The 71,454-nt window shown below is 49.2% G+C and overlaps 1 protein-coding gene across 1 annotated transcript; it reads right to left on the reverse strand.

Moving 5' to 3' along the window:
* Positions 1-7,126: 7,126 nt before the first annotated feature.
* Wdr1 (WD repeat domain 1) lies at positions 7,127-47,911 on the reverse strand. The gene is made up of 15 exons (XM_076864611.2): positions 47,735-47,911; positions 47,243-47,364; positions 37,725-37,815; positions 32,885-33,032; positions 31,711-31,891; positions 23,629-23,706; positions 23,345-23,425; positions 22,851-23,084; positions 20,134-20,223; positions 18,042-18,196; positions 16,395-16,482; positions 13,635-13,745; positions 10,591-10,764; positions 10,143-10,287; positions 7,127-8,258 (listed from the first exon to the last, which is right to left on the reverse strand). The coding sequence occupies exons 1-15, from the start codon at positions 47,748-47,750 to the stop codon at positions 8,152-8,154; spliced, it is 1,821 nt and encodes a 606-aa protein (XP_076720726.1). The 5' UTR covers positions 47,751-47,911; the 3' UTR covers positions 7,127-8,151.
* Positions 47,912-71,454: the final 23,543 nt, after the last annotated feature.

Genomic DNA, 71,454 nt, shown 5'->3' on the forward strand with positions numbered 1-71,454 from the left:
ACAAGAAATGCCGTTGGGATTTTGATTGGCATTGCATTAAACCTATAGAGAACTTTTGGTAATATCGCCATTTTGATGATGTTAGTTCTGCCTATCTATGAACAGGGTATATTTTTCCATCTTCTAAGATCTTCTTCTATTTCTCTCTTTAGGGTTCTGTAGTTTTCATTGTATAAGTCTTTCACCTCTTTTGTTAGGTTGATTCCCAAGTATTTTATTTTTTTTGAGGATATTGTGAATGGAGTGGTTGTCCTCATTTCCATTTCAGAGGATTTGTCGCTGATATACAGGAATGCCTTTGATTTATGCATGTTGATTTTATATCCTGCCACTTTGCTGAATTCATTTATTAGCTCTAATAGTTTCTTTGTAGACCCTTTTGGGTCTGCTAGGTATATAATCATGTCATCTACAAATAGTGATAATTTAAGTTCTTCATTTCCTATTTTTATGCCTTTAATTTCTTTCGTCTGTCTAATTGCTCTGGCCAGTGTTTCGAAAACTATGTTGAACAGAAGTGGTGAGAGAGGGCATCCCCGTCTTGTTCCAGAAACCCTTTTAAATTAACAATGTCTAGACACATTTTTGGTCATCATACCTGGGCAGGGGGTGCAGCTGGTATCTAGTGGGTAGAAGCCAAGGATGCACCCAAACTTCTTGTAAAGTCCAGAATAACAACCACCCCATGAAGAATTGTCCTGCCTGAAACATCCAAGGCTCTGCTTTCCCTTCCATAATTAATTATTAAGAATTGATCAGTGGTACAAAATAGAAGACACAGAGACAAACTCACATAAATACACTTATCTCATATTAGACAAAGGCTTCAAAAATATTCACTGGAGAAAAGAAAGCCTATTCAATAAATGGTGCTGGGAAAATTGGAAATTTGTTACACATGTAACAAAATGAAAATAAACCTCTATCTCTCACCAAGCACAAAACTCAGCTCAAAGTGGATCAAAGACTTAGGCATTAGAACAGATACCCTGCACCTAATAGAAGAAAAAGTAGGCCCAAATCTTCACCACGTTGGCATAGGAATTGACTTCCTTTAATAAGACTCCTAAGGCACAAGAAATAACATCAAGAATCAATAAATGGGACGGATTCAAACTATAAAGCTTCTACTCAGCAAAAGAAAGAATCAAGAATATGGAGAGAGAGCCTTCAGAATGGGAAAAAAATCTTTACCATATGCATCTCAGATAGAGCATTAATTTCCAGGACATATAAAGAACTCAAAAAAGTCAACACGAAAAAAACAAATAACCCGATCAATAAATGGGCTAAGAAACTGAACAGACACTTCAAAGAAGAAGGAATACAATTGATCAACAAATATATGAAAAAATGTTCAACATCTTTAGCAATTAGAGAAATGCAAATCAAAACTACTCCAAGATTTCATCTCACTCCAGTCAGAATGGCAGTTATTAAGAATACAAACAACAATAATGTTGGCAAGGATGTGGGGAAAAAGATTCACTCATACATTGCTGGTAGGAATGCAAATTGGTGTAACCATTATGGAAAGCGGTATGGAGATTCCTCAGAAACCTTGGAATGGAACCACCCTTCGACTCATAAACCCCACTTCTTGGTTTATGCTCAAAGGACTTAAAATCAGCATATTACAGTGATGATACCTCAGTGTTTATAGTAACAGTGGCTCAATTCACAATAGCTAAACTATGGAACCAGACTATGTAACCTTCAAAAGAAGAATAGATAAAAAAAATGTCACACACACACACACACACACACACACACACACACACACACATCATGATATATATATGATATATATACGATGAAATATTATTCAGCCTTAAAGAAGAATGAAATTATGACATTTGTCAGTAAATAGATGGAGCTGGCGAATATCATGCTAAGCTAAATAAGTCCAAAAACCAAAGGCCAAATGTTTTCTATGTGAATGGTAATTCACAATGGGAGGGGGGCTAGGGAAGAATAGAATTACTTAGATTAGGTAGAGAGGACTGAAGGGAGAGGAGGGGTATGGGGGTAGGAAGGATAGTAGAATGAATCAGACATTATTACCCTATGTACATATATAACTATACTACTGGTGGGATTCTACATCATGTACAACCAGAAGAATAAGAATTTACACTCCATTATATATGATATATCAAAGTGCATTCTACTGTCCTGTACAACTAATTAAAAAATTAAAAAAATTAAAAAAGAATTGATCATATGACTATACTAATTTATATTAATATGAATAATTAAAATATTTAAACTATTAATATAGCAAAGGTTAATAATTGGTTTATTAATAGAAAGTCAACCAATTATGACCCTTAAAAGAATACTCGTGATGACAAGTGGAGAGCAGGAGATAGCTGGGTGGCCCAAACTCACCCCTCAAGAGATAAGAGCACACATGTTGTTACCAAGGCTCCTGTCACCTGCCGTCATCCCCAGAGTTCCTGAGCGGAGGCGTCCCCCGGATCTTGCCTCCCTGTTTCCATTTCCTAGTTGCTGCTAAGGAGGATTCCAGCAGGCCCTGGTTTAGACAGGCTTATGACAACCAGTGGTGAGTCAGGAAAGAAAAGGTTCACAGAAATCCGGGACCTGAGACAAGAAGGGGGAAAATTAGGGACTTGGGGGTTAAAGAATCGTTTATCCCCACAGAAAGGATGAATGAATGACGCCAAGTGAGAAGAACACGGGATGATACTGAAAACCTGGAGGGATGTCAGGGGGAACGTCAGAGCCACCTCACCTGAGAAGAGTGGCAGCGAACAGGGAAGGCAGCGAGACAGGCAGGACACGCATCTTGGTTTGGGCATTACATTCTGCACCGCCACCTGCATGTAGGAGCCAGATGAGCCCATGTCCCCAGGGAAAGCCGCAAAACTGGATTCAGCCAAACTCTGTGTCATGGGTAGTGGCCTTCTGAAATAAAGCTCATCCGCTGCTGACTGCTTTCCTGACGTGGCACTGAGGCCATTTGGACAGAAGCTCAAGAGGACCCGGCAATCATGGTCAGCCTCCCAGGAAGCCCAACATAACATCCCAGCCTGGTGAAAGCCGCCAGAGGCTCTTAGGGACAGGGCCACTGAATTGGCATGCTCTCCTGTGTGAGAGAAAACTTGGTGTGGGAGGGTCATCCCACAGAAGTGCCAAGGAACAAAGCCTATGTCACTATGACAGAGGAAACTGTTATTTAAAAAATAAAGAACAGAAGCAGCCCACCTTGGACATCCAGGATGAAAGCACCCTCTCCCAGCCTTGAGCATCCCCTGCTCCAGGGAGCCTGCCCTGGTTTCCCAGCCAGAGGTGGTCCTCTGTTCTCCCTGCTCTTCAAGTGGGCTCCTCTCAGGGCATGGTCACTATTGTTGTGGCCGATCATTAGGCCTCGGGATGCCCAGGTAAATTTAACTTTCAGATCACCAGTGAGTAATGGTTTTGCCATAATTGTGAGTGCAATATTTGAGGTACACTTGGACTAAAAAAGTCATGTATTTATCTAAGATTCAAAGGTAGCTGGCTGTCCTGTACCTGTGAGCCTAAGAAACTGTGACTTGAGGCACATTGCCACTCTCGTTGACCTCCTGTGAACAGCAGCAGCTAGTCTTAGTATCAATCCCTACAACCTGTGCCCTTCACACACTACTTGACATAATTATGCTTGAAAAACAGCAAAAATACTGAGCAACAAAAATGAGAAAAAAATGGAGAAATGATACAATGCAGGCAGTTTTCTAGGTGGAAGATGCCCAGCCTGAACATGGAGGAGCCTGGAACCCCAATCCCTGCTTCTAGCCAGTATCCCCAAACTACATGGGAAACCGAATGGAGGGAATTTCCAGAACAGAGAGGTGACCCGGGCTTGGCACTAGGTGGATTCCCAGAGTCACTGAAGACCAACTTTGCCACCCAGCACAGTAATACTTGATTGATTGATTACAGAACTTAGATCCAATCCAGGGCCTCCATCATGCTGGCCAAGCACTCCGCTCCTGAGCTACATCCCAGCCCTGCTCTCTCTTTAAATAAAGGGATCACTAATACTAGTCCTACTAAATTGCCTCTTAGGTGTTAGAGCAGAAACGGCATGGGTTTTCTTTTGGGGATTGTTTTGCTCACCCTTAAGTAAAATATATAAAAATAGTTATCAAAGGTTAAGTTAGAATCTTTCTTTCTGGGCCTAAATACTCATGGGCAAATTTGAAGTTGTTTTTTATTCAGTAATAAGAAACTATTGCTTTTTAAAAATGATCCAAACCATTGGTTGTCAAGTTTTTCAGTAACATCATTTTTATAGAAAAAAAATCTTACCCAGAATTTCAATTTGTAAAAAAGTGGTAAGTGGATATTTATTAAAAATAGAATGCTCTAAGTTCAAATATATAATTAATGCAAAATAGGTCACAATTAAAACTCAAGTTTGAATTGCAGATTGTATCACATTGATATGATGAGCATTAGTAATTTTATATCATATTTATATTATATAGCTGTTATTTTTATATCACTCTCAACAATTTCATGTCAACCTCAGTAATCGAACATTTCTCCATTTCATTTTAGATGCACAGTATTGAGGAAATCGCGATTTGTTCAGATGGGACACTTGCAAATGAGATTTGTAAAAATTCACCTTGTTAACAGAGATATCAGCAAAATCATCTATCCCCAGATTTTCCCCAAAGCCATCAGAGTTCAGCAAGGCAAGTGAATGTCTTGATGGTGTTAGAATTTGGTACATATCGGAGGTCCACTGGCTCTCCTCCTCTCCCTCTTCTGGAGTAAGAGCCATAGTCAAATTTTTTGGTTTTATCTTTTTGCTATTGTTTTGGAAAATATTTTCCTTAAAAGCATGCTATGGGGTTGGGGTTGTGATTCAGAGGTAGAGCACTTGCCTAGCATGTATGAGGCACTGGGTTTGAGTCTCAGCACCATATAAAAATATTGTGTCCACCTATAACTAAAAATATTTTTTTAGGGGCTGAGGATGTGGCTCAAGCAGTAGCGCTCTTGCCTGGCATGTGTGCGGCCCGGGTTTGATCCTCAGCACCACATACAAACAAAGATGTTGTGCCTGCCGATAACTAAAAAATAAATATTAAAATTCTCTCTCTCTCTCCTCTCACTCTCTCTTAAAAAAAATATTTTTTTAAAAAAGCATGCTATGATAACAAGTAGTGGGTTTTACTGTCCTAAGCTACAATAGTGTTTTAATTTTTTGCTTGGTTTTCAATGTCTACTGGTACAGTACATCTCCATACAATTACAACCTCTTTGGGGCCTTTAATGATTCCCAGGAATATCAAGAGTGCCACTGTGACTGGTCTTCATCACACTGGGGCTCCACTTGGCTCTGACAGGTTCAGGGGCATTTATTGAGCAAGTGAGTTCCTTGGAGGAGAATGCATATGCCCAGCTGGTTGTCTGGTGATTGATACCATTATGTAAAGGCAGATCTCAGCTATGGCTAAGATCCCCGCTACAGGCAGGAGGATTACAAGTTCAAGGCTGGCCTGGGCAACTTAGTGAGACATGACTTAAAAACAAAGACAAAAAATAAGACACGTAAATGCGGAGACCAGTGCCAACATGAAGGTTTTCTTTTTGTCAGGGATTCCATTTGGCATATCCAGTTTGCATTGCTCAATGTGCTCAAGTGCAGGGCACCCACTCTGCTATACAACAACAGGAACGCTGGAGAAAGCAGCTTTGCAATCCACCGAGGCCCACGAGGGACAGCAGTCCTCTAGTCATGCTTCCTCATCTCAACCCCAAGAGGTCAGCAAGAGGGTGGAAAACAGGACCCAAGATCCCTGACTGGTCCAGCTCTTTCTATCACACTGTGCAACACTGCTTCCCCCAGGGTGAGGACCAGGTCTACCTGCTGCGCAAAGTTGGCAGATGAGGCTGACATAGGGCATATGGCCGCTCCCTCTGCCATCAGGCATTGCTCATTGATAGTGCAGCCTAGAGAGGCCTTGGAATCCTTAAATGGCTTAGGTAAAAGCTGCTCTACAAAATGAATTTGGCCTACACTAAGGAATTGCTGTTGCCATAAACAAAGCTAGAGGGCAGGTCCCATCTCACCTGTGAATTTCTCCTCTCCAGAACTGCTCGCGATTTGGTGCAGAGGTGTGCGACCACTGATAATGAGCACACTGCTGACTCTCAAGTGCTACTTGCGCCCGTCTTCTCCCTCCAAAGACAAAGTGGCCTTTTGATTTCTAATTTCCTTTTAAAGTTTACTGTGTGTACAAGTATCTCCCTTATTGAAGCAAGTAAAGATATTGGGTGCATTTTTAAAAAATCTGATTTTGTGAGAGATGCTCTTTTCCTTCCTCCCTGGAGACCTTCTCTCAAAACTGTTCTAAAATCCTGAGTGGCACTTTTTCCTAAGTGCTGTTACTCTACATGCATTGCTTTGTGACTCAGTCATGTATCTTGAAATCTATATGACACGTGTAATTTTCATTAATATGTGTTAAAGAAAAACTAACATCATACACATCCTCTGGCCTGGTAGTGTCTGTCATACTTTTGTGGATGGTATTTTTCTTCTTCAATGTGGATTTAAAATATTTATACTCACAAACGTATATCCCTTTTACCCTCTGATTTTTGTTCTTCCACACTTGTGCTGGTGATTAAACTCCTGTTTCCTTCTTGTACTCTAGTTTAAATGGTCCCATTTGCTAAAATTCAGAACTTTGATCTATAGCTAACTTGGCCTGGTCTAAGGACAAGGTAACCACCCCATTCCCTCAGATTGTCACAAGTTTCATCCACACCATTATTCAATAATTCTGTGACCACCCCAGCTCTAGACATCAGAGTAATTTAGTTTCCTCCTCCTGACTTATAGCCGTTTTATACATGAATCATAGGAGCCACTGATTAGCTCCTTAGAAGGAGAAAACATTTTATTGGGATTGTAAATTCCTATATTTATGATGTCTTTCCATCAAGATCAGTGCCTTTCACTTTACAGCTTATTGGATGCTTGGGAATTTTATTTTCTTCATCTAAATGCCCTAGAAGGAGCTACCTGAAGCCATGAGTGTCCCCCAGACCTTCCCACGAGTCCCCCCCACAGGCCCCATCACACAAAGTCAGTGACCCACAATGAAGAGAAAAGATATTTAATTATTTCTCAGGCTAATGTCTTAAAGCGCTCCAAGTGTTTTCACAAGTGCAAGGCGGGGATTGTTCTCAGCCAACATTTACCAGTGATTCCGACACACGCAAAAGACTCCAAATCATGGTGCTTTATACTTACTTTTAATTTCTGCACTGAAAAAAAAAAAAAAGGTAAAAACGATGACAATTAGGTAACAGTGACTTCAACTTTGCTGTTAAATTAACCTTTGCTCCTGTGGCAGAGGGGCAGGGAGACAAGAACATTGAAGTGTGACAATGGTGGTGACCAGGACATCTTTATCTGGCTAATAAGGGCTCTGAACGCCTGGACCTGGTGCTGTAGCCGCTAGCTCGGGAACATGACAGACAACAGTCAAGATACGTTAAAAAAAAAAAAAAAAAAAAAAAAAAAAAAAAAAAAATCCCACAATTCCATTCTTAAAAGCAAGCACAAAATCGACAAAAGAAACACATCCAGGGTTAATGTGTGCCCCTGTGTGACATGGGGTCAGTTCCTGGAGGCGGCCCTGTGGTGACATACCACAGGAGAGACAGACATCGGCTCCTCAGAACACAGCCTGTAGGCTGCAATGCTCGTCCCTTCTTCCCTCCCTGTGCAGGAGGAAAGGGGGAGCCCACTCACTCCCTGTCCAAGCTCCCAAGCTCCCGTGGGACAGCAAGAGTCATGGGCTGGGTCTCTGTGCTTTGGAGGCTGCTGCCTCTGGAATGTTCCGCGTTCTCAAGCTCTGGTTGGGCTGTGGGTTTTAGTTACGCTCCACACGCTGTTTAAGTGCTCACTTTATTTTTCATGTGCAAACTGCTACTGTCTAAAGCTTTCAGAAGGACGCGTACAGACACGAGCACCCTGCAGGGACGCAGGTGGCCACCCAGGCCCTCTTCCCTCCTGGGCGGCAGGGGGCGAGGGGCGCGTTACAGAAACAGTTAAGAGAATATGCTCCGCTGCGGTTAAACACTAGTCCCTGATTCGGTCCATGGGTGGGGAGGGCGTCCTCAGTAGGTGATTGTCCACTCCTTGACAGAGGCGTCGTGGGAGGTGGTGACCAGCGTGTGCTCGTCTAGCCAGGCCAGGCTGCTGACATGGTGTAGCCGGTGTGCATCTGGGGAGAAAGGGAGCCACTTAGGGAGCTGGACCTTCTCTGCTTCTGTGTACATCTCCGTCTAGGAAGATGGAAGCAAGCCTGTGCCATCCACAGGGTTCTGGGAACCTGGTGGCTGTCAGCCAGATCCCCTTCCACCTTCAGAGGGACAAGCCTGGAAGGACAGGAGCGGGGAGCAGCCATGGTTGGCCTAGAGCTATCAACACTGCAAGGTGATGAGTAGCATCTCTGGCCTCTGCTTGCAGCCCCCAGCAGCTCCTCCCCAACACCAAAATGTCCTCTCCCTCCACAGGGAGAAAAACTCCTTTCTCTTTTATGCATAAAGCAAAAAGTTTTAGGTAAGAAAACAGATACTCGGCCAATCCTCAGCATCTGGATTTTTTTTTGTACTGGGGATTGAACCCAGTGTCCCTTTACCACCGAGCTGAGCTCGATCCCTAGTCCTTCCTTCCTCTCTTGGGTCAGGGGATTACATGTGAGCACCATGATGCCTGGGGTCTCAGTAATTGGGCTCTGCATCTGTGTTCTCGACCAGCCAAGGATCCGAACTGCAGATTGCCCACAGTGGCTATATCTATCAGAACACAGACTTCTCACTGTTCCCTAAACAACAAGGTATAACAACTATTTACACATTATTACATTGTTTTAGGTATTATAAGTAATCTAGAAGAGATGTCTAAGTTATATATTGATACCTACTTTATTCAAGGGACCGGATATCTTGAACTGTGATGATCTGAGGTCCTGGAATCACTCCAGAGGGACTACTATGCATATCACCAGTAGTACTGAAATGGGGGGGGGGTCTTTCCAGTTCCAGGAATGGGGTGCCTACCCTGGGTGGCCCCCCAACTCTGGGTCTATAGTCCCACCTGGATAGGAGCAGATACAGCCCCAGAAGTCAGCCATGAGGCCTCAATCAGGAGCCTCTGAAGGCGGGTGGCACATGGTGCTGGTGCCCAGGTATGGTTGGACCTCAGTGCTGCATCCACATCACCACACTGGTGGGTGCACAGCTCACCCTCCTGCACAGAAGGCAAGCTAGAGGCCACTGGTGTTGGAGGTCCTGGCTGAAGTGCAGGTTCAGGACCCCCTTCTCCCCACTCTGCTGGCTCCTACAGTATCTGGTCCTTGATTGGTCTCACTCATGAGCCTGCTGATTCTTACTATGTGGCTGAACACTTCCTTACAGACCAGGACGGCCTCCGGGAACCTGTCAGGCCTCCTCCACCTGGGCCTTGGCACACCCTTCATTCCCTGCAGCTCTGGGGTGGACTCGGGTCATCCTAAATAGGAAAGGATCCAGCTATACTCAACATAAAGATTATCTTCTGTGGGCAGAGTAGAGGAGTGGCCAGGGCAACATGGAAGCACCTGGGAAGAGGGGAAACTTGAGAACCTTGCTGTCCCACACAGGGTTGACAGCCACGGGCCACTGCAGAGCCCTGTGGATGAGCAGCTAGCATAAGTGGAAGTGATTAGATGCTGGGCTAAATCAAATATACTCTTAAAAATGACATACTTCTTTTCACAACAGAAAACCTACTATCCACATGCAGCTTACGTTTTCGTTCTACTGGATACCATCATGACAGGAAAGGCTGGCTGTGGATGGAGAGTTAGGAGAGTGGATAGGAAAGACATTAGGAGCCCTGCTCCCAGGTGCCACCCAGGGAGAAGTACCCCAGAGTCCCTCTGCTGGGGTCAGCAGAGCACCTTCTGTTAGCCAAAGAATGAGAGTCTCAACTCTACTGGTCACCTCTTTAGATGATGATATAACCCTAGACACTCAGCCCTGGGGACAGTAGCCAAGGTACAAGTCTCTGGAGTGGCCTGAAAGCTCCGCTAGGACATTCCCTGCTAAGGCGTGGGTGGAGTCACCTTGGATCTTGACTCTGGTTTCTGGGTCACTCAGGGTCCAGACGTACACCATCATGTCCATACCACCAGAGGCAAAGTGCTCATTGTCTGGTGACCAGGCCAGGCAGACGATTTTTGCATGGTGTCCATAAAAAACGTTGTTCTCCTAATTGCAGGTTGAAAACAAAGGTGGAAAGGTCAGGGTTCAGATGAATTCCTCCACACGAGGGCCCCATTCCTTAAGTACATGCACTACACTGACAGCACTTAGGGGTCTCTGTCTCCTTGAAATAATCACAAGAGGCGTCTGGTACCCCCAGGACAAGGAGACAGGCTCAAAAGGCACAGCCAGGAGCCTCCTGCCATGGGTTCTCCAGGCCCATGCTGCCCAGCTCAGAAGGAGTGGCCTGGAAGCTCCACTAGGACATTCCCTGCTAAGGCGTGGGTGGAGTGGTGGAGGCCCACTCACCGAATAGCCATCAGCAACGCTGAACACGGTGACCACTTTACTGGCATCACACACGGCGAGGAAGGCGCCATCATGGGAGTAGGCCACGTCTGTCACAGGGCCCTTGGCCTCTAGGAGCTTGCCCTCGTCCTTCAGTGTGCTGCCCAGGATTGAGTACACACGGACATTGCCATCCTGCAGGTGTGGACAGAGGAGGGGAGTCACTCCCTGATATGCAGGAGATCTCACCTCTTTTGAAAGGAAAGGGCAGGCTGTTAAGAAGCAAACCTTTTCCCCTGCCAACAGGGCTCTGGCTGCAGGGGAGCTGTTCTTTCTTCCCTGGCACTAAGAGCCCCCAACTAAGGTCTTAACTGTTCTCCTGGCTTCCTCCCAGCAGGGAAGAATGAGCAGGAGGTTATTAGAACTGAACTCCAGGCCTCCCTATTCTGAATCTGTGTACTGAATGCTTAGGAGCCTGCTCTTTCTGCTCACACCCCACCCTGTCAGTTGCCAGGCAGTGCTCACAGGCCAATCTGGAGAAACCCATGCACAGCCCTCCAGGGTGCTCCACAGGTACCTGCTCCCTCCAGGGGGAGAGCACTCCCTGTCCATATGCTGGCAAGCTTCCCAGTCACCTTGTGCTCAGATACCTCCTTTCAGGGAGGCCACACCTGGCTTCCAGGGACTTTGACATCTTAGTCACCACCGGCTCCACCTGAGGGCTGGCCCTAAGAAGCGTTACACATGCCTGGAAGGAGTGAGGGCTGACAAGATGTACAGTGACCCTGCTAGAATCCCCCCAGCCCTGTCCTCCTGTGCTGTCAAGAGCCCTTCCTGGACTCTTGATGCCTACTGGTAGCAAGGGGTCAGGGATTCGTGGTCTGGTAAGGAAGAAATCGGCCACAGGGAAAGCATTCAAATCAAAGGTGCATTACCAAATTGCCAAGATGACTCAAGGAGATAACCACCAAACCTAACATCAGGCTAAATAAGCTGAAAGACACTGACTTGCTGAAATGTTACCATGTCATTGAAACAAACGAAGCCTACTGAGTGCAGTACATGAGAAAGAGCACCGCAAGCACAGAGCTGTGGCCCACGTGGCTCATGAAGACGTGGGGCTAGACTAGAAGATACCAGGGCAATGGGCACTGTGGAAGCCTGAAAATCGGGTGTGGTGGGGGTGGGGAGCTAACCCAGCTTCCTCCTCCATGTGGCCATGTGAAGGGCACCTTCTTACCCAACAGGAAACAATCCAAGGTCTAAGGAAGGAGCAGGGCGTGGTAATGAGAGCACAGAAGGGGGTCACCAGGCTCAGACCCAAATGTGCCAAGGACCTGGCTGTCCACCCCTCATGAATAGGTAAACATGCCAGAAGGCGCCAGTGTGGGGAAGGAGAACAGTGACAGGCCCAGAGCTCCAGAGCAGAGCCATGGGGACAACAGCCACTGGAAATAGGGCCGGGCTTGGGTACAGGCAAGAGGGGATGGAAAAGTGATGGACCCTCAGGGCAAAGCAAGGAGCACGATGGGCCTGTGGGGCCTGTGGTGCTGCCAACCAGAGCCAAAAGGAAGAGGTGGGTGAGGGGCTGCTCCTGGGCAGGAGCTGCATGGCTCAGGCACAGGACAGCAGGTGCAGACACACAGACATGGGTTACTTCAGCTATTTAGCTGGCCAAAGGTAATGTTTTACATTTGTGAAAAGTAGAGATGGCAAGGTCTACATGTCCTAGGATCACCAAGGATGGTGACACTAACAGCAGTAAACAGTAATTGTGATTGAGGTGCTAGGCCCACCCTCCTGGTCAGAATGACCCCAAGGTCAGCTTTTTCCCATCCAGCAGGAAACCAAATGGAGCAACAGGTCTAACAGGCCCCATGAGCCCCAATGGGGCTGTGAAGGCAGCCAGCAGCCAGGGGCAGTACAGGCTCAGACCAGTGAGGCCAGGCTGGAAACAGCAGATGGGCTCTAGGTGGGAAACAGCTCTTGGGGTGGGGGTGACTCCCTTGGGGGAGTCGGGGAGTCACCAACTGGCTGATCCCATGGTCCTTGGTCTCATACCCTTCCATAAGCCAAAGCAGTGAGTGCAGGAACAGCTTGTGAGGCGGGGTGTGGGGCTGCCGATGGGCAGGCAGGGTACAAGCTACAGAGTTGGCGCTACAGCATGTTCCCACATGCCAGGCACTAGGCAAAGCCCTTCTTGCTCGCGCCTGGACAGCTGTGAGGAAGCTCGTCAGCACCTTTACACACTGCGGCTTCCCGAGAGCCACAGCTGGCTGGGGCAAGAAGTTGACCTGCACCCAGCAGGCTGGCCCTGGAGCCTGGCCTGAGCAGGGCGAGAGATTGCTTTCCTCAAGGGTTCAAGGGTGTGTATGATCCTCAGCGGTGGGACTCAATCAGAGGCACCGCTCTCCCAGGACAGGGAGAGGAGGGCATGGGCTGCCTGTGAAGCCCTTAGGACTCGGCCTAACAAATGATAACTATTCTGTGTGCCTGGACTGTAGCTACTAAAGGTGATAAGAATTATGCTGTAAATGAACAGAAGCCAGAACTCAAGGCAAACGAAAATGACCAGGTTAATGTTTTACCCAGAGGATGTCAGGTATTCTTTCATTGTTCTCCTGCCAGCTATGAGTCTAATCAAGAGACACCAAGGTACACCACCCTTATTGTTCCCTCTCACCCCTCAAACATGCAGGTTGACTCCAACTCCATGGCCAAAATGCCCCCTCCTAGGTGGCTCCTTGACCTGTTTGCCACCCTTAGTGTCTTGGTCACTGGGCTCCTAAAGCCTGGGGACACCTTGGCCACACTGTGGCCCAGAGGACACTTACTAAAGGTCTACAGATGAAATGACCACAGTGCAAACGTGGCCCAGCTCACCAACATACCTCTGGCGATGCTGTCTGCCTGCCACAGGCGACACACCCACGGACCTCAGCAAACTGGCCGTGCCAGGAACCAGAGAGGCTCCCACCTCCCCAGCACTCACACAGCTCACGCAGTCCCTAAACTGCTCATATACAGGTTGGAGGGCAAAGGAGAAAGGAAAAGACTTTATTTACCGTGCCTCCGACAGCCACTGTGTCCCCAGCAGGGTGCACTGCCACGACTTCTGGCTCGTAGCCAGGATTGTCGATGCTGAAACACTTCTTCTGGTCCTTCAGCAGGACAATCTGCAGGAGGAGCGAAGCAGCGGTGGGTGAGGCAGTGCTCCTCTTCCTGGTGGACCTGGGCTCTGAGCATAGCCCAGGGTCAGTTCCAGCCTTTGACCCCAGTCAAGTGGGGCAGTGACAGGCCCTGTCAGCCAGTATCTCAGTAATGTTGGCCATTACTGTCATCACTACATTCCGACCAAATACGGGAACCAGTTTCTGGAAAGCTGTGGAGGTCTCTGAAGGACACGGACAGAGGAAAAGCAACAGGGACATGACTCTAAAGGGTGGGGTGATGGCATAGCATGTGGGGATTCAGGCTCTGGTTTCTCAAGTCAGAAGACACAGCCATTACCTGTCATGAACACATGTCGCCTGGTACAGCTGGGTGCCTACATGGCAGACAACACAACAAACTCAGTGCCCAGCGTTTGCCCGAGCCCAGTAGGCCAGCAGCAGAGCTCTTATGGACCCAGAGGGGAGGGTGAGGTGGAAGGGCATCACAGTGGGGGCCTGAAGGCCTGGCACAGCCCAGCTGCTCTGCGGAGAGAGGACACCCACCTCTGTGGGCCCTAGGGATTCTGCTGAAAGGGGCAAGAAGACTGCCTAGGGTGGTCAAACTGCACTGATCTCAGTCCTTAGAACACCGGATGTGCCAGCCCAGGTGTCCAGGGCTCTGCAAGTAGGCAGTAGCCTGATTCTAGCCCTGCCATCTACTGTTCATGAAGAATCCACAAATGGTCCAAGGGATGAGAGCCCAGCAGGGTCTAGACTGCATGCCCAGGAGGAACCAGGCACTAGGAACAGTAACCAAGCAGCATCTTGCTGTCAGCCAGAGGAGGGCCATCTGCCTCACCAGGAGCACTCAGACCTAGAGATAGCAGGGATCAGTTGTCTCATGTCACAAGCCAGAAACAGGGCAGAGAGAGCTTATGACAAATGCCCGAGAGGCCCACAGCCCTCAAGGGGTTGAGCTGGGACTCATGCCCAGAAATCAAGAATCCCTGCTCCTGGCTGCCACCCAGGACAGAGGTACCCAGCAGAGGTCCTACATGCATGGAACTCTCCTCCTCCTGTCTGCCCTGAATTATAACTTCCTAGACTGTTCCCAGACAGCATGGCCTTGGTGTGTTGACAGTTTTGGCTTGGTTCCATCATACTCCTTTTCCTAAGTGTGGCCCCTGCCTCCTCAGGGGCCTCTCTTCTGTGCTGGGGTGGCCAGCACCTCATGTACCCCTCTGCTGTCTACCTGCCACAGAAAGCAGCAGCCTTTCCTCTGACAGGTGTGGATGAGGGCACACATACCTGCCTGAACCTCCAGAGACTAGACGTGAACCTGGCTTTTCTGATCTAATGTCTCAGGCCATTTGCAGTGCTCCTGGTCACATGAGCTATAATGGGTCCCTGCAGAACTCCTCACCTGGACAGGAGTCACAGATGCCCCTGAGAACCAGGTGAGTCATGGCAGGTAAGTAGAAGGTACACATGCACTTCCTTGGGCCCCTGAAACTTCTGGGAGCCTGTACCCTGGACTGCTAGGACGCTGCAGGGAAGCTCACCAGCACTTCCTGAGCAGCAGCTGGCTGGGCCCCTACCTGCCCCCTCTGATAACTCTCACCATGTAGCTCGGAGGCAGGGAGCAAGCACTCTGCTACAAGGTCCTGCGCAAAGAGAAGGCCACACCCACATCCTCCCCCACTGCCTAGAAGGGCTGGGGTTCTGATGCTGAGGCTTCTCCCCTGTGGAGAAGCAGCTCCCACCCGAGGCGTCCCATGCTCCTTCTATGCCCAACTGGCCATTTAGGCTGTGTGATAATTACTTGGCAGGGAGTTCCTGTTATCTGGGACACACAGAAATTCATTCTCCCTGAAGCAATTGGGTTCACAGACCCAGGGAAAGGTGGGTGCATCCAGAATGGCAGCTTTCTTTAGCATGGATTGTCATTGGGCCTGTCACCACCTGACTTCCCTGTCCACACAGCAGGATGCCAGGCTGCTGACAAGATGACACGCACCATGAAACAAAATCCTGTTCAAGTGGGTCAGGTATGGATCACAATCAAGGGCACTGTGTTCCAGAAGTTCCAAAAGAGAAGTGAGTGGCCTCAGTGTGGGAAAGGGAAGCCAGGCCGTGCAGTCAGCACACTCAGCCTGGGTGTCACCCTGCCAGCACGAGGCCTGGCAATGTCAGCTCTAAACTTCAGCTTCCTTTTTTGTTAAAGGAGCTCAAGATATGAGTCTGACATGATCATATGTGAGTTTGTAATGCGCAAAGAGGGTGAGGCAAGTGCCTGAAGCTGCACAGCTGCAATGCAGTAGGGCTGGGATGTGAACACAGACATGACAGGACCATCTAACCAAGCCCCTCACAGACCCAATGGGTTAATGGGCTGCAGTGTGGTCTGCTGTTTAGAGACAGATCCCAGCCCTGCCCTTTTACCTGCCTGACCACAGGTAGCAATGCATCCCTTATTTATAAATTGGGGGCAATGCTCTGCCTAACTGGTAGGACGGCAGGGAGCATGGCACAGTGCCAATGGATGCTAGACAAAAGTGCTGGCTGCAGTTACTGCCACATGGGACATGAGTGGCATTTAGACACTAGACATCATAGTTGGAAACTTTAACCCCCTATTCCACCACCTGCAGCCAGAATGAGCCAGATCCATACCTGCCCAATGCACACAACCACAGCATATCCCCCAGGGCCGACGGCTACGCACTTTGGTTGAACATCCAGTTTCACAACTCCTTGTCCACTGTGGAGAAAGGAAAGCATTACTTCCACATGCAAGCAGCTTGGCACAGGTGTTCAATATATGTGCACTGCAAAACCACACACTTAGCCATGCAGGAGGAGATCCCCTGTTACCTACACTGAAGGAGCAATTTGCTACATTATGGAGGGTGGTTTAAAAAAAAAAAAAAAAAAGACACCTTACTCTATGGCAGTGGTGGCCAATTATGATGGGAGACTAGCGTGTGGTAAAGGAGGTGGGGAAAGGAAGTGAACAGTCTGTTCCTATTTACCTGTGACAGGACCCTGCCACCCTATCATTCCAGCAAAGCTCAGCTTCTGTCCCCAGGGCTGCAGATCAAACCCAAGTTTTTTGCTGAAGACAGAATTGAGCTCTGCTCCCTCCCAACGGTAATGGTAGGACCATTCTTGCCAGTAGCAGAACTTTTTAAGACTTCATTATCTTTCATAGACATTACCTTCCTTTTGTCTTGGCTAATGCTATAAAAAATCATCCCTGAATAACTTACACATGCAACCACTTCTTGCAAACTGTAAACTGAGAACACTTCCATGCAGCTGGGCCAAATGTGGAGCCCAGTGTTTCCCTGGACGGGCTCTGCAAGGTCCCCAGGCTGTAGCTAGCTTTTTGAGTCTTGGGTTCTCTTGGAACGTGTGGCCATGGCCTGCCCACAGGAAGACCTTCACAAGGGACATGTTAGGAACAGGGTCACCACAGAGCAGCAGACACTGGATGCCTTCTGCACTTGACAGGAGACATGACAGGGTCAGAGACTGTCAGCGAACCAGTGAGGCATGGGTATCAAGTGCACACACTTAAGCAGGCTGCAGTGCCTATGAGGCTCAGCTGCTCTCCAGGATCCTTGACCCTAGGTGAGACAGGTCCCAGGCAAAAAGCTGGGGTCTGCATAGGACAGCAGCACAGGGCAAGGGAGGGTCAACCCCAGGTGTGGGGACATGGGGTCAAGAGGCCCTGTCAAGTTTGAAAGTCTCTACGCCCCACATTAGGGACATGCAGCGTGTCTCCCTCCACTGCCCCTCACCTGCACCTGGAACTTCTGGTCCCTTGATAACAGATATTCTCTAAGCTCTAATGACTTGTCATTTGAAGACATCAGAGCAAAGCCAGGAGGACAGCATCTCTGAATCGGTGCCTGTGTACCCATCTCATGCTTGAGCAGGTATGTGCTCTGTGCCAAAGCCAGGTGCCCTGAGGGCCTCACTTGACTGACCTTTCCACTAGCCTGGGACTCCACCATCACCCATCTTTACTGATGAGAAAAGAGGTACAGGAGGTCCAGCAAGCTCCAGAAGAGCAGGTGTATGATCTGCTATTCACACCCAGGACAGAGCCTACTCCTGGTCACTGTTTTAGGAGCTACATGTAGGTCACATGGACCCTGTAGCTCAGACCTGACAACAGAACAATGCTTAGAAGTGGAAAGAGTAAATAAAACATTACTGAGAAAAGCCACTGCTCCTAGTGTGGGCCCTTTGTGGGCAGCAGTGGCTCATTCTGGACCCCTCCAGCCCATCCCTGGCCCCACAGGCAGCTCTCACCTGTAGTCCCTCAGCATGAGGTTGGTATAGCGAACAGTGTCATCCATGCTGCAGCTGACGAGCTGCCCAGACTCATCCACAGTCATCCTGGACACCTGATTCGTGTGGCCTTTTCCAGAAAAGGAGTCATTTTCCCCTGTCTCTGAATCCCAATAATGTGGGGCAGGGTTAAGGATGGTCTCCGAAGGGTAGTGCCTGCCACAGCAATCCCTTGCCCAGGAGGCCCAGAAAGAGCAACAAAGCAGTGAGAGGTCATAGGCACCCTCCCAGACGTTCAAGCCCAGCATTTCAGAAAGCAGTGTAGTGCCCTGACTGCAGGGCAGCAGGTTGTCTGACTCCATGGGCCGAGGTGGTAAGAACCTGACTGCCCCAGAACATGGAATCCTATCTGTGACAGCACAGATCAAGCATCCCCAGCCCAGAAAGTGCCAAAGTCTGAAACTTTCTGTGTGGACATGATCCTATAAATGAAAATCCCACTCATTCACATGATGGTACAGTCAAAATGCAGGCATGTTAAAAATACTGTACATAAAGTTACCTTCAGGGTATAAGGGATACTAGGTATACTATAAAACAACTGCAATTTTGTGTTTAGACTTGAGTCCCCTGCAAACTTGTATATGCAAATATTTCCAAATTTGAAAATAATCCAGCCCCAAAATGTCTGAATAAGGGATGCCCACTAATGACTCATGGAAGTGCCCTCAGAGGTGGTTCACAAGTGACTAGAGAACGATATGCGTGGAGCAGACAGCTCAGATGGACACTGTTTGCTGGAACTCTGGGCAAGTAGGCCGTCTCATTTGTTTTCTGTTACACACAGTCAAGCCCATGGCCATCCCCAGTGAGGCTGGCTATGTAACATTGCTCACCAGGTGATGCTAGGTGACAGCCCTGGGGTGACACACCTTTCCATGGGCCAGCGTACAGTTTCTGAGCCTGCGGTGTCCAGGTGTAAGTTGTGGCTTAAGCAACGAGACTACTTTTACACTGAGAAATAGGAATCTTATTTTCAATGAAGATCATGGTTCTTTGGAAGCTGTGTGTTCAAGGTTGACCCTGCTGGGGCGAGTCAAGCCAGGTGCAAGACATGGCTAAAGTCAGGGACTTTAAAGTCCTGACACTGGGACAAGAGAGCAGTGCCCAGGGCCTGCTGAGGTCCAACTGTGACCACAGGAGACGGTCCTCGGGCCTTGTCTGCCACCAGCTGTGATGCTTTTCCTCCCATCCAGTGGGGCAGAGAGGGGCTTATCTGCTCCCTCTGAAGGCTGGAAGAACCTTCTTGGGTCTTACAAAAACTTCAAAGCCCTGAAGAGACAAGGTGGGCTTCTGAGGAGTGAAGAAAGGGGTGTGGAGCAGCCCACTCCAGGAGGGACAGTGGGATGCAGAACAAAGGCTATTTACACACAGGGTGGCCTGGCACTGCGGGAACATACATGGCAGGAGGCAGAAGGAAAAGGTGACTGCTGACTCAACGGAGTGTGTAGGTGCCTGGGCCCCATCTACCCTGGAGTGGCTGCCCAGGGCTTCAGTGTGTCCTCCGAGGACAGAAAGCACAGCAGGAACCCTTGGACAGGGGAGCTAGTATGGGGGCCCCACATGCCTCCAGGGAATGTCACTGAGGAGCCACATGGAACCTCCTTGGGACTTCTGGTCCCAGCTGTGTTGTTCACTGGCTGTGTGTCTCTGAGGAAGAAATCTTATCTCTTTCAGCTTGTTTTTCCATTTTCAAGACTCCAACAAGGGGTTTCTAAGACCTTCTGAATTCTAAGACCCAATGACTCCACTGCCTGTGACAGGGACAAGGTTAGCACCAGCTGTACTTTATAAGAAAAGAAGCTCATGTTCAGAGACGCCAAGCAGCACACTGAGCTGCACAGCAAGAAGTGCCTGGCTGTGCAGTGGCTGCAGGGCTTCCTGAGTCCACAGCCTGAGACTAGGAGCCCTCAGTGCAGGCCACGCACCACAGAGGGAAGCGCTGCTCAAAGATTGGTGCTGGCGCTTGTGCCACCTGGCTGGCCTGACCTCCAGCACCGTGGGAACAAGAAATCCTGCCAGAGGCTAGAGCCAGCTCCCTGAGTCAAAGGATATTAATGTGCCCATCGTGGCTCCCAGAGTAGATGTAGGACTTGCCGCCGTTTTTGTGCACCGTCAGACACTGGATTGACTTACTGTGGCCCTGTGGAGGAGAAGGCCAGGGCAGGGTGAGCTGAGGACTTGCCGCCCTGCCCTCTGCAACTTAACTTGTCAGTCACTCTTCTGGTGAGAGGGAGGAAACAGGTCCCTCAACATGTGCAGATGAGGACGCAGAGACACTGGTCGCCACAATGCCCATATACATGTTCCACAAACTGCAGCTGGTCTCCCCATGGTTGATCAATCATCTGACAACCCATGCCATTTTGTGTCTCCTCCCAGGCACTGGCTCCAAGGACATGGTCCCATAACAGCAGCACTTGAGCCTTTCACTGCAGACATACACGCCTTTGCCCAGCCACTTTCAAGCCACCTATAGGAGGAAATGCTGCTCGTGCCTATCACAGGTGAGAATCCTATCTGGATTCCACCTTGCACTGGATGAGGTGGACATGAGGGTAATTGTGCTCACACAGCAGGGTTGCCACTCTGGCTTCAGGCCCTGCCTGGTGAGGTTCTCTCCCAAATGCCCACTCCCAACCAAAGCTGTCCAAAGACCTGACACCCCTACCCGAACCTCCTTGACTGCTAGGGACTAGAGTGCATGAGTTTAAGAGTGTGTGTGTGTGTGTGTGTGTGTGTGTGTGTGAGAGAGAGAGAGAGACAGAGACAGAGACAAACAGAGACAGAGAGAGAGAGTGTGTGTGTGAGACAGAGTGTGAGAGAGAGAGAGAGTGTGTGTGTGTGTGAGAGACAGACAGAGACAGTGAGAATGTGTGTGTGTGAGACAGAGAGAGAGAGAGAGAGAGAGAGAGAGAGAGTGTGTGTGTGTGTGTGTGTGTGTGTGTGTATATAGAGGATTCCTCTAAACCAGACACATGCTTCCAGAGGTGGCATTTAACCTCTCCTATAACTGCTTCTGGAACAGAAATCCTGGCTGATGTGTGGTCTAATCAACCTCTCCCCGGCCCCAGGGTCTCTCTGTTCTTTATCATCAGTTCAAGTGCCAGCTGGCACAGTGCATGCTCAGGGCTTTTTCCCAGGAAATTTCCAAGCATTTTGTGAGGTTCCACTTGCTACCACAATATGGCATTTACCCTCAGAGAAAGGTACACACAGTTCTTGGCAGGATGGAGAACCAGTGAGTCATTTCCATCTTTCTGGTGGAAATATGGGGGTGAACTCATTATGTGTCCCAGTAAGGAGCATTGTGAGCCAGAGGATCTCTTCTCAACAGCATCCGGCCCATCCTGCTACTCAAAGTGTGGTCAAACCAGTGGGGCCCTTGCTGGGAATCTAAGCCTGCCTGAAGAGATGACAGAACGTATGCTCAGCAAGACCCTGGGGACCTGCATGCCCACTTGCTGCCTTATGAAGGAGGCAAGCTCTCAACCTATAGCTATGCTGTCACTGGTGTCCCTTCCACAACCAGAGTATTAAAAAAGCTGGCTCTTATGTTAAGCAAAATAAAGACACTCAGAAAGTCAAAGGCCATACGTTTTCTCTCACGTGGAAGCTAGAGAAATTGCATGTGCAATTTCTTGTCATTTGTTCTTGGGGGGCCTAACAGAACAGTGTCGGTCTTTGGTAAGCCTGCTTAGCTTCTCAGGCATGACCTCCCTGCCTCTAGGATATGCACCCCTACCCTTCCATACTCGTCACCCCAAGGAATCTGGGATCTGATGCACAGAATGACTTCCGATTCCCTGTCTTCAGGACAGCACTGGGCTTCCCCACCCAAGGAATCACTTGCATGGAGGCCCCTTCCTGTAAGGAAGTTCAACTATAAAGTGGAGATGATGACCTTGCAGAGCTCGGACCCTCTGAGGCACTGTTACCTAGTTCATAGCAGCTAGGCCACAGGGCGGCAGGGAAGTGCTAGGGTTTCCACCCAGAGCAAGTAACCACAGGAGAAAGCTCAGCTGCCAGGATGGGGTTCCTGGCATAGGATCTGGTTGTGGGCTCACTAAGTGGACTACCAGAGACAGGGAGGGTGACCTGAGCTACCAGCAGATGCAGGGACATGAGGTCAAAGTGGCAGGGGCAGGTGGAGGGAGAAGGCAGGCCCCACATGGCCTATGGAGCGCAGGAGACTGCAGCACCTGGCATGGTTGAGTCCTCCCATGAAGGGTTCAGAAGCCATCACCAAATTCTCCCCAGGCTTTCTCCCTTGGACTTTCACGTACTTCCTCCAAGTTCATGTGCTACTGCTCCCTGATACTGAGGGCCATGTCCAAATCATGCACACTGTCTGCCCAGTCTCCAGGTCCTTGCTGTCCACTTCATCCTCACACTGCACTACCACCTACACTGGTCTTGCACTGCTGTCACTAGGCACAGCCTGGCTTTCCTAACCAGGGGAGGACAAGTGCCTTAGGAAGTAATGACTCTCAGGAGTAGAGGGCAATCGTCACTGACCCTGAAACCCTCAGGCCCAACTGTCCAGTTTTCACAGTAGCTCAAGCTGACTTGGCATCTTGTTTCCCACCTCTGCTAAACATGTCCCAAAAAAGCAACCAGTATCCAGGCCTTCTGCCAAAACCTCAAGGGTGAGGAGGTCTGGGGGCATCGCTGTAGTTTCCACGTGGCCTTAGTTCCCCCTCTTCCTAGCCACCCAGGTCCTTTTCCTACCTGTTCCAAAGGGGAACCATAGCCTGGAGTAAGCCTCACCTTGATGACCCGCAGGGGCTTGCTGGGGTTGTTCTTGTCCAGGTAATTGATGTACCCAGACAACGAGATGCTGAGCAGATGGTCCTTCTGCCATAGGCAGCCCAGCTGCTGGTCCAGAACACTGGAGCCCATGGGAAACGTGCTGACAACAGAGTTCACGCCGACATCCCAAATCTTAGAGGTTTTGTCTCCAGAGGCAGAAAGCAAATGGGTGCTATCAGGGCTCCAACTAATCTACTCAAACAAAAATAAGGAGTCAAATGTCAGAGAATTTCTGAGTGGGAAAAGCCAAGCTGGGGAGGTGATGGGACTGCTCAGTCCCAGGCTCTACTCTAGCCACTGGCAGCCGCTGCCACCTCCCTGTAACCACACAGCTCCACTTTATCACCTTTACCCCCCTTTTCAACGTTTTAACTTCAAAATGAACAGCAGTGGCTGGGAACACAGACTCGGCCAAATTACATTCACTGTGCCAGGAATAAGATGATACTCACAGCATAAATTCCTCCCTCGTGGGCCTTGCCTTCTCCGAGCGCACACACTTTCTCTCCCGTCTTCCCGTCATAAATGTATATCTTCCAAGAAACAAAAACGTGTGGATCAAGCAACCAATGTGTGAATGCCCTTGGGAAATTAGCACCTATTTCTCCAGGGGCTGACTTTACAGACTGAGCCTCCCATGCTCTTTATAAGGACACCCTGTGTCTATGCCTTAGGAGGTGGGAGAGTGGAGGGCACTTGGAGGCCAGCCTGTCCACTGCCCACCCCTGACCCTTACCTGGCCATCAGCACTGGCTGTAGCAAATCTGTTCCCATCAGGAGAGAATCGCACACAGTTGACAAAGCGGCTGTGGTCCTGTGGGAAGAGGACAGTTACCAGCAGACCAACTTCAGAAGCATTCTCTATGACATGCACAGCTGCCTCCCACACTAGCTAGGCATGGGAATCTCGAGTCCCAAGAAAATGCCAGTGCTCAGAAAAAATCCAGGCAGTGGCCCCCAGTGCTCAATTCAGCCTCCTCGGCTCTGCCGCCCCATGGCTCTGCCTGGAAGGCTATCCTTCAGCTAGGCCTCCTCTCCCAGTCATGCACACCCTGAACTGTTCTCTTCTGGGCTCTCAAGAGAGTTCCTGCCCCAACCCTCAGGTTTCACTGCAGCCAGGACCATGAGGCCCTGTCCTGAGGCTCCAGAGCCCAGAAGACAATAGGTGTTAGGGGGCATATGTAGAGGGTGACTTCTAAAAGAAACATGGTTAAGCTTTCTTTAGGAACAAGAGTCTGAGGAGAAGTGCTCTGAGTGCGGCAAGGTGGGGGATTCTCATAAGGTGCTGCAGCTTAGGCAGGCCCAGGGCTCCACCCCACTGCTAAGATGTGACAGCAACCTCGGCCCTGGTTACAATGCTTGAAATTCCCTCCTTGAGTTTAAACTCTGCAGCATGTTTTAATTTTTAGTTCCTTTTGATTTTTCATGCTATTTCCGAGACACCTTTCCTGCTTAAGTGTTTTCTAGCATTTGGAGGTAAGATGAGTTGGAGGACAGGTGTAGTTGACCTGCCTGTAATCCCAGCAACCTGAAAGGCTGAGGTGGGAGGCAGGAGAATCCTAAGTTGAGGCCAGTCTCAAAAAAGACTGGTTATATAGCTCAGTGGTAAAGTACCTCTGTGTTCAACAACTGGTACAAAGAAAAAAAAGCAATTGAGTCGGAGAAAAGCAGTTTACCAATAGGCACAACCCACCAAACTGCATTTAACTCAAAACTAACTTTCCAAATTCCATCTCAGGCCAGCAGAACTGCTTCTGCCTCTGCTACCCTGGCAACCTGTTTACTTTACCACCAACAGGGGCAATGGTGAGCCTCGGGCAAGCTATTTGCAGAACACCAGGCCCAGAAAAGCTGGGTAACTTGAGGAGTGCCTGCCTTGGGAATCTGGCCTCCAGTTTCTTGTTGGGAGTTTTGTTCCAACTGCACCGGCCTTGGGCCCTGGCAGGTGCTGGGCAGGCCCAGGCACGCTCTGGCTGGGAGCCATCTCAGAGGTCAGATCCTTAACTCCTGAGACCAACTGTAACCACCCTGCCATCCATTTCCCAGCTGTGTGAGCCCACTGCACACTGAGTGCAATGTCCCTCTGTCCACAGTCAGCAACAGCACTCACACCACAATTCCCTCAGGGGTGCAGGGGCCAGCTGAGATGCAAAATCTGTGGAAGGAGGGCTTCTGAGATAGAACCTGCCAGACTGTGCCAGTGCACAGAAATCCTTTGGCCTCCCACTCCTAATCAATTCTCTAATCTTTGGACAACCCATCCTCGATTTTTTTTTTTTTTTGGTACTGGGGTTTGAACCCAGAGGTGCTTAATTACTGAGCCATATCCCCAGCCCTTTTTTATATTTTATTTTGAGACAGTGTCTCTCACTGAGTTGCTTAGGGCCTTGCTAAGTTGCTGAGGCTGGCTTTGAACTGAGGCTGATCCTCCTGCCTCAGCCTCCCAAGCCACTAAGATTACAGGCATGTGTCACCATGCCCAGCCCATCCTTGATCTTTTAAAGATCCATCCTTTTCACCCAGATATTCTAAACTCCAAGGAGAGGCCTCTGTAAGGTCCCTGCTCTCTTTAGTCCCATGGTAAATGGCATTTGTCATGTCACCAATTAACCTGTAAACTGTGTTAAATAACTTGCAGAATAGTGGTATGTGGCTAAAAAGAAAATGACGATACTGACCCCAGGGAAAAAAACATTTTTATGTTTTGGGAAGAAAGCAAAGGCAGAGAGCACTCAATGAGGAAGACCCTGACTGGCAAGTGGGGTTTTTCTGCCCGCTGACTCACTCACAGTACCCTCCTCTTCCCTTATAAAAGCTCTTTATATCCTAAAGCCCCCAAAGATAGAGATTTCAGATGAAAGGCCTCCTCCATCTTCTGATTCCTTCCACCAACTTCTGTCTCTTAAGTTAATATGTGATCCAGTAATAGGATGGGTCAGCATGCATATCTCTGCCTTGCAGATGAAGTCCAACCAGAGTAAAGATGTGACCACAGACAGACCAGCTGGCTCTGCCCAGCTCTGCCTCCTCAGGGAGCTTTGGCCTGGCCTCTGTGCTAGCTTGTTGCACTCCCCCAGCGTTTCCTCGATAGTGAAGGGGACAGAAGAGATGTGCTGTCAGCTCACCCCGGGTTCCTCTGCCTGCAGAGGCAGCAGGGTGTTCCAGAACTGGGAGGCCAAAAGCACTCATCCCAATGGAACAGAGCTAGGACTGAATGTGGTTCAGAGGGGGGCAGACTCCATTGGTAGGAAATGTACCATGAATTAAGAGAAGAATATTTAGCCAATTCCAAACCCTAATGAACTCCCATTTTCACAGGTTCCCTGAGACCACACACAGATACTCCTGGGAATCACCTCCAGATGCCCAGGCCCTAGAACTCCACAGCTGTCTGTGGTTCAGCCGAGTGTTCACTCTGAAGGCCTCTAGTAGGGCTAGTGTTGTGTGTCTTGGGGACCACACAATTTTAAGAGAGGGGCCCAATGAAGGCTATACAAAGTAGATGCCTTTGAGTGCCAGGGTCACATGCACCCAGGTCCCTCTGCTTTAGAGCCCCAGTTCCATCAGGGATTCCTGCAACTCAGCCAAGCACCAAGAGTCCAAATGGCAGAAGACTGATGTCTGCTCCTGAAATAGCCCCTTCACAGTCAGGGAGCAGAGAACAGCCCATTAACCAAGGAAAGTGAGGGCTAAAAATAGCGCTTCCCACAGGGAGGAGGATAGTGCAGACAGGGAGTGTTTGGGGGACTGTCACGGCCAGTCTGAAGGCTGGGTGACTTCACGGGCTGCCTGACCTGGCCGCCTCCTGAGCTGGACTCCTAGCCTGTGCCAGTCAACTAGAGGGCTCACAGAGCAATCTCACAGGTCAAACCTTAGATACAGAGGCCACTGCACCTGCCCACTCCCTCATGGCCAAGACTCATGGATCCCTGGTGCAGGCTGTGTCAGTGAGTCCCCCAAGAACCCTCCCTTCCCTCCTAGCTCCCTCACTGTACCTCCACCCCCATCATCTCCCTCTCATCACAGGAAACCAAAGCTTGAAGCAATTAGATAACTTATTAATAACCACCCAAGTCCACACCATGGGCAGGGACAGGGTGACCTTGGGCTCTAGGTGGCCTGGCTCCAATGTGTACATGCTAACTACCTGGTCAGCTCAGGTGTCCTTTCTGGGAACTCTCAATTCCCATCAGCTTAGGCTGTCACTGTATATAAGAACGCCCACCCCTACCTCTACATGACCTATGTCCCCCAGATCCTCCCAACCCAGCCCAGCGCATGCCTTCACAGTCCCAGGGCTGTCAGCGCTCCAACAACAGGTTTCCCCTTGAACATAAATGAAGGTTTCCTTCCTTCTGCCCAATTTCCCCTCTATACATGGCTTCTTCCTCAGTCGCCAGCTGTCTTCCCTGTAAAGTATCCAGAGGGCAGGACTGTGCCCTTCAACTGTCTCAGCGTGGGCTAAGAAGCCCAAAGGAGTACCCTGCCCCTTGCTGCCTACAGTTCCCCCTCACATGGGACAGGAAGCCCTGTTACAACTTTTCTCTGGGGATCAAGGACCCGTTGAATGGACAACAGATTCACTCTATCCCGGGGCCACTCCCTGCTGTCAGCAGGATCCTGGAGCTATGGGGGCCCAGAGGCTTGCTCAGAGCAGGCAGCCAGAAGCACTTAAGAATGGAAATGTCTGCTTTCTGTCCTGCCATGAGGAAGGACAGAGAAAAAAACAAAAACAATAACCAAGAGCCTGACATGTTTAGAGCTTAGGCTGCCTGGTCTAGAAGATGGCACCTGCATCAGGAGCCACAACAGGTTCTGGCCTAGTTCATTCTCCTCCTCTCCTGGAGGTGGGAAAGTCCAGTTCAGAGTCTGCTGTGAGGGGTGAGTGCCATCCCAGGATGAGGGACAGAGTGCCACCAGCCTGGAAGACCAGGCCCCTCAGTGCACATCTGCTCCCCTTGGAATTGGCAGGGAGCTCCCAGTTCCAGGTCACACAGTCACTGCTACTCCAAGCAATCTATAGGATCAGAGACTTTACCATTCACCATCAACCCTGGGAGCCAGGATGCGAATGCAGCTGTGGAAGCTGTGGTCACCCCAGGGCAGTGAAATGCTCACCTTTCAGGAGGAAGCAGAGGGCAAGTGAGAGCCTGGTGGGTCTTGATCGCAAGTGCAAACATACACTTGTCCCTCTACAGAGGGACACACTTAGCATGAAAAAAATCCCCAAGGGGGGAGCAAGGGAGACCACCCCCTTCTCCTTAGGCCACAGCCAGGTCCTCCATCCACAGAGTGTGAGTGCTGGAGAGGGAGCCCACTGGGCCCAAACCTCACCCGCTTCTCAGACCCAGTCTTTCCTGTGACCCTGGAGTGGGGGAACCACATGTTGCATATAAAATGTGAGCAGGAAAGAACAAGGTGGTGTGGACCTGCTACAGGAGAAAAAAGGACAAGGCATATGGGGTCCACTCCAGGAAAAGGGTTTCACCACCACCCCCATCTTCAAATGCAGACAAAGCTGGGCCGTGATCCCAGGTCTGGAGGATGCAAGGGCATCTATCTAAGGTGAGCCAGGACTCTAATTCAGAGGAGCCAACAGTCTACACTCACCTTCGGCAAAGAGCTCTTGAACAGAAGGTAGTATGACCCCCAAACTTGGGCCTACCAGAAGGAGTGGCCCAACATGACCTCTGTAGAGAAGGTTCCTCCTGCTCTCCTCTGAGCTATGCTTTCACTGCCACTGCAGCACAGCATCCCAGGGGTTTGCCATAGCATACTAGGGACTGAAATTCCAGACAACTCACTCTTCTCAAGGCAAAAGCTTGAACTGACCCTTGTACCCTTCCCCAGACACATGCAATGGATCCCTTCCTGATCAGGTGCCTGGGAAACTTCCTATGGCGTTGTCAGCAATCTCTGCACTCCAGGCCCCCAGCTGCCCAGGTCTCTCGCCTCCACCAGCTGTGGGGCAGGGAGGGCTGTGTGTGAATGGATGGACGGCACATGATAGCACTGCCTGTGGGCTGCTCACTCTCAGCAGAAGGTTCCAGTAGGCAGTGGCCACTCAGTCTGCAGAGCTGGGGATGAAGCGGGGCAGTCCTGATCCCTGGCAGTCATGAGGGTAGGAACTAAAGAGCTGGGGACAAAAGACTGCTCCTGTTTGGACTTCACTGTAAGAGGAGCTTAATGTCCTCTCTGGCGGGGTTGGGGGGGGACGACACTCCACACATTTTAATTTTTAAAAACCTTTTACGAAAGAAAGGTGCAGTTTTACAAAAGAAAGGCTCAATTAATTCTTTAGAACTTCCATGTCACAAGCTTTGGAGAACACTGGAAAACCCACACATAAGCAGCAGCCCAGTAGGTGCTCAACCCATCAAGCTTCCCACAAACACCCTTACTGCCTCACATACGTCAATGCAATCCCTTCCTTAACCCATCTGTCTGCACACTTGCCCTTTAGTTTCGGGGGATAAATGGGCTTTCTGACCTCACCCTCACTCCCCATTAAGAGGAATGGGGCAGGAATGAGTACAGAGGACAAGCAGCCCACCACCAAGCCCCCACAACTGCAGCTTTACCCCTGCACCTGTGCAGACGTGGACCTGGGCCACATACACGCCAACAATTACACCTGGATTTCAAAAACATCAACACCTACCAGGCATTTTGGGCAGGAGTGGGGTCCCAGAGCATATTCCCTGTCCCTTCCACCTGAGCCCAGAAGAATACCATTAGATAAAGTCTAAATCACAACTGGTGAACATGTGGACATTCACAGGTCTCGAGTCTTCCCACAGTGTGGGCTGAAGGGGAGGGTCACCATCACCTGGGGAGCCCAGAGACACCTAGTCTAAAGGTCACAGCCAGCCTCTCAGTGTCTCCAATCCTTGGTGCACAGCCCTATCCCATTGCTCTGAGGTCCTCAGACAGGACCTGTGGGCTTGGGCTCCAGGAAGGACTTTCTAAGCAGTAGTACCCATCCTGGGGACAGTGCCAGTTGACAAACTCTTCCTGACATACCTGGACTAGTGCTGTGGGTAAATACTGTGTGCTGATGTTAGAAAGGAAGAGAGAAGACTCTAGCCCAGCCCCCAAACACACACAAAGGACACAGGGTGGAGGGCACAGGCTCAGTCACTCCGGGACCCTGGTTCCATTATGCATCCTTTGGTTGATCTGGCAAAGGAAAGGAGCCCTTGCAGGGTAGGACAAGAAGCCCCACCCACAAACAGCCAGCCCAGATCAAAGCCAAACAGAACTTAGTGGGGGACCTGGGAAGTGGGGCAGACTCTGGCTGGCACAGAACCTCTTACTCTCTTCCTTCCACCCTTGGATTTGGGTCTGGGTGTTTGGCTGGCTCAGCATCACTCACCCTATAATCCACAGGACCACTATCCCACTTAAGAAACATTGACCTTGAGCTGCAGCCTTCAACAAAGTTCCCAAAATAGCTACATCTCTACTACCTACCAATTAGACAGTAGCCATAGGAGACAGGATCTGAAAACTAGAAGGTGTTCAGAAGGAACCCAGGAGCCACATACTCGGCTAGACACAGAGGCCTCACTTGGTTTCCCAAACAGACTGCCAGCCACCCCGAACCTGTTCAGGCTGAGGCTCCAGGATCAAAATGAGGCTGGTTTCACTACAAATGAAAAATCCTTGGACAGCCCATCTGTACCCAAAACCAGGATGTCTCAGGAAATTCTGCCCACTGCAAGTCTTGCCCTTGCCCTTTCCTGTGACACTACTGCTAGTTATCATTCATTACGTCAGGTCATTAAATGAACAGTTCTTAGGGAAACACATTAAGGACATTATCTTGTTACATTGCTCCTGAGGCATGGACACTAGAACCACTGAGGTTCCTCAAAGACGATGAGTCCCAAGACCCCTCAGCCTGATCCCTTCGAGGGACAAATAGCCTGACAACATGCTCATTCTTGTAGTTAAAGATGGCTGCATCCTTGACTCTCTATCACCAGCACTAGCACTAGCACCGGCTATCTTTTCCATGGTGTGTGCACAAGACTTGCCAGGAAAGGTATAGGACTGCAGGGTCACACCAAGCCCAGCTGCTGTACCCTCCCCTACTGGGTGTTCAACTCCTACTCTTGGCCTCTAGGCAGCTATTCATAGTTCAAATTCATGACTCCTGTCATGACTCATATGTCTATGGCCATGCTCCTATCTCACAATGGAAAGCATGAGGCTAAGCAAGGCCTGCTGGGACATGTGCAGAGTGGGGACCCTGAGATCCACCATTTATACCCAAGACTGCCACGTTCTACCAGCGTGCTTAGGGCACGTTCCTTTCAGAGACTTCTGTTTCTTCTAATCATCTACCACTCGGTAGGCATGTCTCTGATCTCATCGCCCCTACAGGGGAGGCACCAGAAAGACCAATCTAGATGTCCTGGAATTCATTTCCTCTGTGCCTCAGCAAGTCTGAGGTTGGCACAAACAGCAGGCTGCCAGTGCCCTGGGTCCCCTTTTCTGACAGAGTTCTCCAGCTCAGGACACTCATCTGGCTACAGGCTCAGGACACCCCAGCCCTCACCTCAGATACATGTACATCATCCAGAAATGAGGCCCCTCCCTACTGGAACCTCAGTGCCAGCCTAGGACAGGGGGAAAGTTGGGCTCTCTACCTCTGCATAATGCTTCCCGTGCTGAACTCCACTTTCTGCCTGCACATCACGGCGGCAACATGCATACTCTGACCTCCCAAATCAGCATCTAAACAGGTTTGAACTCCACCAGGCTTCCATACAACCCATAAAGCTCACCCAAAAGCCCCGAGGAGTCCACTTACACCAATTGTAAACTTGAACTTGAATGGGGGTCCCTCAAAGAATGCAGCACAGTTGTCATCACTCCCTGTCACCAGCCTGTATGGTCTGCTCTGCTTGATGTCCACGCTGTTGATAACTTTGTTGTGTCCTGTGATCTCACCCACGGAAGAGCCACTGTCCCACAGGAAGACTGCGCCAAACCTTTATTCAACAAGAGGAGTCAAGGAGAAAAAAAATCAATTCTGGAAGGAGGAGGAGAAATGCAATAGCTGAGCTGTCTGTGCACTAAGGCTGGGGGTGGACGTTGGTACTCTAGCTTGGGTTGCTAACAGGATATGTTTGACAGGCTGTGACTCTGGCTGCACAGATATCTATCAAAAGAATCCAAGAATAAGCAGGAACAACTCTAATGCCTTTGGGAAGGGATTAGGTATCCATGGCCCATGCCTCCTATATGGAAGGCACCCACCGGGGATACCAATTACCACAGATGCCCTGCTGGAAAGGAGATGCCTTGTTCTCAGCTGGCATTCAACAAAAACGTTCTGTGTTACTATTTGCTACTAAATAAGAAATGGAGCTGTTAAAACCAACAGGAAGGACTTGAAAAGCCCCAGAATTAATACCTGCAAGAACAAGTCTTACAAAGAGCCTCTGAGAAAGGGAAATAAAGTCACAAGGTTGTCAAATTCAAGCAGCTGCTGTGGGAACCCTTACCACTGGAACCTGTGCTCAGCACTGCCCCTGCTGGTCACCAGCCTCATGACCAGGCTGGTATCCCCTCTTCACCACTCAGGGAACTCCAGTGATGTGCCCAGTAGAGACACATAGGGTACTGCAGCTTCAAGGGTCATGTGTGAGCTCTTGGGAAGATGCTGATAATAGGTGCATCTCTTTCACCTATCCCACTCTTGCTGCCTGGAATGTGGGCTTGACAGCTGGAGTTCCAGAAGGCAAAGGGCTAAGGATGTCAGAGAGGGAAGAGAAAAGGGGCCTACGCCTTGATGAGAGCCCCAATGTGATGCAAGTCTCCCTGGCAGACCAGCCATGCATCTGGGCAGGAGGTCAGAGGGCTGATGCTGTCAGGAATCAGCCACACGGGCGGAGCAGGCACAGTCCTCACTGCAGCCCCTCCCCTTGGGACAAGCTGTGGTAGGAGCCACGGGAATAGAGGGATTGAGGCGAGCAACTCACTTCTCCCTTCCTTCCCCGACCACGGCGATCCTCTTACTGTCTTCAGTCCAAGCAATGTCCTTGATCTTGCCGGCAAAAGGCTGGTACTCATACTTGAGGAGGTGTTCCTTCTGTGTGGTATCCCAGATCCTCAATTTCCCAGAGACATCTAGGGACACAGATGAGCAGGGTGAGCCAACCCTCCTTCAGCAGCAGCTCTGGTTTCTCCAGCCTAGTTCTAGAGGCTGTGTGTGCCTGGCCTAGGCACCTAGCCAGTCCTAAGTCAAGCCATCACTTGCAAAGGGCTGTCACGTGGGGTCTCTGCATTTCGCTTGGACACCATACCCTGTTTAGGTATCAGAAAAGCCCAGGGACACACAGTAGCAAAACCTGAATATGCTCTGAAACAGTTCTGCTTTACGAATGAGGGCATCCAAATAGTGCTCAGGCCTCAGACCACCAAGTCCACTCAGAACAGGACTCCACTCTGGAACAGCACCACTGCACCTCTCTGGTGTGCTCTGCCAGGGAGACGGCAGCCCCACTTATCACACATGCACATGAACCATCCCATTCCTAGGATCTGGGGCAGAGAAAGATGCTCTCAAGAGACGGCCATGGCAGAAGCTATGAATGAATGGGAGCCAGTTCTGCTGTCAGTGGAGCACCAGCAGTGAACACGTGAAAGGAGTACACCCCCACAACCACGATCCTACCAGTAAGCAAAAGTCCCAACACACGCTTCCCAAATCAGCAAGCAGTGTTGGCTGCAGGAAGAAATAATAGCACTTCACATTAATTTTTTCTCGTGCTACTGGGTATTGAACTCAAGGGTGATCTACCACTGAGCTTCATTCCCAGCTTTTATTTTTGTTTTAAGAGAGGGTCTTAAGCTGCCAAGGCTGACCTTGAACTTGCAATGGATCTTTCTGCCTAAGGCTCCCAAGTAGCTGGGATTATAGACATGCTCCACTGTGTCTGGCTATTCTGTTAAGGCCTTAGAACCTATGCCTCATCCTTCAAGCAGGTAGGCATAGCTTCTCCGGGGGACTCCAGGCCACTGCAGGTCACTGCAGTGAGCCTGGACAAACTCAGCAGCAGGTTCCAGTAAAAAGCGCTTCCGTTTCTTTCTCCCACACTAAGGGAGGGCAGAGCAGAGGCAGTGTAGGGCAACTATCATGTGCCTGGTCTTGGGAGCCAGTGCTGGATCCAAATTCAACCTCGGCTAAGTGTGAGCTCTGTGGGCCTCAAACAAGTCATGAGGGCTCTTTGTGGTCCTACCTACTACAGGAAAAAGAATACTGTCATCACTTAGGGATGCTGAAACTAACATGTGAAGTCCTAGTCCCCAGTGAGTACATGCTATGAGTTTACTCTGGCTTTGCAGAAAGACCCTTCCCCATGTGCAAACAGAGCCAGCGCCTAGACCCAGCAGGGCAGTGAGATCTGCAGACGCATGGGGGAACACATGAGAGGGGGCCTCTGTCACCTCTGGATGAGGTTCATGAATAAAGGCTGGCATGCTGCCAAGGGGTGTTCCAGAGACAACTGACCTGCTTAGTTAAATCCCCTTGCTAATAAACAGGCTGGAGGTGGTCAGGGATGTAGGGGTGGAGCCAGCAGAACTGGCAGCACTGGAGAGGACAAGCCTGCACAACCTCACACATACATACCTTCACCCACGCTTACCACAGCCACATGTTCTGCTGTGCTTGGGCACATTCAGGGGCTATGCTGCCCCACAGGGAAGACAATGCTCAACAGGACAGGGTAGAGGGTGTCCCAGCGCATCACAGGACAGGCCCAGCTTTTCCACCTCCCAGGCTCACAGATCTGCTGCTGATCCTCCTGCTAGCTGCAGCTCCATTCCCTGACTGGCATCCTCCCCCATCAGACGATTGGCCTCACACATTAACTAGGCCTTGCTTGTTTATTTTGTTCTTTCCAGAAGCAGCTGGGGCAGAGACAGGGAGCCTGGGGATCAGGCACTGAGGCCTGAATCTGATGGGTCTAGGCCCACAGTAGTGGCCAAACCCTGACCCACACAGGCCAAGTATCTGCCCTGCAGAGGGCCCTGGAGGGAAAGCACAGTGAAAGAGGCATACCTGCAATGGTCTATCAGCTGAGATAAGACCAGGCAGAGAAATTACAGTGTGTAGGAGACAGTGGTGTCAGGGAAGAGCTCCTTCCCCAGCAGGCTATGGTCCATATCTGGACAAGGAGCTAGCTGAGGGAAATAGCTGTCATTTCCCCCTGGTACTGGGGTTAGAACCCAGGCATATTCTAGGTCAAAGCTAGATCTCCATCCCCTTTACAAAAAAAAAAAAAAAAAAAAATTTGAGATGGTCTCACTAAGTTTGCCTGGGCAGTCCTGAAAACCCGCACTCCTCTTGCCTCGTCTCCCGAGTAACTGGGATTATAGGTATGTGTCACCATATCCAGCAAGGAACAGATGTGCTTGGTGTGTCTGCATTATCCCTACACTCCACAAGTGCCACTGTACACAGCCACTCAGCAAATACCATGGGATGGAGCAGAGGGAGCACGCAGCAGTGGGCAGGGCCAGCTTTCCGGTCCCTAAGGAGATCTCAGCAACTCTTCATCTCTGGGCAGTCAGTTCTTCCTCTAGAAAGCCTTCCCTGGGCATAGGGTGAAACCAGGTTATCTTGCCTTGTGGCCACTGCTGCACTCCAAGGGCTATCTGGGCATCACTGCCCAGATGCCAAGGGGCCTGCATGAAGTGGCAGACCAACATCAAAGCTACCCCTGAGGAAGTTGCTGAAAAGAGAATGGAGGCTGCCCTGGAAATGATCCTGCACTCCAAGGATTACCACATGGGAGTGAGAACTCCCAGAGCTCAAGTCTTATTCAGTGCTGGTAGAAGTCTTCCAGAAGGTTCTATTCTCCAGCAGCTGTTGACTAACAGCATCTTCTGGCCCCAGAGGGCTGGGGCTTTCTGGGAGTAAGCTGTGGCTTCCCAAGGTACTGGGACTCTAATGCCACACCAGGCACCGGTCTCCACTTACAAGCCAGAGTCTTTCCAAGCCTCCACACTCCAAACCCTCATCCACACTATTTTTAGCCCAGGGCCCTCATCTCTGCAGCAAATGTTCCACTGTAACCCTTAACAGTCACTTTGCTCTACTAAAAGAAATGGATTAGAAATACAAAAATATAATCTCTACCCCCAAACCTTGATTCCTCCAACATGTCTGGATACTTAAAAAAAAAAAAAAAAAAATTACAACCCACTTTTAAGAGGAGAACCTCAAGTTGGGGGTCACTCATTTATGTAGGCCATCTTTTATGCCAGGCTGCTGCACAGTTCTGCATTAGATCTGAAGGCCACTGACTTCTGTCCTGTTGAACAGGCCCCTGGGGATGGGGAGGCCAGGCCTGAGATGACAGGCTCTCTGCTGGGGCTGACAGCATGGGAGCTGTGCCAAGCTGGGCGGACACCTTCACCAGCCACTTTTCTCTCCTGAGAAAACTTCTCAGAGCACCTGATATTGGACACAATTTAAAAAGGCACCAGGGCCAAATTTAGGGGCTTAAATGAAGACATTTTGCTGGCAAGCAAGGCCACAACCAGGTGGGGGTGGGTATTGAGCTAAAATAAACTATAGGATTACAGTAAATTTTAAGATGCAGTCAGAGTAGACCTAAACATAAAAACTATTAGTGCCTACTCTATCCCAGACTTCTGGCCCAGCCCTTCTTTGTGACCACAGCAGGCTGTCAGCAGCTATTAGCACACAGGTCATCCTGCTTCAGAACAGGATGAACAGAAACCCCTTCTCTAAAGCATGCCCTTGCTTCAGTGATGAATAAAATGGTCACCCTGGTGTCAGGTACCCACTCATGTAAGACCTGGGCTAGGTACCATGGCACATGTTGCTTCTTTGGATCCTCCTGCCCCAGCAGCAGGATCACTCAGTGCCCCAGCTTAAAGAATAGAAAACCAAGGACCAGGAAGCCAAGCTGAATAACTGCCTGCAGAAGCAATAAGGGAGAGCCTGGGTCCCTCAACCCTGCAGGCCACCATGACCCACATAAAGAGCTGCAGGGAGTAGTCACATGTCACCACGCACAGTGTGAGGGTGGTACAGACAAAATGGCTATAGCACCTGAAAATCCTGGCTGGGTAATTCAGAATTCTCTCCCAACTGTCACTTTCCAGCAATGCTGATGAAGCACACATCAGCTCATTCACATAGCCCTCCCTGGGGCTGAACACAGGCCACAGATATTTGTTGAGTGCATGAATGAATGAATGAGCAAATTAATGAGATACCGAATGTGCCCTCTACCTTCTGTGCCTCCCTTTCTCATCTGTAAAGGGCCAAACTCTACCTCAAAGAGTTTGACCAGGTAAAAAATGCAAAGATCCTTATACCCCCTTCCTTTGGCCCAGCCCCCTACTGAGCCATACAGAAAGCCAGGCTGGAAAGGGCAAAGGCCAGAACTTGCTCTGAGGCCAGCTGGGAAAGGAGCAATGGATAAGGATGACACAAAACACAGCTACAAAACACAAACCACACACTCACACCCCCTAGCACCAACATGTCATGATGTAACGACCAACAGAGGCCTGGGGACAATCACACAGAAATGTTTCTGCTGATCTCAAAATTGGAACCTACTGAAATATTGCAAAATACAACATGTACTTTCTTAAACAAAGATTAGGTCTGAAATGGGGCATTTTGGAGGCATAGATGTCCTTGTTGGTTCCAACTAAAACTAATCACCTTGGTTCTCTCACTTCTTAACTAAAATCTGCACCCCCCCCTTCAAGCTGGGAGCAGGACTGGTTCTGAGTCCCACCACAAGCATCCAGGAACCATGCTCATTCAGGTACCTCCAGAGGCGATGTAGAAGCCACTAGGTGCGTACTTAGCCACCACAACCTGGTGGGCGTGCTCTGTGTAGATGTCCGCAACAGCTGGGTTCTGTGGGGAGAAGAGCACAGAGTCAGTGGAAGGAACAGAGGCCAACAGCTCCCCGTCCTCCAAATTCACCTATGAACACCTGTAAGGGTAACAGAGGGGAAATCCTGGAGTACTCCCATCTGCCCGCCCACCTTTCTTGAGTTTAGGTAAATCTTTTTTCATCTGCTTTTGTGTAATTTCCACAACACATAAATATACTTGTGGAGCGTGCATTTGTACCGAGTTTGATTAAAAAAGAATCCTGAAACTAGCTTCTTCCTGTTTGTGGGGAGCTGTGAGCAGATGCAGCATTTGGCTATGCTCATTCAGGTACCTCCAGGGGCAATGTAGAAGCCACTGGGTGCGTACTCTCCTGAAGTCGCCACTGCCAGGGAGTACTCATCCTACCCAGGTCACCCCTGTGTCTGTTGTCATCTGGGGCAGCTCCTGGCTCTGAGCTTGGAGCCGTCTGTCAGAACCCTTGGCTTGGGAAGACATGCTGATTCCCCACATTCCCGTGCTTCTTTGAGGCACTACCAAAGGCTGGCTGGACTTTGTGGCAAGGATGGGGCCAGTACTAGGGACTAGGAGCATCTTCAATATTCAGCAACAAGGTGTGAACAAGCGGTTGCCTGTCCTGCATCTCTCTATACCCACAATGGCTGCTCTCAGGTTCCAGTGGAGCTTGCTTCAGGGAGGGAGCAGAGAGGTAGCTTTCTAGAGTCTCTGGCTCCTGAGGTCAGCTCTCTGTATACCAGAATTCCCTGGAAAAGAGGCAGCTTCCTACCCCAGAAGACACAGCAAGCCCACAGGGGAGGAAACAGGATGCCACAGTCCCCTCCCTTCTCCCTTTTACCCAACAACTTCCCAGGGGCTTGTCCATTCAGGCAGGCCTTCACCCCAAAGACTGAGATGGTCCTAACCTACAGCCCAACCAACACTTGGCACCTTCTGCCATGCTCATGTGACTTCTGCCTCTCTGAGCACTGTTCCCTTGCCAGCCACATGGCACTTTGCATTCACTATCCCAATTTAAGCAGCATCTTCTCAAGGAAGCTCCCAAGGTGGCCCCTCCTGGTTCTTCCATGTCTCCAAGGTATTAGCACATTCCTGAGACATTTATTTCTTTACCTCATGGCTTTTAGCAAGCAACATGTGCTCAGTAAAGGAGCAGCAGTTGGCTATGTCTGACTTTTGGGGAGGAAAAAAGTTCACATTAAGACTTAACAGCATTATTTGGTATATGTGATTCATAATTTAATACACTTTGAAATAAACATTTGTGAGTGAAATAGAGATATCAAGTATCCAAAGAAGTCATTATGAATGGCAAATAAGCATACGAACAGGGGCTCAATGTCATTAGTCTTGGGAAATCAAAACCAAAACTACACCAGTACACACCCCCTAGTATTAATAAAATTAAAAAGACCAACATCACTGCATGCTGGCAAGGATGAAGGGGTGAGGGGATGTTCAGACAATGCTGTGGAAACACAAAATCTTAGTTGCAAACGATTTAGCTGCATAGGTTGTTCACACACACCCTACACCCAAACAATAGCCCTGCTCTCGGGGTCTCTCCACAAGGAATGAAAGCCATATCTGCAGAAAGACTAAGACAGAAAGCAGACAATCAGGGCAGAATGATTGCTGGGAGCCAAGAGGGTTTTTTCCTTCCCGACTGTGGCCAGTCATGAGACTAGATAAGACTCCTCAGGACTCAAGCTGTTCACTTTGTCTATATCACATCCTCATGGAGGCCAAGATGCCCAGTGTCCACCTTCCATCTGCCTAACCCAACCCCACCTGCTCAGACTGGTCCTCTGACATCAAGTTCCCTCACAGAGCATGTGGCTGACCCCAAGACACTAGCTCAGTGTCCATTTCAGCTGACTGAGGGCCCTGCACTCACAGAGGGAGCTCACCAGACTCTACAGATGACCAAGCCAATCCCGAGGGCAGTGACCTCCTCCCTAGGCTGCACTACCCTCCAAGGGTGGGGTCCCCTCAGAAAGGAAGGGCATCCAGGAATGGAAGATGACTAGGCAGGGGCCACTGGAGGAAGTCCTACCCCTGAAATTCCATCCCCTAAATGGCCAGGGCATTTGCAGACATGGTGTGTGGAGCCCCACAGGGCACAGAATCCCGTGCGGCCAGATGAATCACTCACTCACTCTCGTTTGTATTTCACATACAACTGGGTCAGCTATGGGGTTGAGAGACTCCAAATTACAGATAATGACTTACATCTGAGTCATCCAGCCTCCTCCCACCCTCCTCAGCTCACAGTGGGAGGCCGTTACTATGCCAGGAAGGTGGCACACTTCCCCTGCCCCCAGTGTGTCACTCTGGGTGTGAAGCCCAATCCAAACTCGCTGACAGCCCGTGTCCTTGCCCTGCAGATGCCCTCCCCAAACCCCCACCCCACCCCAGGGTCTCCTGTTGTCCTGAAGAACAGAATTCAGGTGAACAGCCCATGTGTGGAGGAGTCCTGGAGTGAAGAGGTGAGTTGGGAGGAAAGGAGACCCACTGCAGGAGCAGGGACGTGCAGTTACCACTGTGGGTCTGTCTCCTCGGGGCTGGGATACGACCTACCTCCCATGTCCCTCTCCAGCGCCCCATAGGCTGAATGGGCTCAAGCAATTCCAAAACTCAGGATTACAGGCAGAAAGCAGGGAGCCCAGGCACAAGAGGCCCAGTGGACCTTGACCAAGGGACTGCCCAGTCTCCATTAGCTCCCAAGCATTTCCTTTTCCCACCCACTCCCAATTCAGTTTTCCTGTCCCTCTTGAGGACACGTGACAATGGCTTTCTAGCCATTCCCTCTGTCTGTCTTTTGACACCTCTAATACTCCTCCCACCCCCCTCACATAGATGTCCTGTCTGTACCGCAGTCCTCTCTTCCCTGGGAATCCTGTCAAACAGGAGAAGCTGGAAAGACTCCCCCTAAACCTTCAGTCTGTCCTGCAAACACGCACACAGCTGTGCACAACTCAGCCATGCTCTACCCAAGGGAGCACCCAGCCTAGCCACCCCTGCAGCTCCCAAGGTTCTCTTGCCTCATGTGTTCTTAGTCTCAAGCAGTGAGAAATAGATGTGGGGGTGGCCAGGTCAGAGGTAGGGGTAACCGACAGGCCAGCTGTGATGGCCCAGGGTCCCATAGCTTGGCTCGCTCAATTCCTAGCTCGCAGTGACACTGACAGAACATGGTGCAATGTTGGACAGGCCTCCCAACCAAAATGTTGAAACAGGCAGACAAGCACTACAAATGGGGCCTCTGTGCTCTTTAGTTGCTGAGGGCACCAGGGAGCCCACAGTGGAAACCTTGGGCTTCTAGCACTGCCAACCTGGGCAACAAGAACACACACTTCCAGGCCTGAGAGCAGATCCTGCTGGGCTGGGCCTATGTGCTAAACATATGTGCAGTGCAGGGCCCTGCTGACCAAGGCCAAAAGCTGAATCGCTGCAGAAACACAGCTCCAAAGAAGGGAGATAAACCTTTGCACTTTCAGAAGAGATCTCATACCTAGGGAAAGCTGAACCCAAAGGCTGAGCTCTTGGCCGCACTGTCCCACAGACAGATCTTGAAAAGTGCAACTTGCTCCTTTTCTCAAAGAATTACCCAACACCTGCCCTGTGCCAGCCCTGGAGGCCCAACCTGTGTGGATGGCCCTGTGATCCCCGAGTGCATCAGTATCCCTCATGGACTACCAAGACACTATCACCTCACTTCTGCCTCCACTTGTCTACCCAGCCAGGAACATTACTGAGTAGTCACCTAGGAAGTCTTAGGGACAGCTAAAGGGTTCAAGTCCTAGCACCTTCCCCCAGTGTCAGTATCCTCACCTGGAAAAAGATGAATGGCAGCCCACACCCAACAGACCCAAGGTGAAGGCAGAGAGCATACCTGCTGTGAGAGCTGACTCATGCTGCCCATAGTAACATGCTCCCTGCTTGTTCTTCCAGGTATGAACATGAAAGAGAATGAGGCAAGTACAAGTGCCAGGATACCCTGCATGCAATGCACTGACCTGCCCTAAGAGGTACGGGGTAGTGAATGGCAGTGCTCCTGCAGGTCAGCAGCTGACCAGAGAGGAAGGGCTAGAGACGAATACAGAGGTGAGATGGCCCTTTTATACTGGATCCTAAATGCAGGCACGTCCTTCAGGAAGAAGTGACAAGCGAGCCAGCAAAGCTGGGAACCTGGAGACATTTCTTGGGCAAAGGGCACATTGCCTGGCACTTAGATGGGACAGAGGAAGAAAGGGCCCTCCCCAGGGTGAAGGACACAGACGGACTCTGTGCAATCTGAGCCAGTGCGGCTTCCACAGAATGGCCCACAGGACTCTCTCCCCACTGCCTGAAAAGGGAGGCTGCAACCTTTTTTTTAACCTCAAAGATGGTTGTGATATCACTCCCCTCTCCTCCCCCATAGGAAAGAAACACATCAAGGCCACTCTACAGGAGTCCTGGATGAGAGAATCCCAGCGCTATTTCCTCAAAGATGCTGTGTCTCAAGCCTCTTCCCTGAGAACTCTTTCTCAGTCCCTAAGACCTTATAGTAATGTGCTGCTCCTCCAGCAGCTCCTTACTACCCTGCTGCATGGCTGGCTCTTCTCTCATGTTCTCAAAGCTCTGGTGATTCTTGCAAAGTGCTTTAATCTGGTGTCAGAACGTCATTTATTGGGGTTCTCAAAAGGAGCACACTGGCATTTTGGTTCCGATAATTCTGTTAGAGGATGGTTTTCTGTGTTGTAGGATGTTTAACGGTATCTCTGGCTTCTACCCACTAGATACCAGTAGCACAAAAATGTCTTCAAACATTGCCAAACAGCCCACAGGGAGATGAGGGTGGGGGCAAAACCCACCCTCCTGAGAGCCAGTGATTAAAGTCTCAGCCCCTGGCTTACAGGCATGGTTCACCAGGGTGTTGAGTACCAGGAACCAAGGGATAGCTGCGCCCACCCACGAGTCCATCAGGCATTCACCTGGGAGCAACTTCCAAACTTGTCTCCCTGACTCAAGCCTGATCTAACCACTTGTCTGCCTACCTTTTCTAAGGGCTCCAGTGCTCTCCAGCACAGGGCTGCCTACCCCACCACTACCACTATATGCTCACAGACCACCCCAGCCTCACCATCTGCTGTTCCCAACTCAAAAGTGAGTTCCCTTATTAGAAGGGGAAGTCCTTCTAATAAAGACACACATGAGCAGAGACTTAGGGAGGGAGGAGGGAGCAAGAGCTGTAGTCACCTGAGGGAGACTATCCAGGCAAGGGCAAGCAATAGTTCTGAGAAGGATTCCCAACTCAAAAGCCACTGCTTCCCCTCACTGGTCAGGGGGTCAGGCTGAAGGGTCTCTTGGGGTTCCTGGCTCCAGATGCGTGTGCCCGGGGGATCAGCACACCATTTCCTTCTGCTGCCTGAAATTCATTTAATTCCCTCCCACTACAATGTGCTCTGTGCGCCTAAGGCTTCTAACCTCACCTCTCCTTGCAAGTATAAGACCTAAGGGACCTAAGTCTTCAAGCTCTGTCCCATTACCCACATGTGCAGGGACATACAATGGGTCCTTCTGCATAGGACAGGTAGCAGATCATGCCAAGTGAAACCTGGTGTGTTCAACATCTTCCAAACTGGTCTACATCTTGCTCAAGGAATTAAGTTCACCGACACAGAACCTGGCTACAAAGCAATGTCAAACTATTACAAACACTTCACTCCTTGAAATTCAATTTTATAGACATAATTTCCTCAAATGTGTATTTTAATTCCAGAATCTAGGAACTGGACACTTAAAAAAAAAAAAAAAAAAAAAGCCAGTCCCACACTTGCCAGCATGGCAGAACTGTCAGAAAGTTCGTTTTTAGGAGCAAGTGGAGTGATCCTGGCATAAATCACCATGAGGTTCTTCCACAGCCCCTGGAGTAAGCCTCTGGTGTCTGCACAGGTCAGACAAGGAAGGGGCAACATGGGCCTCAAGGTAGTAGTGTCTAAGGACCTTGCAGCCAAGAAGGAACCTCCACAGACCTGAGCAGACACCAGCCCATGGGGCACCTTCATGAAGCCCCCTGCATGCACCAATATCCCCTCCTTGGGTTGCTTCTTGCCAAGCAAGTAGCCCATGCTGCTCACTGCAACCTTACTCCAGGAGCTCTCTCTTGGACAATTAGTTCCTAGATAGATGGCCACTATCACACCACTATATTACTATAACCCTGGAGAGAATTTCTCCTTTAAGTGAGGCATGGGATGTGTTGAAAAAGATAAGAAAAAAAAAAAAATCCCTTCATTTAGCAAGTGCCATTATGTTGGGTTCACAAATCAACAAAATAAATGACAGGTGGTTCTCAGTAGAAAGTTGACAAGAGTTCTCTCCAGTGAGTTTAAAAGATGGGTTCCACAAAAATCCAGGTCCAGCCACCTAAAGTAACAGAACTTTACCTCTCATCAGGCAGGAAAAGCTTAGTACTTCAACCAACTGTAACTTTTGAGCAACTGCCTGTGCCAGACACTCTTCCAGGGTGAGGACATACTGTGTCTAAAACGGGGAAAGCCCTGCTTTCCTGAGGCCAATGTCTAGATGGGACCAAAGGCAGGCATCTACAGTTACCAGGGGCAGTGGTCTACCTGCCACTTTCTGTTAGTAACAGAGGAGTGTGTAGAAATGCTAATTAGGGGAAACCCTTCTAATAAAGACACACATGAGCAGAGACTTAGGGAGAGAGGAGGGAGCAACACCACAGTCACCTGAGGGAGAATATCCAGGCAAGGGCAAGCAATAGTTCTAAAAAGGATGTGCAGTATGTCCAAGAAGCAAGCAGGACTGGAGTTGCCAGAGGGGATGAGGAGGCCTCCTCTACTGAAGAACTCTAGCTTTCACTCAGAAAGCAAGGCCACTGGAGAGTAAGCACCAAGGAGACTTGATCCCACGTGCCTGAACACAATGCCAGCTCATGTTAAGAGCTGACTACTGGGCAGCAAGGGTGGAAGCTGGGAGAATTGTCTGGCCAGTTTCAGGTTCTTTTGGGCAATAATCCAGGTGGGAGAAGATGGTAGTGTGAATGCAGACAGAAGTAGAGGACTGCTAATCTGTCAGAATTCTGCAGATACTTTTAATGTAGAGCCAACTGGACCTGGAGAATCAACTGTGGTGGGGCAGGAAGTGGGGGATACAGTGGAGTCCCAGGTCACAAGCTTTAACTGCTGGAGGGATGAAGCACTTTCTTGGGGTCAGGGGGAGCAGTAGAAAACTCAAAAAGTGGCTTGGGGTATATTGAGTGTGATATGCCAACTAGATATCTCAATCTCCCATGATCTTCCTTTTTTTTCTTTTCCCTAAGCTTGTATTCTAACCAGACCATCTTTCTTCCTATACCCTGAATGTTCATGAGAATCCATACCTCACTTTCCCCAGAAATACTCTGCCCTGATAAAAATCTTTACCCTCTTTTACTTGAAGACCAGTGGCCCATCGAACAACCAAGTGCCTTACAACATCCAGTACAGGGAGGGATGCAGTAGAGGCAGGCAGCTCATGCTGTTCAAGCACTACAGGAACTTAAAAACTAGGTAGGAAGGGAAGGGGATGTGCCTTCAGTTGGGAATGGTGAGCCCTGGGGAGAGGTGTGAATGAGGACCTCGGAAAGCATAGGCAGAAGACGCTTCATTGGGCTAAGTCCTTGCAAAGGGGTGCTCATCCCTGGCCTCTACCACCTGGCTGAGCAGGATCCTCTATGTAATAACAGGCCACGTGGGGGGAAGGGACAAGCCAGCACAGTAGTAGCCAGGGTTACTCCATGCAGTTCTAGATGGAAGTGAATAGACTGCAATGGTACTGGGAGGTGATCTTGGGGACCAAGCCAAATACTGTTCCACATCCCTGAAAATACTTTAGTGCACCTTTACTACCAAACTACTGAGTGCTTGCTTGAGGCCACTTCAATTTTACCTTCTCCAAATCTCAGAACTTCATTTCAAAAAAATTTTTTTTTCTTTTCTTTTTTGGTACCAGGGATTGAACACTAAGGTGGTTAACCACTTAGCCACACCCCCAGGCCTTTTTTGTATTTTATTTAAAGACAGGGTCTCACTGAGTTGTTTGGGGCCTTGCAAAGTTGCTGAGGCTGGCTTTGAACTCATAATCCTCCTGCCTCAGCTTCCTGAGTTACTGGGATTACAGGCGTGCAACATAGTGCCCAGTCCATTTTAAGTTTTTGATGATTATTCCCCAGCTCTGAGCATGGCAGAGACAGCTTTCTAGGAATCCACGTGACTAGCAAGTTGTTAGCATCTTCAAGGCAGGTTCGCTCCCACCCACCTCATCATTTGAGGTGCCCAGCAATCCTTGGCAGGCAGAATCCACTGACAGAGGTCCATCTTCAGTAGAAGAACATCCGTAACAGGATGGCTTACCCAGGAAGAAAAGGACATAGCCAGCACCACCTCAAACCAAGAAGTAGTCTCTGCTCTTACACACATGGAAACTGAGGCCCACAGATCCCCTGCTTTCCCACAGGCAGCTAACTGTAAGGCTAAGGGCATATGATGAGCCACAACCTTGACCTGCCAAAGGTACCAAACAGCAGAGATTGAGTTGAAGCCAACATCTCTTGTGAGCAAATCAGTCAAACCCAACCTTATCAATCCCACACCAACACACAGCACAGAAACCCTCCCAAATGGCCTTGCTGGCTCCTCCTGCTTCTACTCTGGGTTTCACCTCCCAGGCTGAGTATGGGAGAAGCAAGATTTAAGTAGCAATCCTGGAAGTGGGGGCGTTTTTACAAACAGATTGGGTTATTTCATTACAGAGAAAAAAACATGAATTTGCAAGGACTTCCCTAGCTAGCTCTAGAAGGATTTTCAGCCTGGGTACAAGGTGCCTGCAGAGGATGATTCATGGGAATAAACTGGTTCCTGTTTTCACCGAGTCTCAGATGGGTAGCGGCAGATCAGGATGAAGTCCAGAGGACTGGGTGTGTTAGTCTGGGCTCGGTGCACTGGGAAACGAGGGGCATTAATATGGTTCTGCGTGAGGGCCATTTACCAAGTGCTCAATGTGTGCCAGGCATGGCTGGCCTTGAGGACTATCAGCTCATTCAGTGTCAGCCCCAGGGAGTCAGAGGAAGTGTGTGTGTGGGGGGGGAGGGGGCCATCACCTCAATTTTGCAAATGAGAAAACTGAGCTCAGAGAAGCCCAAGTCACCCAATCACCAGGGGTCAAGCCCATAAGGGTCTGTCTGATCCCTCAATCTAAGGCCTCAGTTTCCCCATCAAAACAAGGGGGCCGGGGGCTCCTGAGGTGTGGCTCCAAAGCTGAGGGGGCGTGGCGCCCTCCCCCACCCCAGGCCACGGGGAGGGAAGACCGAGAGAATTCACCTACTCCTCAGGAAGCGCGCAGAGGCAGGGACCAAAGCAGGACGGGTGGGGTGCGGGGTACTCACGTCGATGTTTCTCAGGATGACACACTTGCCATTTGTGTACAGAAAATTGTTGCCCTTAGGGTCACCGCCAAGGATTTTGGAAACGCCCCTCTCCACCTGGGGGAGGCTGGCGAACACCTTCTCTGTGGAGACACGAACGCACAGGAAGTGTGAGAGGCGGCCCCTGCCGCAGCCCGGGGCCCAGCGGAGGGTCCCAGGGAGTAGAGGGGGCCCCGAACCGGCCGAGGCCGGTCACCTGTTGCCTGTCGCGGGAGGGGCGGCCGCCACTTTCGAGGAGCGCAGGGGCCGGCGCGACTTCCTGGTCCATGTTCGGGGCAGGCCCTCCGAGGCGCGGGATCCGCCGCCTGGCCCGCAACGCCAACTTCAGGCGGCTCGGGCTGGGGGCGCCGGCCCGCACCCCGCGCGGCTGGGCGCGCCGCCGACCCGCACCCTCCCCGCCGCCGGGCGCCGAGGCCGGCAGCCGCGCCCGCCCGGGGCCCAGCGCGCACTCACTGATCTCGTACGGCATCCTCGCCCACTTGTTACAGCGCCGTGCTCGCCGAGAGCTTGCGGGGCCCGCCGCGCCGCGAGTCACACCTGGCCGAGGCCGAGTCCGGAGACTGGGACCGGGCGGAAGGCGGCGCCGGGCGTGCCGGGCGCGGAGGGGGCGGTCCGAAGGCAGGCTCCGGGGCCGGCTCGCGCCTGCCCTGCGCGCTGCCGCTGCGGCGCCCAACCCGGAAGCGCGGCCCCGCGCGCGGCTCGCCCCCAGCTTTGACCATATATAGTCAAGCGCTCAGCTCGGCAGCTGCGGCCTCGGGAGCATGCGCGGGCTGCCGCGCCCCTCCTCCGGGCCCGCCCCGGAAGTGGCGTCCCACAGCGGCTGCGGCACTGTGAAAAGGCGGCGCTGGGCCCTGGCGCCCTCAGAAGGGTGTCTGGAGTGGGAAGGTGCGGGTTCTCGGGGCGGAAGGTTGGGAGGGTACTAGCTGCTGCTCTTTGAAGTGGGCGAAGCGCGGAAGGCTAGGGCACAGCGGGTCGGTGGTGGGAGCGGGTCCGGGTCTTTCTCGGGTTCTTGGGGTGGGCTCTCCCCAAACTTGAGGTTGGCGGCGCCGGGCGTTCCCGAGCCGGCAGCCTTCTGGTTTTTGCAGAAGTCTTGAAACCCGTGCAGGTTTTGCAAACAGGGTACTTCTTTTTTTTCGGGTATGACTAATCTCGTTTTCCAGTGTAAGACATTAAGTTAAGATGGCTGTGAGGAAAAGGAAGGCACCAGCTTCGGCCTCTCAGGAGCTGGTGAATTTCGTGCGTGTAATTTCTATTGAACTCAACGGGGCAAACGTGGCTTAATCGTTCCCAAACTTGAGGGGATGTTCTAGTTCACTGCTCCTTGAGAATTTCTTAAAAGCCAAGAAATTAAGGGCCGAAAGGGTGTGGATGCCAAGAAAACCGGGGGTTGCCTAAAAAGGCGAGAGGAGAAAAAGAACTCCCACTGAAGTCTGCAGAGGGGAAAACCAGGTTCCCCGAAGCACTACGGCTTCGAACCTTGACTTAAAGGAGGGTGGGTGCGTATGGGGGCTAAAGTGAAAACCTCTTAGTCACTTGAGGATACTTAGTCCCAAACCCATGCTAGGAAACTTGGCGGTGATCCTCATTGTTCCTCAAGCTGCTGAATCCTGTTGGTTGTACTTGAAGCTGTATCCATCTTCATTTGCTAACTGGTCTGCTGGGTACTGCTGAAGAATCCAGCCCTCACCTGGGCCTTGCTCACAATGAGTTTCAACCTGCACCTCACTGTTCTCTAGGGCGCCTGAGCTGTCTCTTAAAATTGACTTAAACATGTAGGGGCTCCAAGTTGTATGAAGCAAACTGAAGATTTTAAACAGTCCATCAGGGTCTGATGGGGCTCAGGGTTGCTTCAGACTACTACTCTTGGGGTCCCTTCGTCCTCTTTGCACTAACATTAGTATCTTTGTTGCAGGAACATCCCAGGCATGTTCCTGTTCCCAGACCCTCTGATATTTTCCTTCCTGAAACTTTCTGCCTAGGGGATCTACTTGGGTGACTTTCTGGAGTACTTCATCACTGATTTTTTCACTTATTCTGATCACCTTACTTTAAACTTCAGCCTTTAAACAAATATCTGTAGCTCTATAGCAATCACATGTCCTCCAAGCAGACCTATTCCTGGCCCTCCTCCTTTCCCTGTGATACTTGTTGGCTGGAACATAATTTAGGTGTTAAGATCTTACAATACCTACTGGAAGAAGGAAATGGACTCCAGGTGAATTGTGCTGAGTGATCTGTTGTGTAATGAGAGCAAACAAATATCTATAGCTCTATAGCAATCACCTGTTCTCCATACTTGTTGACTGGATCATAACCAAGGCTCAAATGGATGACCCCCACTTCCCACCAACCATTCTTGAGGAAAAGCAAAAGTGGCTCTCTAAACTGAAAGGTCCTAGGAGTGTTAAGGCTCTACAAAATGAGATTCCTGAAACACAGTCCACATACACTTGTACTGGTCCTGAGAAACCAGCTCTTGATCAGACCTAAGTGAGGCTGTTAAAGCAAGTATTGTAACTACGCCCACTCCTAGTACACTGAGGAAAACTAAGCAACCAGCTTCAAACCCTTGGGAGTGGGTAGCCTTCATGCGTGTGTATAAAGCCTTGTCGGAGTTGACGCTGCAACCACAACGCAAAAGTGACTCAAAACATTTGAAAGCCTGACAGGATGCTGGGCTTTATGGCTTATTTCAGCTTAACTAGGAAGTTGCATGTCAGAGCTCCAGAATACTTGAATATGGGGGCAGCTGTTAGCTACAAAAATCACTTAAGTATCTAGAGAACATTTGACGGGCAATTTGCTGGGCTTGAAAAGAGACAGCGGGGCATTTGCCTGATAAGGAGAAGCCAGGGAGACCTGGGTTGCCTCAGGGGTGGGGGTTCTAACACTTCAATAAAGCCAGCTGTGGCCAGTCTATTGGGTTTACTGTAGTACCCTCTCAAACCTTGAATACATCCTTTAGTATCCTTATGGTTGGTATTGACGTTCAAGTCACTTTCAGCTCTGTGAACCTACCTGGCTACTTTTCTACCCACTTCTGTAACCAAGTGCCTGGCATCTCAGTGGGAATATGTAAAAGGGGCCTTCTCGGGCCAAAACTCAGGTTGAGATCAAACTTCACCTTTTAACTTATTGCTGTAGATGTCTCTGGAAGGTCCCCACAGTGATCACTGTCCTGTGTCCATTTGTATTGGCTGAAACCTCACACACCCCACTCTCCCTGCCACATTTTCCTTTACCAAATCTAGTCACTTTGAAAGTCTCACCACCATTGTTCTGGGCAAGCTTTTTGCCTCATGTGGGCACTTTACCACTTCCTAACAGGTTTCCTCACATCAACTAGGCCTCTCATGACAGCCCGAATGGTTCTAAAAACCTGTCCTTCTTCCTATATTTTTGAGGAAAACCGACCTCTGGGGCCTCCAAGGCCCTAGAATGCTCTGATCCTGCTGGCTCTCAAGCAGCCTAACACTGGAGGTGGTTGTGCTCTGCCCACCACCTGCTTTGGGCTGCTGCATCTGTTTTCTGGCCATTCCTGATGTCACGTGTTTAAGGCCAGTTCCTTCTCAAACTACACTTCTCATGTGGTATTTATTGCATAGTCATCACCATGATTATAGGGTTAGCTTCTCCTGATCGATAAATGATATCGGGGACCAGACTTGTTCCAACACTTAGCACAGGGACTGCCAAACAACTAGAAGCTGATTTTCACTGAGGAAATCGGTGACATAAGCACCGAAATTTTGCAGTGAGTTCCAGAATATTTTTTTAAACTCTCCACTCTCAAATACTCAGGCTAGACTTAAGTCTACTAGTTCCCTTTGCCTGAGTTGGGTAACTTGGACAAATGCTAAACTGTTTTTAGGTGTGTTAAGATACAATATCTATTGGAAGAGGGAAATGGACTCCAGGTGAATTGGGCTGAGTGATCTCTCGTGTAATGAGAGCAAACACACATAGCTCTACAGCACACACATAGCTCTATAGCAATCACCTGTTCAAGAAGTTGCCTGAGCCATTTCCATCCCTGCAAACTGGGATTCTACAAGAACTATAAGAACCATGCTCTTGGAACCTTTGGGCAAGGGCAGAAAAGAGCAATAGAACAGTTCTGAACTCCCTTCAAGGCTTATGCTCTCACTTCCTCTCAGCCCTCATGTTAAGGCCAAAATGAAAGGGACTTCCTTTGCCCCATTTTCTACTCCTTGTAGGAAAAGACCTATGCCAGGTGCTGGAGCATGCAGCTGGGAACAAGGTAGATGCCGCTTCTCCCTCCAGGAGTTCTCTGTAGACTACTACTCCTGGAAGTAATGTTGGGGGCAGTCACTGACCTGGCTTTCAAAACAGCCCCCCAGGAATGTCATTACCTCTCCACGTCCTTCCTTGGACTTTCTAAAACTTAGAAAAATCACTCTAGAGGATTCTCTAGACTCAAGTGGGTCACTCCTAGCTCCACTATCTTCAAGTGGTCTCACTGCCTCTACCTCCAATCTGCACCAGGAGCAGATCCTCCAGGGGGCTGCTAGTGAGCTCTAGAGGCCATCTAACCCATGGGTGGGAAGTGATTGTCCACAGCCCAAGTTAAAGTGCTAAGTATTTGATTAGTCTGACTTTGAGATGTATTAGAAACTATCAACCCAACCCAAGTTGGATCAAGTTTCCTTTCATAGTCTAATTACGTTTGGGGTCTAAGCAGGGTGTGGGGTAGGGCAAAATTAACCATGAGGCATTCAGCTGTGACTGAAGAATCTTGGTGGGGCCTGGGGTTGTCGCTCTAGAAAGAGCTAGGCTATCATCCCTCAAGCATGCTCTACTGCTTCTGTCCCCCAGGACTGACCTACCTATACAAAACTTTACGGAATTATCAACCTCTGCATTGTAAGTTAATGGGCAGCAAGTGAATTCTTATCCCCAGCCTGAGCAAGGTTAGTGGATCCTCTCTTGGCCTATTTATAAATACCTTTAGTTTCCAATTGAGCAGCTTGCTGGGGAAGTGGATACCCAGTTCCTTTAACCAGGGCCACACTAGCTTCCAATCCCCTATAACTTATGGAACCTTGTGTTTCTATGGTAAACATACTTCTAAGAACTGAATACTACTGGCAGTATCAATACCAGTTGTAACATAGTCTAGGGATTTTGCTCAAGTTACTGCTCAATTTCTTTAAGCTGTCACTTCATAGGCAGCTAAGCTATTAGCTGAGATCTATATAGGGTCTGGGCAAGGGCTTAACCAGCTGAAGTTGACAAATCTCATTTGAAAGTCTTGGGGGACCTAAACTTTGTCCTGAATGGCTTCAATCAGAACTTTCCCCTTAATTGCAAGAGGGCTGTCATTGTCTTCCATTCCCCTTTTTGCACAAACTCCTGAGGGTGGTGCTCAGCCGCTTCTCGTGCCCTGCCCTGCTGGTGAGACTGCATACGACAGTGCCCAGAGTGACATTAGTCCTGCTCCTTCTCCTGCCTGTCTTGTCTGCCTCCCTGGGGATCAGCCCCTTCTAGGACAGTGTTTTGTGCCCTCAACACTGGTTTAGCACCCTGAGGGAGCTGCACTAGCTGTGAGCTCCCAGCTCTCATTTTTCATGAGGCAAGGGCTGAGGTTGGCAAGGGCTGAGGTTATCAATCAAGTTCAAAAACCAGTAGTGTACAACAACCAGGACTCAAGGTCAGATTGCTCCTCTCAGATCTGGAGCTTGATGGCCCTTAGCATGTGAGAGGCTGAAACTGAAGGACCACTATTCACATCATAACTGTGCTCCTGAGTAAATTACCATTCCAGTGAGTAGAAGCCAGTGGCTTTTATCCCACCGAGTTCCAGGATGGTGTAAGTAACTCCTGAACTGAAGTGTCATCTTTTGGGCAAATACTGATTTCCAATGTTTCTGCCTTTTCTTTCTACTGACTTTAGACCAAAGAGACTAGCGCTTGCTGACCTCTGGTTGTGGTCATGACATGATCAGCTCTGGGCATTGATGTCTTGCCTAGTTGTGCCCATAGCATGGGGGTTTGGTTTTGTGGTCACTCTGCATCCCGCAGTGCTGGCCTGGGGGGTGGTCTTGCCTGGGGTGCCCACTGCTGATGCTATGGAGTTCCTAGTCCTGGGCCTCTGCTGTCTGTACTCTCCCTTGCAGACCCCTTGGCCTTTGCCTAGTGCTGAGTACCTCAGCCCCTCACCCCAGTCCCGCAGCCTAGAGGAACTACAGACCTCCATACTCCATGTATCAGGCTTACTCAGATTTCACTGTTGCAGAACTGGATCCAGCACTCTCCAGAGAGTGCTGAGGATGTTGGGAAGTGTTCCTGAAACATCTAGAAGTCCACCTTAACTTTGGCACCTACCACTGCAGAATGGCTGGCCATCCTGGATTCCTTGGTGGTAGCCCCCTGGCTGCTTCTAAACTGTTTCTTTAGCTTTCACCTTATTCTGACTCTCTGGACAGAGGCCCAGCTCATTTGCAAAGCACAAACAGGTGTTAGCAGAGTTCAAGTGCCTCCTTTCCACGGAGAGGGATGCTGACTTCTGGCCACTCTGGGCTTCTCTGTTCTCTTCTCTCTTGATGGGGAGAGGTGAGCCGACTCCTGGGTGAGCCAGAGAACAGGGTAAATGTCATTCAGCCCTGAGATTGGGTCTCTGCCTGTTGCTGGGAACAGGTTCTGACTTCCTTCCTTCAGGTACTCATGAGTCCATGTAGACATCACATCCAGGCAGGCATGTGACTTTCTTACTGTGGCTGCCATAACAAAATACCACAAACAGTGGCTCCAACTGTTGGGAAGTCCAGGAGCCCCAGATGGAGTGCTCAGGGTTGATTCCCTCTGAGGCTGAGGGAAAATCTGTTCCAGACCCCTTTTTCAGATTCAGGGGTTTTGGCAGCCTTGGTGTTGCTTGGCTTGTGGGAGCGTCACCCATTTCTTTATCATGTGACATTCTTGTCTCCATTTTCCTATCTTGTAAGGATTACTGAACTAGACCCATGTTCTGCAGTGACCCGATTTTCAGTCACATTGAAAGTAAGGACTTCAGTGTATGAATGATGGGGCATGATTCTGCCTTTAACCGGTCAAGCTGGGTTTGTCATTCTTTCTCCCCTAAACAAGAATACCAACCCTAGTCTTTAAGCCGGCCCCCTTTGTAGGAAGGCTATAAGGGCAGTTGGATTTTTGCTAAAATATGCCTATGGGATGGTGGCAGTGACATACCATAAGTTTTGTCACCCATTCCTGAGGCACTAGCTCTTGGGAAAACCTTGAACCAGGATGCAACTTGAGACCCCTGGGCAGGTGCCTGCATGACACCTTCCTGGCCAAAGTGTTGCTGAAATGATAGCTGCTACTCCCCGTCCCAGCATCTGACCCAAGGAGAATGAGAATTTATTCAATGTTCAGTATAACAGTTTAACAATGTGCATACAACGCTCAAATGCAGCAACTTTAAAGCGAACTTTAAATGGCAGCCTTTAAAACTGTACTAGAGCATTTTGCTTTGTTAGGTCAGAGACAGATGCCAAGTAACTTCCTGAGAGAAGCCCTGAACACTTCAGCTTCCAAGTGCAGTCAGAGGATGGTTATGCTGTAGACTGAGGCTGCCGTCTCTGCTCTGGGTGGGGGCCTAGGTCTGTGCAAAGACCAGGCCAGGTCCTAGGCTAGGCTCCAGTCACTGCCACTGGGTGTCATCATTGGGACTGGCCAGTAAGGGATCCTATGTTATAACTTAAGTAGTGTTGTAGTTTATTTTCATAAGATTAAAGGGGAGATTTCAGAGTTGAGTTTGGACATGAGTTCAGACTGACGCCAGTGGATCAAGCAGCCACCACCATGCTCACTTGGGAACAATTGGCAGCTGGTTTTGACTTCTAAGCAAGGACTTTAGTTTTCACTAAACCGAGGGCCTTTTGATACAAGTGTTCTTGGTACTACAGTGGTCACATTAAGGACAGTTACTGCAGTTTTGGCCACAAGATTTAGACACTTGGGAAAGTAGGGGTAGATCCTCAGCCTTGCCCCTGCAACTTGGAGGTGACTAAGGTTAGGCAGTGTACCTGGTATCCGCCTTGGCATGCTGTGTACATTGAATAAACGAGTTTGTCATAGCTAGTGTTTCAGGGAAGTGGCCCCTAAGTGTGCATAGTAGTGTTCTTCTAAAGCTTGGAAGCCATAAATGCTTAATCATGGGCCACCATTGTGGGGATGTGTCGTTTGTGAAAGTCAGAAGCAAATGTGAAGTCTGGAGTTGTTGCCTGGTAGGTTTTTCTTTGTGAAATTGTGTATTGAGTAAAACTTACAACCTAGTTTCTACTAGGAGTAAAATCACATTCCTTGGAAGGCCTTAATGTCTTGTGGGTTAGGTGTGCTAGGTAGCTGGGGTGCTATGCAACCATAGGTGAATGTCATCCCTCTTAGAAGTGACTCCAGTTCATCTGAAGGATCAGAATAACGAATGGTAACCTAGAAAGTACATGATGGTATGTTCCCATGACAAGGAAATAGGACTGAAGTGACTGAGGCAGTTTCATGGAAAATCCCTGAGGCCCTCTGAGGTCCAGACTCATGGCACTTGAGGAGGGGCTTTAGGACCTAAAACATGACCAAGGTCAGGCTTACTTTGGGTCATAACTTCAGCCATGTGGAGCAGGTTGGATATAGCAAGGCTGGAGATAGGAGGACCAGCTGGAATCCTGGAGAGGACTAGCATGACTAAATGGCCGGCATGAGGTGGAGAGCAGCAGGACTCGAATGTGTGCAACATATTATATACAGGGCATGGCAGGGCACAAAAGGAGCCCAGGGATGAATGCCTTTCTGACTTGGACAGCTGGGTGGACTTAATCACTGAAAAGCTAAGCCACAAGCCTTAAGGAACTTATGCCTTAAGGAACGTGGCTGAACTCCGTGCTGGGGGATGGTACACATAGCTGAGTGTTGATAAACTAGCTGATTTAAGGGGCATCTTGGACACAAGTACCTGTTGCCATTCTCATGGCAAGTTAAATCACTAAGACATGATCAAAATGACAAATAGCAAGTGACACAAGCAGTGGCTAACTGCTGGATCAAGAACTCTCATTTTGGTTACTTGGGCACACCCAACTTGGGTTGGTTTGGGTCTTGTCACCTGTTGAATTCTTGGGTAATGTAGAACTGGGCAGTGTACCCAGTCCGTAAACTAGTCCTGTGGACAGATCTTTATTTTGCACCCACAGATCTATGCTATACGTGAAATCATGTGGTTGAGTCAGAGGCAGTGATAGAATGGGACCCAGGATACTCGGCTTTCTCACTTGACACTGATGTCCGAGTCTATAAAATAACCGGCAGAACTGAGACTTAAGTGTTTTTTAAAACTCTTTATGAATGGGGTAAAAATTCTCAAACTGCTCAGATATTGTGCTGAGTGCTCAAGATGTTAAAAGGACAAGGGGGACCATGCCCAAGTCTATGCTCATGACTTAGGCTGTGAGAAGGTAGGGCCTCCTCCTAGAGATGGACTCCCTCTGGCAATGACTCACTAATGAAGTTAATTAGACAAAAGGGTGGTGGGCTCAGATAGGGAAGACTCTTCCTAACCTCTTGATGTTACGAGGGAGTTCTCAGTGGGAGCTCCACCTTGCATTAAGTTGAATTTTATGCATGCAAAAAGCACAGTACTCCCTGTGGGGGAAGGGTGCCCAGAAGGCAGGGGGTCCTGGTAACCAGTGTAAGGTGCACTGTGAGCCTGGTGGGTCACTCAATGCAGGGATTTCAGAGGACTACCCTAACAGGATTAGGGAGCAGGCCTGGATCTCCAGGATGTGCCAAGCTAGGAAAGGCATTGTAACTTTCGAAAGACTTGAGGAAAGCTTTTAAGATCTGTCGGAGAGCTCTTCAGAAATGATGGCGAGAGGGCCTGAATCTTGTTACCAGCACATCCCCAGGGACTGGCAGAGAACTTGGTGAATGCCTGCTTTCCTAGGGAAGGAAAGTGGGGATGGTGCCACTGTTAGCAATTTTTTTTTTTTTTTTAATAAACAAACCTGGGAGAACTTATCCCAGAGTTGCCAAAAGATGAGCAACCATGCTCTGGGAACTTAAGCTCCAGTTACCTCAGGTTACCTGGAAAGACATGATTCCTCTTGAGAGATGGCCCGAGCTTGTATGATGCCAAAAGGAGGGGTTCAGCAAATACTCAGATTACAGAGGATTAGAAGTCTTACAAGATTCAGATTCTGTTTCAGGAAGATCGGGAGATCCCCTCATTCCCAGCCTTCAGGTCGGGAGAGGCAGGTCTGTCAAGCTTGGTATACTTTTATCCAGTGGCCATAGAAATGTGAGGTCAGACAGGCTGACAAGATGGCTATCAGAAGATATTCCAATACCATCTAGGCTGCCCAAACTACTTCATTTCTCCATAATGTCTCAATGCTCCAATGGGTCACATTTGAATGACCTAGAAACTCCCAAATAAGAATGCAGCCTCTGAGGAAAATGTGGCTCTGTAGGAAAACCCTATTCTGACCTGTGATGAGCTCCTTGGGATCTTGTGCTCTGAGAAGACTCCGGACTTCCCTATTGTAAGGGAGAGGCAGGCAGCACATGGCTGGGAACAAAACCTCATACCAACCTTAAGTAGAAAGGCATGTAAAGCATCTCTTAGGATCCTAGCCTATCCCAGAGATGCCACTAAATCCCCTCTACATGTAAGGGCATTGAGATACGGCATCTGTGCTTAAGATGCATGAAACACATGGCTCATCACAATTTGTCTCCATGTCAGGGTGATTTTATGCTATTAAAGGTAATCATAGGTCACTTCAGCTACTATTCTATGCTTCCAGTTGCTCCTCACCACCTGGAATTGACCTTGGGATACTTCCTAGTTGGGTTTTGGAGCAGAACAGGGTAGACCACTGCCCTGCCTCAGTGGGGTTGACCTTAATTTTCCTGTTACAGCTAGTTAATCTGGGCTGACCAGTCTTGAGGACTGAGCTGACTTCCTAACCTGTCTCCTGGTTTTAATTTTACGCTGTAGAACTGGTTCACACTTTCACTCCTAGTTTTCGGATATGTCTGTAACCCATACATAACTGGGTACTGCTTGGCTGTCCTGATCACCTGAGATTTTGCTCCCTTGATCTTATGGTGTCCTGTTTTCATGGGGGCCATTCTGTTCTTTACCAATGTCTAAGTGGTTTCAGGGCTTTCCCTTAGGACCATAAATTCATGTGCTGCTTGGGTTTTCCTCTGCAAAATTAAGTACCTAGGCTGAATCATCTGTTGGGTAATTTGCATCTGATCCCCTTAACCACTGTGGTGTCCAGATGTGAGGACACTAGTCAGGTGTGAGTTGTCACTACTCTAATTTTGGTGCTGAGGATTGAGCCAAGTGCCTCACGCATACTAGGCAAGCGCTCTATCTGTAAGCCACAACCCCAGCCCACTATGCTTCATTTCTTATAATCTTGTTTACCTTTCCCATTTGGAGTTATTTTGTCTTCAAATTTATTAGCTTATATCAATGAATAGTCTTAATAAACATTTTTTAATGGAATCTTGACTACAAATACAAGCAAAAGACCATAACCTACACATAACTATGCAGTTGAAAGAGTAAAATGGAGACCCTTTTGCCCACCCCAACCTGAAGGCCAACTTCTCACCCACCCTTCTTGGAGGTGCTGGGTACTGAAACCAGGGGTAAAGCTATGAACTTGCTGAGTTGCCAAGACTGACCTGGGATTTGTCATCCTGGTGCATGCATCCAGTTAGGAGGTCCTTCTATAAGCTTCTCTTTTTCATGGTTCTAGGGATCAAACTTGGGGCTTTATACCTGCCAGGCGAACACTATACCACTGGGCCACATCTTCAGTCTGAGGAATGTGATGAGGATAGCCATCCCTTGACTACCCAACTGCCACTGGGCTCCAGTGAGTAGAATCTACCTCTGACAGAACACAGCAGGTATAAACCTAGATGTCATGGTGAGGCCTGGTGTTCCTCACAAACTGCATCAATTCCACCTGAATCTGGGCAAGTTTCTCAGGCTTCGTTTGTTATAAATCCAGTTGCGATAGCACTCCAGAAATGGGGCATAGCCCTTGGCTTAACAGGATCAGCCTAGCAGTATGAAGTGGCTCGTTCTTCAGGGAGGACATGGAGATGTAGTTCCCATAAAAGAAGAAATATTAGTCCTGGGATGGAAGGATGGCATTTCAGCTTGGGGTCTGTGATCTCTCAATTCTGTAAGACCAGGCTGTCTGACGCCTTCTCTGGCAGAACTTGGGAAGGTTTAGGACTTGCATTTCATTGATAATCTCCTTAGATATCCAGGTACTTCAGCTGATGGGTGCTCAGACACTGGGATAAATGCTTTGTCTGAATCTAAATGGAGTCGAACTCAATGAGTCTTCAAGGGGGCCTGGCTCCTGAGTATTCTATGCAGTACTGTGAAGACATCTTATAAACAAAGCTCCTGGAGATTGTTCAGCCTTCTCAGACGAAGGCTTTGTTTATAAGGATATCACCTATTTTGCCAGTGGGAAAAAAAAATTTAGACATTTGGTGAAATGATTACTGGTCTTGCTTGGGTAACAAAATGTTGGTCCCTGACCCCAGGAAGCATCCACTTTCAGCCCCTGGACACAGTTAAGCTGCAGACCATGTGGACATGTAAAGATGAAGCACAAATTGATCCTTCGCTTTTCACAGCACTGCCTTCTCTGCAACCCACAGTGAGAAGCAGGTAAGGAATTCATCCTTGACCATTTCCTTGAGACCTGTGAATGTCAAGGGCTGCTTTGCTACCATCTTTGGACCATGTTTCATTGTTGCTTCTGACATGAGGCCTCTAGGTAGGGATACCAGCTATGGCTTTGGATCCTATGATCCAGAAGTTGATGCACATTCCCAAAAATCTAGCTCTTGGAGTTTCTGCTGCGTGGGGCAAATCTTTGGGGCAAGCAGCATGTCCAGTCCATCCAATAGTTTGGTGTCCTCATCAGGGACCCCAAAGAGGTAGATAAGGACCAGGCCAGCACAATCTTCAGGATCTCCACGTGATCTTCCATGAAAACCTGATTACGAGCAGCTGTAGAAAGAGCACCTTGGGCAAGTCCTCCAGAGCATGATATGGCCCTGGCCTAGTGGCTAGCCTCTGCTTCACCAGTTCTGGAATGAGGGTAGGGCCTTGGATGTTCCTTCTGATGGGTCTGCAAGGAAAAGGGTCCAGACCTGGATGTGGGTGGCAGGTTCTGAGTCTCAGTAGGGCCAGGTGGTGACTCCAGTCTCCAAGATTCCTGAGTGATCAAGATTGCTTTGAAATTCTGAACTTGAATGTGATTTTCAGGAAGTCTTGCTGCTAGGCTTTCATGGTTCTTACAGAACAAGGTACTTTTGCACCTTTCTGTTAGGAGATAAATGTTTTGCAAAATTTGATCACTTTCCATTTTTAGAAAGCACAGCTATGTGCACTCACAATGCCGGTATCTCCTGGCATGTGACCATGCTGGCTTTGAGAATCCATTGACCTTTTGCTGATTGTAGTTGACAGAGATTTCCTTTTTACCTTAAACTAGGTGCCAGGGTTCATGGGCATGTGTGAAGTTCTGGGGGAGAAGCTGTTTCTTCTGTGGGAGAATATAATAAAGGATGAGAGGGTGAAGGGATGGGAACCACCTACCCCTTCTATGGGAGAAAGGGGAACATCCACCCTGCTTTGCTGGAGGAAGCTGCATTGTCCTGTGAATTCCCCCACTTAATTATTCCATGGAATTGCACCTCTGGTCAAGGAAGTCACTCTTGCATGCCTTGTCTTTCTGGATAAGTCTGTGGCTGACCTTATACAGCTGTGCTGTGTAGGACGTTTATCAAGGACACTTGCCTGATCAGAGCTCCCAGGTTGGGTTGGGCCTCCTCCCTCCCCCGCACACTTTTCGTGTTCAAGCTGGATGGGAAGAACTAGACTAGACTCCAGGTTATACAGCTTTTGTGTAGCGGGTGCTGAAGATGGAACCAGGATCTAGCACATGCTAGGCAAGAGCACTACCGCTGAGCTACGCTTCTAACCCCCAGAACACCAGGCTAAAATGGAGTTTCCTACTGACAGGGTGCAGCTTAATTTGTTGCAGACAGAGGCCAACATGTTATAGGGAGAAGGTGCCTCCTGATCTTGCTGGTCGTCTTGCCAGACATGAGCTATATAGAAAGGCTGTGTGTGCATATGTTGGCTGAAATGATTGGCTACAACTGGCTCTGGCTTACATGGCCATGGCTCTCACAACATCTTGAACTAAACATGCCTTTGATTGCAAGGATCCAGCCAGATTATATCCCCAGGAAAGGGTTTCACCTTGTGGCTAAAGCAGACTTAGGTCTGCTCAAACTGAGAACGCAGATAAGGATTTGAGCCAAGAGCAACTCTGGTGGTCTGAAGAGGCTTAAGGACATAGTCCCAGAACTAGTGGCCCAGAGAGGAACTCGTCCAACTATGTTGTATAAAACTAAAAAATCCATGCTGCTTTCAACCTTCCCTGGCTGGGGCTGTGTGGGGAAGCAGAGCTGATGACACACCATGATGCATATGGGGCAGGAGCCCTGAGAGGCTGCATGGTGATCAGAGTCCAAGAGGCTATTCTAATGAGGATTTGGGAATCTGAGCATATGTTTTCCTGAAGAACTTAGATGTGAGGATGGCTGACTTCTGCAAGCCATGATCTGAGTAGGTCAGGAGTCTAGAGATTTCACCATTGGTGTTTAGCCTCTGACCTGAGCCTATTGGGTGTTGTCCCATCCTGTATAGCTTAAGGACCTTATTCAAACTGCCATCAGCTGCAGTAACTACTACATTCCCCACATGTGCTGAATTGGACCCCACCATGTGACTACTGATCAGCAGCTGGAATCAGTGGGCCTTGGGGCAATGACTATTCAGAACAGAGCAGGGCTTTACTGGATCTTTGTCACTTAACTCTGGGAGAATGCTTTGAACCTCAGGAATGAAATCTTGGGGCTTAATGAAGCAGGTTGGACCAAGACGATATAGCTACAGTCTCAACTCCAGTAACATGAGGTCACTGCTACTGGAAGTAATTCTTTGAATTCAGTGTTAACGGTCTTCAATGAACTTCTCCAAAACACACCCTGCCCCCCGGAGAATAGATGGGAGGCCAGGAATGTAGGTGAGGGATCCCACAGGGGCAAACACACAATTCAAGGTATGTGGGACCACTTTAAATGTTTCAGATCCTTCAGAGGCAAGTGATCAGCATGGAGAGGAATCTATCAATGTTGGAAGATTTTGCTTTCTATATTCTTAGAAAAATTGACTCCTGTTGGTGAGTGTTGAGAGCCACAACCAAGTCAAGATGGCACCTGGCATTTTGCCAGGAGTGGTTGAGAAGTAACGCCAGCGAGGCGTTAAGATAATTAAGCTGTGTATAATTAAGATAATGACTGATAGCTTGTTTCAATTTAGCATCATCCAGTTACAGCAGTGTATTCAGTTGTGTATATAAACCTCTGCTGTCTGGCAATAAGGCGGCTCCTGCTACCTCGGGTGCCTGCTACGTTGAATTCTCTGGGAGTTCCTGTTGAGTTCCTGTTGGTTCTCACGGAGTTTCCGTTGAGTTACAGTTGAGTTCCCGTGGGGTTCAGGCAATAAAGTAGTTCCTGTTTGAACCTACAAGTGGCTCGTGACCTCCAGGTTATTTGTGCCCAGCCAGACTGTGGCAGGTGAGAAAGCCTCACTCCCATTTACCAGTCCATGCATAGGAAGGCTATCTCTTATGTGCCAGATTTCACTGGAGGGCAGAGTGGAAATGCCACCTATGAAATACCCTCAGTATAGCCAGTCATTCTAGAGTCTGAGTAAATCCCATTGGGTTTTTACCATGTTTCTTTTCCTTGTTACAGACCTGTTGACTGTATTTGTGGTTATGTGCTTTGAGAGTCTGCTGTGAAGACCCCAATAGACCTGAATTGCTTGTCTCTAAAGTCCTACCCCCTAGGAACAGTCTTCTCAATCCTGTGGCTCCAGGCCCTTTGGATGAGCTAATCCTGTTACTGCTTTCCAGTTCTACGACTCGGATTTTCTCAGGCTATCTTGAGTTTGCCCATGCAGTTTCTGACCTTACACAAGGGAAAGGCTAACGGGCGTACCTGAGGCTCTCTTGCTCATCACCAAACTTATGAAAGAGCATAGTGCATCCAGGGTTAAGTGCCCTGGATTCAGTTTTGTTCAAAAATCTGAGTACCTAACATAACAAGGAGGGGCCACAACTGCTAAGGTACTGGTCCATGAGCGCAGGTAAGAGGGATTTGCCTGGGGTGCACTGGGAACTCCCCAGGCCTGTTCGGCTCAAGTTGAGGTTAAATAGTAAGTTGCCGGAGACCTGGTCTCAATGCTCAGCTTTGATCCCAATATCGAAAGAGAAAGCTAGTACCGAGGCCACAGCACCTGCTTGTCATTGGGCTACGCAGGAGGCAGTTGAGGATGGAAAATGAATGATTCCCATGTACACTGAGGATGTGGGCAGCCCAAGACTTGGGGTCAGGTGTCCAACTTGACAGCATTGTGCTGGTGGGATAGTCAAGGCTTCCTTGCTCTGGTCTTCACTGAAACTTCATCTCAACCACTCTTTGCTGGCTCTTTGCAAGAGGGTTTCTCATGAACACCATAGTGTCAGTGACTAAAACACTCCATTCTTGATGGAGATGGTTATGGATGGACACACATGGCTTGATAGGGTAGGTGCCACCAACTGTCATGGTGCGTTGTTGGCTCATATTATTTCCAAGGATGACTTGATATGGCCTATGAAGGTGAAACAAGAGATGTCAAGTAAAAATGGATCCTATCAGCTTAGGGCAGACTTGAATTGATAAAATCAACCTACTTGAGATTTGAGAAGTCCAACTGAGTTCAAGGAAATAAGTGTTTCCTTAACCCTGGTGTAAGGCTGTCCCCTAACCCATGAACATTCCCTTAGGGGTTATAGCTTAGCCACTTTTCAGAGTTAACATCTGTACTTCCCTAGAGGCCCTATTCAGTGAAAGAGGAACCCCAAATGTGATGTACCTGAAGGAATTGGCTGGGTGGGGGTCAAGGAAGGTGGTCAGCTCTGCATAGGGACATGGCTGGGGTAAGCCCACCAAACCATTGTGGGGAGGGATCGGCTAGAGTCTTGTTCCCAGTTTGTTCACCTGGCAAGGTAGACTGAAGAGTACCAGCAGCTTCTTGGGAAATCATTTGGGGAGAAAACCTCCCTCCCCATTCCCCTAGTCCTTGCTTTTTGGACTCTAATGATAAGTGGGTAGGTCCTGTGAAGGGCAAGTGAGGAATGAGAAATGAAAGACCAGGCAGAAATAAGATTTTGTCAGAACTGACAAAGGCCATCTCTCAATCAGGAGTGGCAAAACAGGCTTGGGTTCCAGGACTCTTATGGGGTGGGCTCAGGAATCGGAGCTGGGCAGTCAGGGGTTGGGTTGTATAAGGGAGTGGTGTTTCTCAGAAACGCCCTTGGGTGGGAAAGTGAAATTTTTTTTCCTTAAAATGGCGGCTCACTTATGATGGCCATCCAGATGCTAAGCAAGTACCTTACACCCTGTGCTATGCCCTCACTGTGGGAATAGGTGACTTCATTTGATGCTAAGGAACATAGCCACATCTTAATCTGAGTTTCTGCTGGGTCTGGTGTCACATACCCATAATCCCAGCAGCTAGGGAGGCTGAGGTGGGGAGGATTGCAGGTTCAAAGCCAGCCTCAGTAGCTTAGTGAGGCCTTAAGCAACTCAGTGTAGACCCTGTCTTTAAAACAAAATGTATGGAGATTATGGCTTCAGTGCTTGTTCCCCTGGATTCAATTTTTTTTTTTTTGTTCAAAAATCTGAGTACCTAGCATAACTAGGAGGGGCCATAGCTGCTAAGGTAGTAGGTCCATGAGCGCAGGCAAGAGGGATTTGCCTGGGGTACACTGGGACTCCCCAGGCCCCTTCAGTTCAGGGCTCAGATGGGATTGCATGTTTATCCTGGGAATGGAATGTTCTTGGTGACCAGGTTCTAGAACCCACAGACGTGGTGTGGTAACAGGGTTGAAAACATGATACAAGGATTGATGTCTGATTAGGCCCTTCATCTTCCCATTTGCAGCATATTTGGGAACCTTATTCCAGGTCTAAAAGCATTCGTGGCCCTGGTAAGAGGATGGATAATACTAGATGCAGGGTGTTCAGGCCTAGTGGCCTTCCTGCCCCTACCCTGCCACAGTGTACAGGTTTTAGTTCTCAAAACAAGCCAGCATGAGTCCTTGCTCGCCTCCTGCAGAGTTCTTTCTATTCTCCTGGACCCCAGGGTGGGCTCTTGATCTTGAGGGGTTTCCTGGAATTCCCTGGAAAAGGGTATTAGTGATAAGCTCACAGGATTTTTTATGGCATCTGGTAACTTAGAGAGGGATATCCATGACATCGTGGCTGCTTAGTGTCAACACAGGGTACCTTAGGGGTGGCGGCTGCTTGAGGTTAATGGAGGTGATTTTGGTAGCATCCTGGCTGATGCAGATTTTGGCAACACATGTCTACCTCTTGTAAGCTAGAGCTGCCCTGCAGCACAGCTAGGGTTATTTGCAGGACCAGGAAAGGTCTTCTAATCTGAAACCTTTACCTGTGTAGGTAGCTATCAGCCCACCAAGATGACTCCTTGTGTTCTAGGGCCCTTACTTGTGAGGGCCTATGTCAGAAGGCTGTCCATAAAGAGCTGTCTGGCCGAGGAGAGAAGCCACGCCACAGAAGTCAAGTTTGTAACTTAGTTGAACTGGTCAGTGTTTCCATTTCCTGACAGTCCCTTACAACTTAGAAATCTTTATCTCGAGAATTGCCTCTGCTCAGCCAAGTTCATAGGCTGTTTAAAAAAAAAAATCCTGGGTTGAGGGGTCAGTGGCTAATGGCAGGTGTGGGAGGCAGCCTGAATCCCATGGGAGTGTTTCTGTGGGGCTAGGAGTGGTCCCTGTGGAAGTGGAGCCCTTCCCTGGAGTCTGGATCCCATTCCGTGCTGTGCTGTGCTGGGTATACCATGTGGGTGAGTTTCTTGCAAACTTGCTGATTCTTTTGTCAATGTCAAAGTTGAACTGTTGACTGTAGTCCTTGTCAGACTGGGAGCTCTGGGTGATGCTACATGCTGGGAACTTTGATTTGATTGGAAATGAAATCCAGTCATGCAAGTGTGACTATCCAGCAGTTTCTATTGGGGCCCCACTTGGGAAGAGAGATGCAGCTCCAACCAGAGAACTTCCTGCTGGCTCACTTCAGCCTGCTGGGTGGGTTTTAAATGTGTTAAATGAATCTTTTCCCTGTGAAGAGCCAAGTAAAACACACTGGCCTTTGATGCTCTTGGTGTCCTGTTCCTGAGGGTATGAATGAGGCACACTTGGTAAATCTGTTCCCTCAACTTTCTTGTTCCCTCCTGAGATTTTTTTCTCAAAAGGGTGAGATACCAGGGTTCCACAAGGAATCAAACACATGCTAGGAAGTAGCTTAGCAAGGCAAACTTTACTTTGCCAGGAGGCAGGCTACTGAACTAAGCCTGGCAAGCAAGCGCACACAAGCAGGCTGCCTTTTATCCCTAAAGCAGTGCTGCCCCTTCCTCTGAAAGGAGCTTGGTTTCAATCTGTGACTGGCTGATACTAAAACGGAAGGGCAGATGAAAGGGCTACAGTTGTGATTGTGGATACAAGTTGGGGCTCAAGGGGCTGAGGCTGTGGCTCAGTGGTAGAGTACTCGCCTAGCGTGTGCGAGGCCCTGGGTTCGATCCGCGGCACCACATAAAAATAAACAAAATGAAGGTATTGTCCAACTACAACTTAAAAAAAAAAAAAGTTGGGGCTCAAAAATGGCTCCATTCTTAACATGGTTTCTTGTGGAATTTAAGTTACTGTAAACATGTTAGAGTTCAACTTTGAAAGAGAACACTTAGTTTTAATGTAGCCTTTTCCTGCTGAAATGGGAATGTTCCCATCTCTAGATGCTTACTTTTGTATTAAACTTTCCCTACCTGATCCAAAGGTACAGCATAGGCAATAGAGACTTTTTGGCCTGGGAGAGGCCTGTACCCCTGAGCAACGCTTTAATATCCACAAATGGGCCCCTGCAAGATAACATCACCATGTTACTTGCTGGTGGACTAACTTCCTTGAACAGGTATTTCTTTAAATTTTATTTTCTAATACCCGGCAACAGTGGTTGAACAGGTATTTTGGATACCCTAGATGCTCTCAAGTATACGTAGTTCAGAAGATCCTGCGAGGACCAGTGGTTCCTGAGGATTTCCAGTAACTGCAGTGCAGGTGGGGTACTAGTATAATCCGTTAAAGTCCCTTCCCTTTCAGGGTACAGTTGGTCCTCTGGCGACCCCTCCCATGTTGAGCACAACCTTGTCTCTTAGCTGCCCTTCGGGAAGGACAGTTGCCAGATCGGGCAGAGCTTTGCCATATTCCAGGAGAGCCTGCTGGGTTTTGCCTAGGCCAATCATGTAAGGTGTGGTATGTCTTTGTTAAACAAAAAGTGGTGAAGGAAGGGCCTGCAGTGTAGCATCTTAAGGGTGTATAATTCTAGGCAGCTCCTTGGGGCAGCTTGATTCTGAAAAGGACACTGGACCTCAGCACAGTATGGCTAAGGCTTAAGGATCTGATTCTGGGAGCTGGGGATGTGAAGCTGAGTACAGCATAATTGCAAGAGTTGCAGGGAGATTTTTAACTTTAATAAAAGATGGCCTGTTATCACTTCATGGAGATTCTGGGCCCCCCTAAATTGGGGAATGCCTCAAATACTTATACCTTTTGTCTATCCTGTCTAAATATCAGTACATTTGAGGGCATTTGGGTTGTAACTAAGTACTGACCTTCCCCTGGATATGTACCCCAATACTGGGCAGACTTTCAAAGTGTGGGGAAGGCACTGGATGGGTTTTTGGGTAACTTTTTTATGCAAACTTGATAGTTTTGAACAATCTGCTTAATAACAATCTTACTGGAAAAGCTACTTTATCGGGTCTTAGAGGATGTCTCTTAGGGGCCTCTTGGTGGGGGTCACCTCATGTAAATGTTTAGCTTTCCATTGATCATCCTCAGGAACAATCTTGGCTTATCTGAGCCATCTCATTAACATGGTATCCCCAGTCTTATATTTCTGTGGAGGGCATTTGGGTATTTTAACTGGAAGGCTGGGGGACTAGGGCCATGTTTATGCCACTGCATGGGATCCTTGGCTTTGGCTACAAACTGCATTCTAATTTGCCATATTGTTCCATCTTGGTGCCACCTACAGTTACTTCCCACCTATTTAGGAAGTCACCTAGACTTGAAATTGTAATACATTGGAGAATTTGCAGATGTTATATACTGAGGAGCCGTAAGAAATCAAGCATGGGCTCAGAAGTAGCTCAACAAGGCATACTTCACTTCTGCTATGGAACAGTCCAGCTGCCAAGCACACTTGGGAGGGCCATCTGCCTGAGAGCCCTAATGTGGCACTGCCCCTTACTGATAGGAGCTCGGGGTTAAAACCCACCTGAATGGACAAAATATGGGCAGGCAAAAAGAAGGGCTTTAGTTACAACTGGATACATGTTGGAGCTCAATTGTCTTGTTAACAAGTTTTGTAAAATGGCTCCATTAGGCATCATGGAATTTAGGTTACTATAAACACTTGTTACAGATTTCACTTTCACAGAAAATGCTAATCTTACATCACCTCAGTGGCCTCTGGGCCCCTGGATTTGATTGTTTGGAGGGTTGGGCTACCATCCTTGTGAAAGATACCATTGTTGGGGCTAGAACCCTTAAAGCTCAATTTAGTCTTTCAGAGTATAAAGAATTGGGATAGGGCCAAAGATGTGACCCAGCTGGGGATGGCTCCAGTTCCCTTTGACCTTTAGTCTGGATTTCTTTCCCCTTGCCCTTTAGTGTTCATATTAAGCCAAGATTTGGAATTTGGAAGGTTATGGAAGAGGACAAGTGAAACGGTTCACCTTACTTCACTGGTCCTCTATCAAACTGGAGCATTCATAAGGGGAATAGACTGTCGGGACAGTAGGCTGTAAGAAACCTAGCTCTTCCACCTGCCACTCCAAGGGTGATCTGAGGCTCCTCTGAAGTGATGTTGCCCTGTCTCTATCATCTGACACCTTAAAGTCCTCAACCACAGTAACAACGAGTTTGTCCCTGTTCTACTTGTAATTCTCATGATCTGTGGCCATTAGGGTCTTTTCCCTCTGCATTAGGATCTACACCAGTGTATTTGTTGAAAGCCTCTGCTAGCCTGGCTAGAATACAGCTGGACTCTCATCCCTTTGAGTAATTTCTCAGACTTCTTAACTTATAGGTTGACTATGCATCTTCTGTCCTCAGCTGCTGTTCACTCCCTATGACCCCTGTGGCCATAATCCCATCCAGGTCCTCTGGCATGGTCACTCCCCACCTTGTATGCAGTACTTCCTGGGCACAATACATGCCTATCCACCTCCTGCAGTTGCAATGAACCAGGAGGCTGGCTCAAGCTGAGACAAGCTTAACTTCATGAATCTGTCTTGGAATTTTACTAGTTCCAAATTATTAGTGAAATCTTAACCTTTTCCTGCATATAATACATCTTAATTTCTTGGAAAAGGAAAGTTTCATATGGTTTCCTTCTCCATTAGCTTTTTCTGAGGAAAAACCCAATGAGCTGGTTCTTAGTCTCAGAATGAAACCCCAAGGGGGAGGCCAAGGTGGCTTCCTAGTCTGGGTGGTATGGCAGACAGGGACTGACATTCGGGAGGATGCAACAGTAGAGGAGGCTTGGGAGGGGCAGGAGAAGGGGTCACGTGATCCTGAATCTGTCCTCAGGTGAGGGGAATGGAAGAGCTAGTCATCTAGAATGTTCCCTCGGATGTGGGGGGCTGCTTACCTAGACTGAGATCATGAGTTCAAGAGTTTTAGTGGACATAAAGTCTGAACACAAGAAAACTTCTGTTATTACAAAAGTGGTCTAACTGTACAACACTAAGAACTTTTCCAACTAGAAAAGAGGTACTAAAAAGAGAATACTTTCTATGCCACCCATTCCCAGGAGTTCTGTAGACCTGGTGTTCTAGAAGAAAAGTGATACTTCATGAGATGGAGTGGGAGAGGAGGAAGATGAGACTTGAATCTTCCACATGCCACACTGGTAGGGGACTTGAAAGCTACCAACTTCTTCAGGGGGAACAATCCTGTTTTCCTCACTGGCTTCTGGGGTGATCAGCCTGGCAAGAGCCACCTATGTGAGGGGACTTGAACCCCTCCTAGAACCATAGGACCTCTTCATACTTGTTGCCTGGACTCAAATGGGGACTGAAAGGAAAAGGGAGGAATGAGGAGACGGAAAGCAGGGGTGAGGGGATGGAGAGAAGGGAGCTTTGCCTGCAGGGGTGGGGGAGCAGGGAGCCTGGGAAACCAGGAGCTTACCTGGAGAAGACCCTTGCAGCTGCGCTGTCACCGGCAGGGGGTGGCATTCAGAGCCCAGCAGGTCTGACCGCTGTTCTCATACAGGGCCCCGCAGTTCCTAAGTGATGCCAGCATGGGGAACTGACTCCCTGATGAAAGGAAATTAAGCCTCATTGGTGCAAGTGTGTGGGCAGGGCCCTTCTTGGCCTTGAAGGCCCCTACTTGGGAAGGGAGCCCCAGCTCCCTCAAAGCCTCAGGCTGGCCTGCTGGAACAAAGCAAAGCTGGCTTTAGACTGCTGGCAGGGCTGGCTGTCAGCCTCTCACAGGAAGAGATTGCTTCTGACAGACAGTCAGTCTAATGAAACATCCTGGCTCTGTACTTGGAACTAAGACTTCTAGGCCTACAGAACACAAGGTTGCAGGGACAGGAAGCAAAAACTTTCCTGTAGGTTACTAGGGGTAATAGTGATACCATTTCTGTCTCTAATCCTTAATTCCTAGACCCATGAATTCTGGTAATAGGAGACAGTACCATATAGTGGATGCTGATTCAGGGTACAGACAGTTTTCTGAAGAACCTTGCTGTAGCCCTGCAATGTATTGCCACCTAGCTGGCACTCCAACTGCATCAAAAGTCCATTCCATCATTCTATCAAACCTGCTGCTCTTCAGGATGGTGGGGAACAAAGCAAGACCAGTGAATCCCATGAGCAGGAGCCCAAGCCCATTGCTCCATTTCTTTGG

Source organism: Callospermophilus lateralis, chromosome 8 (assembly GCF_048772815.1).
Source record: "Callospermophilus lateralis isolate mCalLat2 chromosome 8, mCalLat2.hap1, whole genome shotgun sequence".
Lineage (NCBI taxonomy): Eukaryota > Metazoa > Chordata > Mammalia > Rodentia > Sciuridae > Callospermophilus > Callospermophilus lateralis.

What these genes read in the sequence shown, in the direction of transcription:
- Wdr1 (XM_076864611.2), bottom strand. An exon ending in TCATCCTGAGAAACATCGAC is followed by an intron (nt 37,816 to 47,242) that starts GTGAGTACCCCG and finishes TTCTCCCCACAG; the next exon opens with AACCCAGCTGTTGCGGACAT. An exon ending in GCGTTGCTGATGGCTATTCG is followed by an intron (nt 10,288 to 10,590) that starts GTGAGTGGGCCT and finishes ACCTGCAATTAG; the next exon opens with GAGAACAACGTTTTTTATGG.